At 46.0% G+C, this 61,802-nt stretch overlaps 1 protein-coding gene and 1 pseudogene across 1 annotated transcript; one reads left to right on the top strand and one right to left on the bottom strand.

Annotated features, from left to right (window-relative positions):
- The first annotated feature begins 22,369 nt into the window (after positions 1-22,369).
- Smim43 (small integral membrane protein 43) lies at positions 22,370-23,556 on the top strand. Its single transcript, XM_051156819.1, has 2 exons — positions 22,370-22,793; positions 23,496-23,556. Exon 1 carries the CDS (start codon positions 22,564-22,566, stop codon positions 22,753-22,755), a length of 192 nt encoding a protein of 63 aa, XP_051012776.1. The 5' UTR covers positions 22,370-22,563; the 3' UTR covers positions 22,756-22,793; positions 23,496-23,556.
- Positions 23,557-49,953: 26,397 nt separating this feature from the next.
- Positions 49,954-57,571, bottom strand: LOC127199624 (pyruvate kinase PKM-like; annotated as a pseudogene).
- Positions 57,572-61,802: the final 4,231 nt, after the last annotated feature.

Here is a 61,802-nt window from a genome sequence, read left to right as displayed (position 1 = left end):
GAAGAAAACAACCTCAGAAGGATGAAGACAGTTATCCAAGGACAGATGATAGTAAAGCCCTCAATGCTCAAAGGGAGGTATCTCAGAGACCTTGTAGAGGCCACAAGCCTGCCTCACCAGAAAGCTGCTGGGAACCTGTTTTAGGATACTGCCTGAAAACAGTGACACTCCTTTTCCCTTTCAGTTTACAGTTTTGACACTTCTGGGTATTTGGGGACTTCTGTTTTGCCTCCAGATAAAATAGATGTATATGCATAAATAATGAGGTCATTAGACATTTTCCTCATAACTAAACCTTTTCTAAAAGGAACACAATGGTTGCATTGCCCTAAAGAACATTTAAATATACAACAGTCAACTGATGCCCATTTGAAAGCACAGCTCCGATGAAGCTGTGGGGCTGGTCCAACACAAAATTAGACCACTCATCTGTTAACAGAAAAGTTCCAACAGGAAAATGTAGGTAGGACATGAGTCATATAATGTGACATTCTTCGGCCCTATAAGTAAATCCTATTTAACTAAGCCATATGTTTAGAAGGAGGGTTACACGCCTAACCCATCGGCTTCTAAACCTCTTACACATTTGACCATCTCAGGGTATTGGACTTTGAGAATAAGTCAGCCATCATCCTTGTAGAAGCCTTTGCAACTATATGTGGTTTCTTCACAAGTAATTTGAGATCATTTTAAGCCACATGTGTTTTCCTTTTATTGTGTTGTTGTTATTGTTTATGTTTAATATGGTCCGACGTGAAGGCTAGTATTAAAGGCTACAATATACAAAATATTCAAACGTGAATCCCTCCCTTCTCAACCTAACAACTACCAATATAGTTGTTAGGACGTAAGGATTAAATTCCATAACGCCAGCTGGTCAAGCTAGCAGTTCGCAGAGACATCTTTTTTTTTTTTTTTTTTTTTAAAGAGACAGGGTCTTGCTATGTTGCCCAGGCTGGAGTGCAGTGGCTATTCACAGCGCGATCCCACTACTGATCAGCACGGGAGTTTTAACCTGCTCCGTTTCCGACCTGGGCCGGTTCACCCCTCCTTAGGCAACCTGGTGGTTCCTGGCTCACGGGAGGTCACCATATTGATGCCGAACTTAGTGCGGACACCCGATCGGCATAGCGCACTACAGCCCAGAACTCCGGGACTCAAGCGATCCTCCTGTCTCAGCCTCCCAAGTAGCTGGGACTACAGGCGTGCGCCACTGCGCTCGGCCAGAGACAACATCTTTAAAAATGATTCTGTAGCTTAAAATGCTTCCACTGGGGAGTTCCAGTCACCAGCGGGGAACTGGGAACCACTGGGAGGGGAGCAACTTTGTTTACAGAGCTGTGAGTTGCACCCCACACTCTGTTCTCTTCCCTTTTCTACTTTGAGAGTGTGGAAAGGTCTTAGCTGAGTCACAGAACAGCTACAAATGGTGGAACACCAGAGGAAAAGCAAAGCACAACTCTGGGATCCCGAGGCAATGCTCGCACACCGTGCTGCTGCCCTCCCTGTTTCTAGAGCTTAGACTGACCTTTACCTCTTGGTGTCAAGTTCATGAAAACCCAGTCTCTTAGTTGATTTTTTTTTCTGTACCATTTGCCTTTAAAGATACTTTTTCTCCTTGATTCTGGAGACTTATAATTTCTCTTGCTTTTTTCCTACCTTTTTTTGTTTGTTTGTTTTTTGGTTTTTCAAGACAGGGTTTCTCTGTGTAGCCTTGGCTGTCCTAGACTCACTTTGTAGACCAGGCTGGCCTCGAACTCACAGCAATCTGCCTGCCTCTGCCTCCCACGTGCTGGGATTAAAGGCGTGCCCCACCACCGCCTTTTTTTTTTTTTTTACCATCTCTTTTCTGCTTCCTTTGGGCATTTTCTTCTCCACAAAGTGACCAGCTTGCAATACAGTTGACCTCTTAGCTAAACCCTGGATGTTTCCAGATGTCCTGTGGGTATTTCTAATTCACTCCATCCACATGAACTTTGATATCTTCTCCACAAACATGTCATTCTTTGTGTCCCCTCCTATGACTGGCAACACCCCCAGAAACCAGTTTTTAACAGTTCAACCCTCACCAGCTCCCCTTTTCTCATTAAACCACTGAGAGCCAGACTGGTGATTTTAGACTAGTAAAAAATTGTTCAGAACTGAGAAGGTTCACACAATCCAAATCCTCCTAAGATATCTAACCATCCAAAACGTGTTTCTCAAACTCTTCTCAACAACAAGTTGTCTTGACATAGTAGTCAATATTTTGATAAGCAGGTTTCCCCAAAGCACCTCAAAAACGCTCTCCACAAAGAAGGGGACCAGTGTGTATCGGCTGCGGAAGTGGTTTTAAATGGAAGTGTTTAGGTTTGGTTTTGTTGTTGTTGTTGTTGATTTGTTTTTTGAGACAGGATTTACTCTGTGTAATAGCCTTAGCTGTCCTGGAACTCTTTGTAGGCCAGGCTGGCCTCGAACTCACAGAGATCCGCCTGCCTCTGCCTCTCCAGTGCTGGGATTAAAGGCGTGTGCCACCACCACTGGTTTAACGTTCAGATTTTATCCTGAAAGACATACATGCTGGTGAGTTATCATTGTGTAAACTAGATGCACAGCGATGATTACTGAGAAGACTTCCGCAGAAAATCCAAGCCAGCGAATGCATAAGAGTGGTGACACTTGTTTGCTTTCGACATTGTACCCAATGTAGATAAAAATCAGGAATGCACAGATCTACTTAGTAAGACCTTCCTAAACGGGATTTGGAAAGAACGTTCGGCTCATGTCTAAGTCAACTCAACAGCTCTGGGAATTGTAGATGGGCGGCTTCACTTTGTGGTTGTTCCTTTGGGGCTTACATATTCTTTGTGTGGAGGGAGGGCGCATACGTATGCTTGTGTATATGAGGATGCACGCATGCGCGTGCGTGTGTGAGTGCGTGCATGCGTGCGTGCGTGCGTGCGTGCGTGCGTGCGTGCGTGTGTGTGTGTGTGTGTGGTCCATGTTGAGACTTGGTCTCTTCCTGGCCTGGGACTCCCTGAGTAGGCTAGGGACTAGTGAGCTCCAGGGGTCTTCTGGTCTTCACTGCCCCAGCATTAGAATTACAATCATACCATCACACCTAGTTTTTAAAAGTAAGGGCTGGAGGTTGAGCTCAGTCCTTCTGCTTGTAAGATCAGCATTTCACTGAGATGTCTCTTTTCACTGTAGACTTACAGCATTGGCTCGCGAGACTCGGTTCCATTCCAAGGCACCCAGAAAACTGTAATGGTTGGTTAGCTTACACTGTGAAGCCCTGTGCTTAGCAGTGCAGCCATGTGCTCACACTGGTTACCAAAGAGCCTCAGGGAGCTCAGAAGCACAGAGGGATGCTTCGTGGGGTTGAGCTCATCCCACTCTCTCTGTGGGCATCATACTGCGCAGGAAGAAGCCAGAAACAGCTGGAGGGAGTTAGGGCCATTGGCAACAGACTTAACGTCAGAACCCTTTTGGCGAGGAGTGTCTATTGGTCACCGTGTGAGGAGTGCCAAGATTTTTTTTTTTAAGCTGCCAAGAAAGAACAAGTGTGGGTGGGTAGGAGCACAGAGGCAAAAAGAACACCATTCGCCCATCTTTGAACATGAGTGGGAAATAAACAAAGAGACAATGCCTCTGAAGATGAGACCCAATTATTGATGGCTTTGGGTGGAGGGCGCGATCTGCAGATCTGCAGTGAGTGAAGGCAGAAGACTGGCTTCAGGTCTGAACAGCTGCTCCCCAAGAAGACGAGAGGAGCGTCCAGTGACTCCAAGACAGTTGGGAGAGAGAAGGAGGGAGGGCTGCCAGTGCCTTAGCGACAGAACAGTATTTTCTAGTAAGCAACTGGCCTCTGCAAGAGTGGTAAGTGCTCTTTGTGGCTGAGCTGGAAATCTCACCAGTCCAGAAAATAAAAAAGGTGTAAAGGTTCTTAAGGACAAGTGAGAGCTATATGAAACAGAGGAGACCACCCATTTTCCTGAGGAAATCAGGGAACCAGGCCAGGGGCGGCCCTTCCCACCCTGTACTTCCTCGCACAGCAGGACACCCGCCCCCTCCTCCCCCGCGCCCCCCATCCCCGTCCTGCCCCCGCAACCAAGAGCTCAGTGGAAGAGCTCTGCACGATGGCAGGTAATTCTTCGGAGACAGGAAAAGCGTCTGCTCACTCTGCACTAGGAACAGACCAGCCTGAGAGATCTATCCTGATCCTACCCAGAATTCTGTGTTGGCTGAGACTCTTCTGAATTTGGGAGGAGGGGAGAGTGATATCTGGAGTGGGCTGTGGAGACAGTCTCTCATATAGCCTCAAATGTGCACTCTTCCTGCCTCAGTCTCCCCAGTCCTGATAGTATAGGCGCATAACACTGCAATCAGTTGTATTTTTATTTTATTTACTTATTTTTAAGATTTATTTATTATGTATAGAGTTCTGCCTGCATGTACAACCGCACGCCAGAAGGGGGCACCAGATCTCATTATAGATGGTTGTGAGCCACCATGTGGTTGCTGGGAATTGAACTCAGGACCTTTGGAAGAACAGTCAGTGCTCTTAACCCTCTAAGCCATCTCTCCAGCCCCAGTTGTATTTTTAAAAAGTTATTTATTTTTATTATTTATTTATTTATTTATTTTATTACTTTTTTGAGACAGGGGTTCTCTGTGTAGCCTTGGCTGTCTTTGAGACTTGCTTTGTAGTCTAAGCTAACCTTGAACTCACAGTGATCCACCTGCCTCTGCCTCCTGAGTGCTGGGATTAAAGGTGTGTGCCACCATGCCCACCCTTAAAAAGTAATTTTATGCCTTCTCAGTGAAGACTTAAATACCACACAGTTTAAAGCCCATAATTATTTATTCAAAACTTCAATAAGCTTGTATTTCTTCTTCTGTTTCTATTACTATCTTCCCATTTTCCCTTAGTGTTTTATTCTAATGAAATATACCTATGTTGAAAATATCTTATTAGTTAATTTTATCCTAGTTCATTATGATCATATCCTGCGAATACAGCTGCAAAACAACCTCTATTATACTGACTTTCTGTTACAAGTGCCAGTAACCCACATTTGCTTAACATAGCACAAACTATAATCTCAACAAACAATCATGATGACTTTTTAAATTTAATTGGTTTATTCAGATTGCATCTGAATTGTTATCCCCTCTCTTGTATCCTCCCGTTCCTCCCTCCCTCCCTCTTTCACCCTACTCCCCTCCCCTAGGTCTGTGATAGAAGGGGACAACCTCCCCCACCATATGATCACAGCCTATCAGGTCTCCTCCTGTTTATCCTTTCTCTGAGTTCCACCAGGCCTCCCCACCAAGAGGAGGTAGTCAAATAGAGGGCGCCAGAGTTCATGTCCGAGTCAGTCCCTGCTCTCCACACAACTGTGGAGAATGTCCTGTCCATTGGCTAGAGCTGAATAGGGATTCAATGCTTACTGCATGTATTGTCCTTGGTTGGTGCAGTAGTTTGAGCAGACCCTCCTGGGTCCAGATCTGCCCATCATGTCATGATGACTGTTAAATGGCATGGATAACAAGGGGAAACATTATGCCACACTCCCAGGAAGTCAGATCTAAGAGGTGGCACTGGAGCCCAAGCACCTGGCCTCTCTCAGCTCAGCCCACAGGAGGGATGTTTATCTACTTATGCAAATCTGAGAATGGAAGGAACTCCACTTGCTTGCAGAGGTTGGTAATCCTGTTAGAAAGGGGAGGCGGAGCCAGGCATGGCGCAGCACGCCTTTTAATCCAGGCTCTCAGGAGGCACGTGGATTGCTTTGAGTTCAAGGGCCAGCTTGGTTGGCCAAGGCTAACACAGAGAAACTCTGATTTGAAAAACAAAAAAAAAAAAAAAAAAAAAGAAAGACAAGAAAGGGGAGGCGGTGAGTGCTTACAGCCTTTGGGCCAGGCACACTGTTACGCACCTGATCTTCAGGGGAAAACATTCCTTACGTGGCTCCAGCTTGGCTCTGTTGAGAGGCAGACACCAGAGGAGGTTTAGGCTTTTGAGGACAAACTGTTGAAGGCGGCTGAGGACCCTGGTCCCCTCTGTGTTTACATCCCAGCTGCGATATGAGAGCTTTGTTCCGCTATGGATGCCTCTCTGCAACATACTGCCACACCACGGGCCCCAAAGCAATGAGGCCAAGCAACTGAGCTGTCGACAAAGTCAGAGCCAAAATAAAACTTTCTTTGCAAAAACTGATATTTCAGGGTTTTGTTGTTTTATTTTTGTTTTGTGTGTGTATGTGTGTGTGTGTGTGCGTGTGTGTGTGTGTGTGTGTGTGTGTGTGTGTGTGTCACTGGTAAATACCTGAGACTTAAAAGGAGGAAAGATTGGACTGGAGAGATGGCTCAGAGGTTAAGAGTTCAATTCCCAGCAGCCACATGGAGGCTCACAAACATCTATAATAAGATTTGCTGCCCTCTTCTGGCCTGCAGGCATACATGCAGGCAGAACTCTACTTCATAAATAAATTAATACATCTTTTTTAAAAAGAGGGAAAGATTGACTTGTGGCTTGTCTGTTTTGCAGCCTGGCAACCGAGTGGATAGAGTTGAAGCCTCTGCCCATTAGGAATGAAGCAAAGGCTTCTAGGCTCACCACATCAGGGCCCTAGCAACTGCTTACATCATCACCTGCCGCTGCCACCAGTGTGCTGGGGATAAACAGGACCAGCAGCCACCCAGCTTTAGGCTCTCTGCACTCGCCCCCTCTCTGCCCTCATGGCTCTCTTTTGCTCCCTCTCTGTCTACCTGTCTAAAATGGCCATTTGTCTGTCTCTATAACCCTCTCTTACACCAGATCTTTTGCATGGCATAATTTCTCAGGGGTATACCTTGGCACAAGCCACCAATGATACCGCCTCGCCACATTATATTAAGTTCCAAAAATTGTATCTATAGTGACAAGTTTAAAGAAATTTCATATTTCCATTAGAAAAGCCTCTAGAAGAAAGATGGCCTACATTAATAATATACTAAAAATATAAAATTGTTTGATTTTTATATGCATTTCATAACTGGAGAGTACAATCAACATTAATGCAAAACTTATCTCACAGTTTAATTTTATATAATTAAACAAATCAGTGTGAAGAATAGCTTTAAATGTCATTGAGAGTGAGATAGTTTTTACAAATATTTATCAATAGTATATTTCAGAATGGGAGGCAAGATCATCATTCTTTTGTTAATATTCTGTTTGTATGTAAGCTGCGTGCAGATGTTACTTTTCCATGGTAAAGTGAATTTGTAAAATCCATCAAAAATACAAGTTTATGGATAACCTCTAAAGTATACCAGCTCTCTAATTCTTCTGTAAAATTATTATTGTGACATAAAAGAAGACACAAATCACAGATTGCTTGGTAACTGCTTGGTAACAAATTTTCCTCAAGCATTATTCACTGTTCCTAAAGAAATAATATAAAACGAGATGAATTTATGCTCAAAATTAGCTGAGCTCAAAAATAGCTCAGAATTAGCTCAAAATTTCCTTGGGGTGGTGAAATTGCAGGGTTCTCCTGTCCTACACCCAGACAATACACTTGTATGTGGCCTAAAGCCACAGGCAATGAACTCGCCACAGCCGTGCTTGTCTGTACCAGATCAGGATGAGAACAAACCCATCTATGGTCCATGGTGGATGAGTGAGGTAAGAATTCCTTCCCTGGGGAAACAGAAACTGTCTACTCCTTCTTCTTAAGTTCCCAAGGACAACCCAAAGTACAATTACACCAAAGTTTGCTCCAGGTAACCAACTGTTTTATTGAAGATACTCACTATCTTAGGGGTGAAGAGTTGCCTGCAACAGCAGTGCTCCTTGTCTCCCCCTCAGCCCCCACCCCCGTTTTCCATTCCGTTAACCTCCCTTAGTTTATGTTTTCCAGCACCTACTGAGACCCCTAGGGAAGAATTGCAGACCAATGCCTCAGAGGAGGCTTGGAATCTCAGCTAAGGGGGCCAGTAACTCTCCCAACCCCTCTTTCTATGAGGTCATGTCAAAATGTCAAAGGTGGACAAGCCTGACGATGCTGGACACCTTGCAAGCAGGCACAGCTGACCTGATGAAGATACCAAAGGAATTGCTTGGAGGTGCAAGGTCTACAGCTACAAGGGCGGGCCCGTGAGGCCCCATGCCTCCCACAGAGACTGTAGATCCTGGGAAAGGGGCTGCCGTTCTTCAGTGATGTAAACTACTGATAAGTTGCTCATGCTCCAGGAGATAACCTCAAAATGACACTCTTACAAGCAACTCAGTGGGTCTCACACAGAAAAAAAAAAAAGAGAGAGAGAGAAATCTAGGAGGGGAAAAAAGGGTTTCAATAGGAGAGGGAGGGGGTGAGAAAAGGAATGGGGGTGAAACTGACTGAAATTTGTTATATAAATTATGAAACAAAGAACAGAAAAGGGAGAAAAATCAAAAGTAGAAAGCAAAAGAACATACAACCTCAAACAAACAAATGACACGACACAGGCAGGCAGCACTGCTCGCAGCAGCCAGATGGAGTGTCTTATTAACATGGCTGTCTTTCTCACACCCTTTCCAAGTAGGAAATGCTTGGGGCTTGATGATGGAGGAATTGCAGGAGGTCAATGTCAATAGTCAGGAGGAGGCTTCCTGTGGGCAGATTCCATTTGACTTAAAAGAATTTCCCATACACTCACAGCTAGCAGCTAGGCCAGGCTGGCTGTTTCCTACAAAGCAAAGAAAGCATAGGAGAAAGATTTGGTTGTTTCACCAGGGAAGAATGAGTTAAAAGGCAAGCTTGGCCTGCCCTGTGGTCTTGATGGTTTTCTCTGGGGAACTGCCATGTTGTACTCTGCCTTGAGTCGTGGTTTGTAGTGATGAGGTGCCTGGTTAGAAACAGCCAACCTGCTCGTTACACTGAATAACTACTTAAAAGCAAAAGCAATAATGTCCCGGTTGGGGAGAGCAGTTGAAGTCTCTGTTGTGGGTCAAGGGTCTGTGAAAAGCAGACTGCTCTCAAAAAAAAAAGAAAAGGCACTTGGGCTTCCAAACCTTGTCTGTCATCATAGCAGCTGGGGAGCAATCACCCGGATAATCTCCCTCTTCCACCACCCCTGGTTTTGGCAGAAAGAATGTAAGCCATTTGAGTTTTGGAACTAGAAGGATGCAGAGATAATTGTGTGTATGGCCCTAATTTAGGGGGCAGAGACACAGAGAAGCTACCGCTGTGCCCAGAGTTCAGGATCTGTGCCAGCAAAGCCTGACCAGAACACTGGCCCCATAAGTGTTGTAGTGTTGGGGTCGAGAGAGCCAAGCTCTCACAAGGGACCATAAATGTGCCAGGCTGGGAAATCTTAATTAAAGGCCAGGCCACCTGCACTCCTCGGGATCAGGAGTAAGCAAGTGACCCCCAGCTGCAGCAGGGAGAATCTCTCATGACCTTTGCAAACAAGCAAAGCTTAATAGAAGCGAAACTTTTACGATTAGCATTTAGCATAAACACAGTGTTACAAGTTTTTAATGTCGCTGTGGTCGGCCAGTTTCGGAAAGCCTCGGTTTTCAAGTTTTCATGTCAAGTCCACCTGGTTCTCAGGAAGTCTTTGTGGTCTGTTGGTTTGAAAAACTGTCTACACAATAGGAACGCACAGTTCAGTTTACCCGATAAACACCAAGTCGTTAGAAACGAGTCTGGAAGCTGACCAGTAGAGAGAATGGTGGCCCTGTTGTTGTTTTACCCATATTAAAATCAATAGTGAGGGCAGAAATGAGGAGTCAGCTCCTAACGTTACATTTCCACCCATTTTTTTTTTCTACAATACCTGAAAATCTAAGGGACATCAGCAGAAGGAGAGACACACGGTAAATAACCAAGGCATCAACAACACAACAGAACAGATATCTGCCTGGTTTCCTTCTCCAAACAACCCTTCTGGGCGACAAATACGGGAGAAAAGAGGGAGAACTGTGAGATAGGGAGGTGCCGGGTGCTGAGCTGTGAGGAGTGGCTGGGGTGCAGCTGGGATCCGTGGAGAACCATAATGCTTGATGTATAGTTTAGTTTAGAGCCGGCAGCTCTGTGCTACAACCCTGGGAGACACTGACTAGAAAGAGCACAGATGGTGCCGGTGGAGGAGTGTGCGTTTCCTCCCGGTATCACAGATCCTCACTTTCATTACTGAGTAACGCTGAAATGGTTATGTGAAGTCCAACCAACAGATTTCAGGCAGAGTGAGAGCCACAAGAGAGTGTTGGTAGTCAAGTGCCATCCGGTTTACCAGTGCCCCGAACGCCTTCTTTTTCTGTGCTTTGTGGGTTGAAGGAACCAGCCCCCGTAAGGACCCCCATTAAGGCCAAAGCATGTACATTTTTAGGGGGTCCAGCTTGAACCAAGGACAGACAGATATCAGATCACTGTATGTGTGTGGCAGGGACAGGAAAAACCTTGAAGAGTCCAACTTGACTCAAGGTCTCAGTCTGTGCTCAGAGTCCAGCTGGACTCAAGGACAACCAGCTGTGTTTTAAAATTTCCACTACCCCTCCCCAACTAAAAAAGTTCCTAAACACCCCCTGTGACTGCTTCAACCAATCTTTCCCATAGGTCAGCTTGCCCCTCCACCCACTATCCAACCACCAAACGCCAAGACTTGTAACTCCCTGCTTGCAGCTTTTCTGCCCAAATGCCAACCATTCACATACTGTAAAACTCATTTCTTTGTCTAAAACCTATAAAAGGCCTGTGCCTCTGTTTCTCGGGGTCTGCAGCTTGAAAGAGTGGACAGACCCCATCGCGATGGCTCAATAAATTCCTATTCCTATGCATTTGCATCGACAATGGACTCCGTCTCTTAGTGGGGACTCCGGGGATAGACTAGAGATCTCGCTAGAGGTCTCAGTCTTACAGGTCATAAAGAAACTAATAGGACAGTCTCGTCATTAAACTTATAACTCATGGCTTTTGAACTTCTGAAAATGGAAACAGGTTTAAAGTCCACGACACCTCTGATGCTGGACTTCTTGTTTAGGTGTTGATATTAATTAAGCTAAAGGCAGCACACATGATCGAAGTGTGCATAAATACAGACATTCAAAAATGCACTTGTTGAGAACTCCAGGAGAAAATCAATGGTGTGTGTGTGTGTGTGTCTGTGTGTATGCATGTATGTGTGTGTGTATTTCCTTTGCTTGCTTCACACCTCACTTAGTTACAGTTCAAATACTAGATGTCTTTAAAATATTTTGGCCTCATTTGACAGATAAGAAAAGTTATGGTTGCCAGGCAGTGCCCACGCCTTTAATCCCAGCACTCAGGAGGAAGAGGCAGGCAGATCGCTGTGAGTTCAAGGCCAGCCTGGTTTACAAAGTGAGTCCAGAACAGCCAAGGCTACACAGAGAAACCCTATCTCAAGGAAAAAAAAAAAAAAAAAAAAAAAGTCATGGTTCTGAATAACCAGCAAAGTGCTCTCAGAAATACCAAATTTAAAAATGACAGAAAATAGGACAAACATAGGACAAAAACAAGCCTTCAGTACCGGTTGGATTGCTAGCCCATCAGGGATACAGGCTTTGCTTGCTTTGCCATGGCTTTCTCAAGTGAACTTACCCTGTGGCTGTTTCTGGAGAATGTTGGCTGGCAGCAGAAACTTGGATACCATTCTGATTTGCTTCTATATGAGAGAACAAGAGAGGGAGAAAAAGGACAGGAAGAAAGAGAAGAGAGGGAGAAAGGGGAGGAAGGGGAGGGGTGGGGGAGGGGAGGGGGGAAGGAGAAGAATGGGAGGGGGAGGGGAGAGGAAAGAGGGAGAGGGGAGGGAGGGAGGGAGGGAGGGAGAGAGAGAGAGAGAGAGAGAGAGAGAGAGAGAGAGAGAGAGAGAGAGAGAGAGAGAGAGAGAGAGAGAGATTACAGGATCACATTAACCTGGGCAGACCCTCCCTTGGCCTCTCTATGGCCTTTCTTTCTTCTCTCCCATAGAAAACACCTGGACTGCGTGCTCTGGAGGAAACTTCTCTGCCTCCTGGCTTCTGGTGGTGCCTTAGGAAGTGGTGGTTACCCACCACTGTGTGGCCTTTGGATCTTGCAGAGAGATTCAACTCCTCCAGTGCCTAGCACAGTGAATGCTTTGGCAGCCTTCTCAATGCAGTGACAGCAGCCTCTGTAGAACCGATCTGTCTTTTGCCTGCAGCCCTGGGCTGTGATTTCATGGTATCTAGACTTCACTGTTTTACATTGCTCCCCGCTCGACAGCCTTAGCCAGCTGATGCCACAGACGCGTTGCTCTGCTTTGGGATGCGCTTACTCACATACTTCCATCAGATTAAGCCCATGTAGGCCACAGGCTCTCTTGTGAACCAAAAATAAGAAACTGTTCTATTCTCTGAGTGCAGTTTTAGACCATTCAGGACCCACTTCTCCAAAACATTTTCATCTGTGCCATAAGGGAAGAGGGATATTCCCTGAATAAAATCAGAATTCTGATTAAGAAAGAAATAAAGCTTTGCGTCTTGGTGGATAACCAAAAGTGTTCAGGACATCCATCTGGCAGGAGAGATGCCCAAGTTAACAGCATGTGGGATACCCAGGGCAACTCACAGCACTGCATAGCACAGAGAAGGATGGAGCGCTGGGGCCAGGGCTGGGATCCAAGTCTGGCTGTCTTAGTGCTCGCTGTGGATGTGTGGAGAACAGCTTGGAGCACCAGATGTGAGATCTCAGGCTGTGGCTGGCTCTAAGAGTAGCCAGATCTGACAAGCTGGTGACTCACCAAGGGGGCGGGGCTATAAACAAAGTGCCGTTTCCCTTCCATTCCCTTTCCTTGTGGGCAGCCCACCTGAGCTGTGTTGTTCCTGTGTCTGTGCGTGTGCGCGCAAGTGCGTGCAGGTCCTGACACTATCAGTTCCTCTAACATTTGTAGACCTTGCTAATGTCAGAAGCCTCACCACTGTTATTAAAACTGGCTTGAACAAAGATTTGTTGCTCAATAATGTTAAGATTCTTTCTTTTGCCCCATGACAATATTGATCCAAGTGTCAGGCCAAGCACAGTCATATTGACTCCAACGTTCCTGGTAACTTACCAGAAAGACTCCAATGATTACAACTTGCCCTTTAACTTTTTTTACTTCAGTGATGGATAGATTTGGTATGTCATCTGTTGTGTTTAAGACTGTCTAAGCCAAGAACAAAATCTAAATTTTTTTCCCCAGTGGTAAATTCTGGGATCAGCCTATAGGCCCTGTGATGCCTAGTTTTATGCCAACCTGAGTCATCTGGGAAGAGGGAAACTCAGTTGGGAAAATACCTCCATAAGATAGTGCTAAAGGCAGACAAGCCTGCAGAATATTTTCTTTTCTTTCTTTCTTTCTTTCTTTCATTCATTCATTCTTTCTTTTTTTAAAATATTTATTATGCATACAGTGTTCTGCCTGCATGTGTACCTACACACCAGAAGAGGGCACCAGATCTCAATATAGATGGTTATGAGCCACCATGTGGTTGCTGGGAATTAAACTCAGGACCTTTGGAAGAACAGCCAGTGCTCTTAACCTCTAAGCCTTCTCTCCAGCCTGGGCATTGTCTTAATTAGTCATTGATATGGGAAAGTCCTGTCCGTTGTGAGTGGTGCTATCCCTGGGCTGGTGGTCCTGGGTTCTATAAGAAAGCAGGTTGAATAGGTTATAATGAGCAAGCCAGTAAGCAGCCCCCTTCCATGGCCTCTGCATAAGCTCTTGCCTCCAGGTTTCTACCCCGTGTGAGTTCCTGTCTTGACTTTCTTCAATGATGGATCATGATGTGGAAATGTAAGCTAAATAAACCCCTTCCTCCCTAACTTGATTTTGGTCATGGTTTTTTTTTTTTTTTTTTTTTTTTTTTTTTTTTTTTCATCACAGCAATAGTCACCCTGACTAAAACAGACCCTTCACAGAATCTCTTCCCAGGTGTCCCTGCTTCTTTCCCATTCTCCCTTGTCCCTCCTCATTGGCATCCCTGGCTGGTTACCCGAGACCATCACACATCACAGATATCTTGTTTCCTCAAGAGTATCTCATTGTAAAAAGCATCGCGTAACCACCTCAGCGATTCCCATGAGATAGAGTGGGAGAAGAGAAGGTATGGGGAACGAATGCTGCCAGTGGTGAAACTTCACACATCTTCAGCTAGAAGGTTCTGCCTCTCTCTATCCGACAGGATGTTCTCACAGCTTTCCCAACCCTCACCTGGTGAATGCGCTTATCACAACATTGTGCATAGCATGGCTATAATGCTTCTGAGACATTATTGGTCACCATGATCACTGGGGCTAAGTTAGGCCTTAACTAGCTAGGACAGTGCATCCTGGGCCTGGAGACATCCCCAGAACATAATGAAGTGCTCTGAAAGCTCCCTTATCTAAAAAAGCATATGTCGAACTCAGTTTCATGGTGCACAGCACCTGGGCAAGTATGCGGAAGAATCCAGTCCTGTCAGTCATGGCCGAACCACCTCTCCAGACCAGAGCATGGGCAGAATGTTTCCTTTGTTTCTCCTGGGTTCATCTCAGCCCGAAGTAAGCCAGCCTTATAAAGGTCCTGGAAGTCTCCTGCCCCTCCCTGCCCCCTGCAAAGCTGCCTCCATCCTGTAGGCACCCCAGTGGGTAAGCTTAGGGACTAGAAGAGTCCACCTTCTATTCCAGCCGCCCTTCTAGATCTGACACACACTTATAAGACAGGCTCCTGTGCCTCTGCTCTTAGCTCTGGTTTTTGTAAACGTCCGTGGTGTCCGTTATGACGGAGTATGCCCTCCAAGTCAAAGGGAGGGTAGGGAGGAGCCAGGAAGTCAAATAGCTCTTACCCAAGTGCCACAGATGGCATAGGGCAGGATTGTGGGGTCCCCAGCAGCATTCCTGTGGAGAGGAGACAAAAGGCTGGAAAATGCGCACATTCTGATGCAGAGGGGAACAAGTAGGAGCATTAAGCCACTTTGTGGGTCCCTTTGTGGGTGGTGGCATGGATGCCAGCATTCCTACCTATGCATGACAAGGGCTCTTTGTAGCTGAGGGATGTGCACAACTTTAACCAGTGCTGAGCTTCTCTATTTCCTCCCATGGGTTCCCACTAATATGTATATCTAGGGAGAGAAAAATTTGTTGTTTTGAGGCATCTATATCATGGAACCCAAAAGTCAGATGATCTCATATGGTAGAAAACTCTATCACAGCTAAACCATACTGGGAACATGGGATACATGAAATGCTATTCTGTGACAGCAAAGGTTAAATGCGAATGGAAATAGATATTTATTAATATTTATAAATTCATTTAAACTTCTGGGATAATAGGTAACTTAAGGAGTTATGTTTAGGAAGGTTAAAGTGAACCTGAACACTGCAGAAATAAAATCTCTATCCTTTAGCCTCTTTCCAGAACATTCTTTGCGCTGATACTGGTCTCCTTGATATTTTGACCTTTGAGGTTTGCTTGTTTGGTTTTTTTCCCCCCTGAGGCAGGGTCTCATGCAATCTAGACTGCCTTTGAATTCCTGAGCCTCTGGCTCCATTCTCAAATTCTGGGATCACAAGTGTGCACCACCATATCCAAGTCAACCTTTAAGATTTCCAGGAAAGGGTCCCCCTGCCATTTCATCCTGGTCTTGCCAGACTTCTTATTTGTTCTATTGCAACCTGCCTTTAGGAACCCCTCCTCCTACCCTGCCTCTACTCCCTGGGGACTCCAGCTCTTGGTGCAGACCCAGAGTCCCCTTAGCTCCTTCTTGCCAAGCACTTTCAGCCTTCCCTTCTAGCTCATCTTCACTCCGTTGAGTCAGCTGCTGATCGGCAGAAGCACTTTCTACATGGGACCCCCCAATGGCCACATTGGGCTGGGATGCAGGTAAGCAATTTTCACTATCCTTCCTGCCCTCCATTCTGGTCTCTCCAGAATTCTTCTTAGGCCTCCTTGTAAGCACACCTGCCCTCAGTCTGCCTAGAAACCTATGATGTCATCATCTGCCCACTACTAGGTATGCCAGCTGCTCAGGATATAAAAAGGGCAAATGCACCTTCTCACCTTGTTTCCCCCTTCTCCTCCTCCTCCTCCTTCTCTTCTCTCTCTCTCTCTCTCTCTCTCTCTCTCTCTCTCTCTCTCACTCCCTCTCTCTCCCCCCCACCCTTGGGGCACCCCTCCCCTTTCCTGCTCTCCCACGCTGCTACAATACACTTCCCCACAATCATACCTATTGCCTGGCACCTTAATTTTCATAGACTCTACTCAGTAGCCTCGGGACAGTGGCGCATTAGATCACACTAGCACAGGTCCTGATTTGTAGCACTGGCCTATTTTCTGAGGGCAAGCGCTCTCTCTCTCTCTCTCTCTCTCTCTCTCTCTCTCTCTCTCTCTCTCCAACCCCCCCCCCCCCGTTAATCCTCCTACTCAGATTGTGAGACCCCCCAAAAAAGACCACCAGGACTCAATACCAATGCAATATACACAGGGTCCTGTGTTTACGGGCCCAGAGCTTCGGATCACCATCCTTCCTGATGCAACAGGATAGGAGAATGATACTGGAGCTTCAAGGGTAACGAGTTTATAAGGAAAAACTGTAATTAGGGGTTGGGGTCACAGGGAAGTAAGGAAAAAACCATAAGCGGGGGTCATGAGTCTCAGGGATGCTGACCTTCAGGCAGGTTGGGTCCAGGAGGCTGGATCTCCAGGGAAGCTGTTTTATCTCAGAGCATCATTGGGCGTTAATTGCGTCTAATTGTTCTGGTGGCAGGTCTAGTTTATGGCACTGCGTGGTCTTTCCCGGAACACAGGAAGTAGTGAAACACCTGGAGGACAACTTCTCACAGACCACAGCGTTAATTATAGAATATACATTACATATAGGATACGGCATTAACTTTGCCCCTACACTACTGACCTCCACACACTGAGGACTCAGCCTCTCCATGCGAATGCCAGTCCCCCCAGCTCTTTCCCTCTGTCTTTCTCATCCTTTCCTCCTAGCACAACTCCACCCCTTTGTGCTACTTGCTGAGCGACACAAGCACCATGTGCCAGGGAGCCCGTGGCCACCATAATTCCCTGGGGTTCAGAGTGGGTAACGGCAACCAGGGAATGAGACAACCTCCCCACCTCCCAACAGAGACAGATATTTACACCAAGGACCATTTCAAACGCCGGAACTCCAGATGCTTCGATCCCAGCAGAAAAACACAGACCCAAACAGCCAAGACAATCTGCCTTCTTCTTCTTCTTCTTCTTCCTTTTTTTTTTTTTTTTTTCCAGAGACAGGGTTTCTCTGTGTAGCCTTGGCTGTCGCTGTCCTGGACTCACTCTGTAGACCAGGCTGGCCTCGAACTCACAGTGATCCGCCTGCCTCTGTTTCCAGAGTGCTGGGATTAAAGGCGTGCGCCACCACGCCTGGCTGACAATCTGCCTTCTTAAGAACCTGGTAACCCCATTACAATAGGCCCTGAGAAATGCAAGGTAGCTGCATCATGGAACAAGGATGCCACAAGTAACCATTATGAGTAGGTTCAAGGACCTTAAAGAAGAAATGACAAAATGCTTTAATGAAGACCATGAAAACACAAACAATTGAATTAAATAATGAAAATACTTTAAGATATAAAGATAGAAATAGAGTCTCTAAGGAAATTTCAAACTAAGGTAAACATTAAAATAAAGAACTAAAAGGTCAAACAAAAACCTTAGGTCAGCCTCACCAAGAGTTTAGAAGACATGGAGAGAAAGAATCTCAGATGTTGAAGACACGGTAGAAGAAATAGATAACTCATTTAAACACTGTAAAACCTAAAAAAGTCCAGGCAGAAAATCTGGGACACTATGAAAAGACCAAATCTAAGAATAATAGGAATAGAGGAAGGAGGAAAATGCAGGTCAAAGGCACAAATAGTATTTCGAATAAAATTATAGAGGAAAATTTCCCTAACCTAAAGAAGAAGATGCCAGCTGGGCATGGTGGTGCATGCCTTTACCTAGCGCTCAGGAGGCAGAGGCAGGCAGATCTCTGTGAGTTCGAGGCCAGTGTAGTCTACCAAGTGAGTCCATGGTAGCCAAGGCTACAGAGAAACCCTGTCTAAAAAAAGACCAAAAAAAAAAAAGAAGAAGAAAGAAAAAAAGAAAAAAAAAAAAAGAAAAAAGAAAAGAAAAGAAAAAGAAGATGCTTATAAAGGTTCAAGAAGCACACAGAACACCAAGTAGATTGGATTAAAAAAGTTCCCTTGGCACATAATAATCAAAACACTAAACATACAGAACAAAGAATACATATTAAAAGATGCAAGAGAAAAAGACCAAGTGACATATAAAAGCAGATCTATTAGAATTATACCTGACTTCTCAGTGGAGATGCTAAAAGCCAGAAGTGCCTGGACAGATGTTCTACAAATTCTAAGAGACCACAGATGCCAACTAAGACTACCTATACCCATCAAAACATTTAATCGTAGCAGATAAAGAAAACACGACATTCAATGACAAAATAAAATTTAGGCAATATCTATCTACAATGCAGCTCTATAGAAGGTACAAGAAGGTCAGCTCCAAACTAAACATTAACCACATCCGAGGAAACACGAGGAACAGATAATCAGGCCATGGAATCTCTTTCCATGCTTCAATGTCCAACCTTCAAGCCATTAGCTATCTAGCAGGCATATGATTTTTCTATCACACACTGTATTGATTACGGCGATTATCTTGTTAGTCAGCATGCTGTCTTCAGTCACGTCGCCTAGCTGCAGGAGTGAGATCTCCTGGGGGTACCAGTGGCAGTTTACATAGCGGAAACCAGGCAGAGGTGCCAGTTTGGGAAGGGCCAGGCATTCAGGCTGTTGTGGAGATGGCCAGCAGGGACCCGGTCCTCCTCACCCTGAAACTGTTTTCATTCTCAGAATGCCACAGGGAAGACATATGAACCTCCCCCCTCATCACCCTCAATCTGCCTTTTCCCAAGTCAGTCACGTTTCTGGAATGACTCTTCATGTTCTTCTCTGTGCACCTTCTCAGAGTAGGGTAGAAACTATATCTGATACCCAGGTTTCCATAACAGGATGAAGAGACGGAAGCCTAGCTTAGGGATCTGTTCTCTTGCCAAGATTACATAAAACGGAGAAATCTACCCAGAGGAACATGTGGTGTTTCCAGCAGAGCTCTGGGATTCTGGAAAGTCGGAACTCTTAAATGCAGATAAGAATTTAGACTCTACTCAGTAGCCTCGGGACAGCGGCTCATTAGATCACACTAGCACAGGTCCTGATTTGTAGCACTGGCCTATTTTCTGAGGGCAAACTCTCTCTCTCTTTCCCTCCCTCCCTCCCTCCCTCCCTCTCTCTCTCTCTCTCTCTCTGCCCTGTTTGAGTTCCTGTCCTGACTTCCTCCAGTGACGAACAGTGATATGGAACTGTAAGCCAAATAACCCTTTTCCTCCCCAAGTTGCTGCTTTTGGTCACGGCGTTTCATCGCAGCAATAGAAACCCTGAGTGAGCAAGCGTGGGGAGGAAGAAGGAAGGAAGAGCATGTGGCATACCCACCTGCCAGCACTGACAGACACTTCACAAGTACATTAATAATGGAGATGCATAGAAAAACCAATGGGAGGGTGAACCTTGACTATGTAGTCATTTAGTGTTAACCTTATCAATGTAGATGATGTAATTTCTAATAATAGCTATATTTTTAGCAATTTTCTTGAAACATTTAACAGTAATTTCTAGGAGCTAGCTCCAACGTAGCCTTGCCTATGAAGCAGATCAATATAGATAATGTATGTGTGGAGACTGCTGCTATTATTTTACCAGTATGTCCTAATAATGTTTATTATTAGGCCTGTAATTTTTATTATGGCAGTAATTTCTAACCCATTACCAATCAATCAAGACACAGACACCTGTTATATTTTAAAATAGCCTTAGTTAACCTGGGCAGATATTAATCCCCTAACTACTTCCCATAGTGGGGCAGGTATGGAATCCCTGCCCCAATCCCATGCCATCTGCTTCTAGTAATTTCTATCAAGCTACCTCCCATCCATAATCCCAAATACTTGCTAATTATCATCTGAGCCAAGTGTCCATCCATGCTGGCACATGCTTCTTCTCCGCTTAACTCATGGTGATTCAATCTTCTTCTCTCCTCTCCTTGGGTCTTTCTTCCCATTTACCCTACCCAGGTGTGAGGGCCTTTTATTGGTCAAACAGGTTAGGCTCTCAGGCAAGGTGGATCACAGACAGCAAGCAGTGATTAGCATCAAAATACATGAGCCCAACCTCCAACAAGAGACAGAGAGGCAGACAGAGAAATAGAGATAGAGGTAGAAGCAGAAAGATAATGAGGAGAGAGATAGTTGTAGATTACAATTATCTATCTATCCCCTATCAACTGACTTTGTACCCAGTAAGATGCTTGAAGAAAAGACTTGTAAAATCTTAACATTAACCTGTAATACTGGAAATCTTAAAAACAGACTATTAGTACCTGGCATATATAGAGAAAAACAAATTGTTACCATCCCAATCATTTTGAGCCTCATAGCAAATCCAAAGGAAAGGTAAGCAAAGGGGACAGAGAGACTGGGAAGCAGTAGCCATTGATGCAGAGCTGAGACTAGACGTGAGTTCTGAGACCTTTAGTTTACTCGTACCATCCTGTCTGTATGACTTTTGACATCACTGGATTAGCCGCTTACTATGTGCAGGCTGTTATATAATCTGGGCTATGTCTGTCAGGCCTCATCCCCCAGCTCTCATATCGTCACAGACTTGAGGACTCCAGGAAGCGTTGCTCTGGTGTTCATGTGCGTGGACCCTAGGGATCTGGGCTGGTTAACCATTAGGACTTTGCAGAAGTGATGGCTTGTGACTTGTGCAGCTAGTGGGCAGGCCTCTGCTCAGCTCTGCTGCCTCACCTGTTCTGCAAGATGCTGGTGCCCAGGGAAGCCTATGGAAAAGTCCATTTTGAAGGGACTGAGGCCTCTCAACAACACTCAGCATTGCTCCTCAAAACTGAGTCTTATTTGTCTTCGCAGTTGGGGAACCCAGGCTGCAGGACCTGACAATCTCCAAACTAGAATCACCCAGATTAAGTATCACATACAAACAGAGGGGGTGGGGTGGGGGAAGGGAGGGAGGGAGGGAGGGGAGAAAGAAAGAGAGAGAGAGAGAGAGAGAGAGAGAGAGAGAGAGAGAGAGAGAGAAAGAGAGAGAGAGAGATTTCACTATTGTGTGAAATTGGCCTAAAATTTGCTTTGTAGTCCCAGCTAAACTCAAACTCATGATCCTCCTGCCTCAGCCCGCAATGCTGGGATTACAGGTGTGTGCCACCACAGCTGGCTAAAATTACTCTCAAATTCTTGACTCATAGATATTTGGAGAAGTCAACAACAATGTTGCTGTGTTTAGCCACGGAGTTTGGGATAACTAGTCACACAGTGTTATGATTTGGATACAAAGTGTCCTTCAAAAGTTTCACTGTGCCAAGGGAGTGGTCCCCAGATGGTAGCAGCGATTGAGAGGTGAGTCATGAGAACACAAACTTCATTGATGGGTAAGTGAATCCATTGATAAATCCAGGCCAGAATGGGCTCTCCAGAAGTGGGGCCTGGTTGGAGGCACTACACCACTGGGCAGTGTGTGTGTGTGTGGGGGGGGGCTTTGTAGAGTGCACTTGTCCCTGGACCCTTCCACTTCCGCTGTTTTCTCCTTGGCTGTCTGAACGGAGCAATCTGTCCTGGGGTTCTTGCGTGGTGCTTCCATTTTTCACAAGCCACAAAACAGCGGAGCCAGCTGACTAGGACCCAAACTCCTGAAAAGAGGAACCAAAATAACCCTGTCCTCCTTAAAGCCGATTTCTCTTATGCATCTTGTCACATGTATGAAAAACTGACCGGCACACTCAATAACGAAGAACTTCATTTCTGACAGAGAGCGTCATCGTCTGAGGTATGGGTAATTTCAAACGTGGAGCTTTGTTCCTTATTTCACCGAATAAATAAAGTTGAATTTCAAGCCAACAACAGAAAGGTTTTGTAAAGTATGGCATTTGAAGCGCATTTAACTGTTAGCGCTCCGTAAAGACCTACAGCACAGAGCGGGGAAAACAGTACTCTGTCAATGCATGGCCTCGGCAATTCTAAGGGTCAAGGCAGCTTGAAGTGGTACTAGGCGTCGACGCATCCGTAGTTTAGCTCACATCAAGGAGCATCTCCCAACCCTTCGGGAGGCACATACAGCAACCTTTTATTCTTCTGTGTCTCTTTTTGGAAAGGTGCAAGCAGGGCAAATTACGAACTACATTAATTATGAAGGGAGGGGGCAGAGGTTGCACTGTCTGTCCCCAATGGGAATCTTAAAGACACCTGCAGGAAGCCAGCTGTCGACACCGCGAGACGCTGGGCCGTCGTCTCCACCCGCTCAAGTTAGCGCTGGAGAAGCTAGCTCGAATCTATACAGAAGATTCACAGCGCTCGCAGTTCTGGTCCCGGTTCCAGGCGCTCCTAGGGACCTGCGGAGACTAGGCGGATCGCAGCTGAGCTGGGAAGCCGGGGGCGAGCGTGCGGAGCCTTTCCAGGCGAAACGCACCGCCCGGGCGGCGCCCAGCATGGAGTGGGAGCTGAATCTGTTGCTGTACCTGGCGCTCTTCTTCTTCCTGCTCTTCCTCCTCTTCCTCCTGCTCTTCGTGGTCATCAAGCAGCTGAAGAACTCGGTGGCCAACACAGCCGGGACGCTGCAGCCCGGGCGCCTGTCGCTGCACCGGGAGCCTTGGGGTTTCAACAACGAGCAAGCCGTGTGACCCGGCTGGCGGGGGGTCTCAGTTCCGCGGGGATCCAGGTACACCCCTTGAGAGTGACGGCAGGGCGACACGCTCTCTGTTCCTTTCGGGTCTCTGGATCCGCTCCTGAGCAGGGAATCAAGGGGACAGGAGTCTAGTCCTGGAACCGAGTTCTTCTAGAGCAAGGCTGACTCCGTGAGAGGAGACTCAGCAGGAGAGGGCAGCTTTAGGGGCGAGAACGGTGCGCGCACCTGCGAACTCTTCTTCCCAGACCAACTTCACTTGTATCTAAGGGAGGACAATTCCATTATTCAGTCAACTCCGTTCAGCCAGTTCCAACAAAATGAACTAAATACTAAAGAGTGTGAGCTTTGCTTTGAGGGGAGTTCCGGTGGTGATGCCACTGAAACGATTCAGTGCTCTCCCGCGGGTCACCTGTTTTTGATTGCTACTCCTAGTCTAGAGGGGCGCGGGGTTGTCAAAGATAGGCTTAGACTCTGGAGCAGCAGAGGGCGACTATAAGAAGGATTCGCTGGGGGAAAAATGACCTTTTGAGAACAGCGTGGAGGGCAGGCAGAAAGGGCTACTTTGCATAATGTAGGATGGAGCAGAAAGCTGGTGTGAAGGGAGAGGCCTGTTCGCCGTTAATGTGTCAGACCTCCCGGAAATGGCTGACTGGCAGGCGGAAAGCTCACCTGTGCACCCTGAATAGGGTCAGATGATGTTAGTTTGAGACATCATTTCTCGATCGCTTTTCCTAGATCTACGTCATCTGGACTCAGGCTGAAGTCCTTGACTGGTGGCTCCCAGGACCAAAACTCCTATCACAGCCTGGCAAGCCCAGTGAAACTGGGATGCTGGAAATCCTCTTGCAAAAGGTATGTTGGGGGCCTCTTAATGTCTCAAGATCCAGGGCCTCTTAAAGAGAGGGGTCAGAATGCAAGGAACAGGTGCCAGGAACGTAAGGGCTTCCACTTCCTCTGCACTGGAGAGCTTCCACCGGGACCAAGAAGCCAGGACAATTTCCGAGGCTTTGCAAAAGTCACCGAGAAGACTCGGGTTACTCGGGTTGTGAGAATGAGACAGACCAGCCCGGAGCTTTTGGAAATGTAATAGGCACCTCCCTCTTGTTTGAAAAGAGTCCAGAGGTGAGAATATCGTTTGCCTTTAGTATTCTGTCCCTTCAGGAGGGAGGGGTTGGGGTTAATTTTCTCAGGCTAGGACAGATTTTGCCGCGGAAACACTAATTTCACACACACACACACACACACACACACACACACACACACACACACACGGGGAAGGGGAGACTATAGAGAGTTAAAACCCATAACACTACATTTTGCCTAGGATGGCCATCTAAGCAAGGAGGAAAACAAACGCATCCATTAGACGAGTAACTGTTCGGAATAATCTGGGCCTGAGACAGTAAGTTGATTTCCTACGTGTTCTATTCCATTCTGGCACAATAAAGCTGGTTTTACATGAAGACAATGGTTTAGCCTAGCTATTATGTCTTTGAGTAAACTCTCTTATCACGTCTTTATCAGAGCTACAGTAAGGCTTGATTTTGATTGCAGTCTGAATTCCAAACTTAGCAGGCACGAGTCTGCATTGTGATTTGAACAACGGTCCTCTAATTAGCTGATAGCTCTGCAGGGATGTTTCTGTACAGGCCTGCGAGGTTTGTATGAACACAGATGATACACGTGGGGGTGATTAATAAGCAGCCGTGGCTGTTTATAAGGACAGAAAATAATCATTTCACACTTTGTAAATAATCAGGATATAAGTTATCTTAACTACCAGGTTGGCTTCTTGACCTTGTAATCTTTGCATCTTCCTGGCAGTCCCGGGGTCCCAGAGTCCTGGGGTTCTGGGGTCCAGGAGTCCAGTCTGCCCCAACTCTTCACTGACTGGAGAGATCAGGAAAAAGTGGGCATCTCAGTACTAAGCGCATCATCTCTCTGCAGTTTTATAGAAAAGTTACTAAGAAAGAGGCAGCTGCCATTCCATTTTGGGTTCAGGGCCATTCTATTACCACCACACTAACTAATTTGTTAATTACTAAGTTTTCATCTATGTAGCTTTGCCCAAGGATATTTATTCTTCTCATATGACTTCTACCTAGAACATTTCTAAAACACAGGAACTAGAATTCTTCACAGCTGCCCACATGATGCATTGCCGGCATCTCCAACTCTGCCATTTAGTTAGTAATTCTGCCTTTGAAATTCTGACATCTGTAGAAGAAATGTCTTTTCTGATTATTTTACACAGTCACCATTTCCCAAGACCCAGCACAAGGCTGACCCTCTAAAGTAGAGCCGCTCTTGGTTCGTTTGTTTTCTTGAGACAGAGTCCTGTTATGTTGCCTCAGCTAGTCTGGAACTTTTTTTAGAGGCCAGATTGACCTTGGACTTGAGGTGATCAATCTGTGTTCCGGTATTACAGGAGTGTGCTATTATGCTTGACTCAAAAAACTAATGTTTGAGCCACTTGTGGTGGTGGACGCATTTAATCCCAGCACTTGGGAGGCAGAGACAGGTGCATCTCTGTGAGTTCGAGGCTAGCCTGGTCTATAAAGTGAGTCTAGGACAGAGAAACCCTATCTTGAAAAACCAAAAGCAAACCAAACAACAACAACAAAACTTACATTTAAATTCAATCTAAAGAGCCGGCATCCACCATACCACTTCCATGTATTGACCACACCCATGTATTGACCACACCCTGGTCTTGATAGCCCTGTCAATTCTCATACATGTATAAATAAAACAGGGGCTCACTAGGGAGTCCAGGCTGCCCTAGAACTCACCATCTGCCTGGTTCATCCTCCTGATGAGGAGGACCACCATGCCTGCCCATATTTTGAAAGATGAGATAAGTATGAATTTTTAGGCATTAAAGCATTTGGTAAGTCAGTAACACTTAAAAGAACTGCTCATTTTGTAAGTGTAATTTATTATAAAATATTATTGTTTCATCTTTCAAAAAGACTTCAGAAACATTAGAAGACAAACGCCCTACATTATAAGGAAATGGACCATAGTGATAAAATGCATCATCAGTATTTTATTTCAAATGTTGCTACTTAATAATTAGGTATATATTTTAGGCTTCACATCTTATTAGGACAACCTTGATTGTTCAAGATTGTTTCCAAACTTGTAGTCACAATGAATCCATAGTTCTGACTAGAGAAGATCATATTCTAAGTTGAATTTACAAATTTGCAAAATCTAAAACGTTTGATAAAGTAGGTTCCTATGCCTGCGTTTCCCTTACAGAGACAGGTGTAGCTGAGGGCCTGATGCCATCTGGTGCAGCTGGGGTGGGGGTGGGGGGAGGGCAAGGATTTACCCAGATCATGCCCAGAATGGGCTTCTGGGGAGGGAAGGATTTGTTTTTGGTTCATTGCAGAGGTGGAAACTTGGAACAAGGTATGCAAAAAAACACGCAACACCCTATTTTTAATGTGACATTCTATGTTCCCAATTTTCCCTAGTTTCAGACTAAGCACACTAGAATTCAATTATAAGCAATGAGCATTTTGAACATTGTGAATGGTTCAGCCATTTAAGGAGAGTGGGAAATGGTTCCCCCCCCCAAATCATATGATCTGGAGACTTTTAGAATTCTAGTTATACTAATGAGGAATGAAGATAGTGTCTGAAAAGTTTAAAATAGCTCCTGCAGCTAGTCTGTGCTACTTCTGCTTGTTTAAGCTGAATCTGCAAATAAAGTCCACGACCACTTAAAGTAGTCAGGTACCTGAATTATATATCAGGGTAGGTTAAGCACTGAGTTGTTGGGCCAGGCGTGGTGGCTCTCGGCAGAGGCAGGCAGATTGCTGTGAGTTTGAGGCCAGACTGGTCTATAAGGCAAGTCCAGGACATCCTCAGCTACACAGAGGAACCCTGTCTCAAAAAACCAAAAAACCCCAACAAAACAAAACAAACAAACAAACAAACCCAAATCAACCAACCAACCAACCAACCAAAAAAAAAACAAAACTGGGTTGTTGATGTAATGGGTTGTGTTTGCTTGAATCAGTTACACAAATTCTTCAAACATCGATTTGTTATTTTGTTTTCACAAACAAATGCTAACCTAGTTGTCTGAATAATAAGCATTTTACCAAATAGGAAGCTGAGGAATGAGAAAGGCAGCCTATCTCTGGTTTTTTGTTTTGTTTTGTTTTTTGTTTTTTTTGTTTTTTTTTTGTTTTTTTTAGTTTTTTTGAGACAGGGTTTCTCTGCGTAGCCTTGCCTGTCCTGGACTCACTTTGTAGACCAGGCTGGCCTTGAACTCACACGGTCCACCTGCCTCTGCCTCCCAAGTGCTGGGATTAAAGGCGTGCGCCACCACCCACGCCTCAGCCTATGTCTGGAAATTAATGATAATGAACAAACTCTAAGGGGGAAAAAACCCAAAACCCTCCTCCTGGATCAAGCTGCCTCGTTCCCCCCCCTTTAATTATTTATTTATTTGCAATAGCCGATTCTTTTTTTTTTTAATGACCCCGCCCATCTCTGGCGTTCTTGTCCTTTTATACAGATCTAGAAGTAGATGGGTCCAACTTAAAAATCTCTACAGCCAGCCTTTGTTCTGCTGGCGTTAGCTCTATGAAGCTGCTTGAATTTGTTGCACAGTCCAGGCTGCTTAGGCAAGATTGCTGTACTGTAGGAAGAAATTTTACTCTCCGGTTGAGAATCAAGAGGGATCGTTATCTCAATGGAGTTATTAAACAGGCGCCTGAACACATTAGGGCTCTTGTTATCTCTCAAGTAATGTCGCGCTTCATATGAGGTGGTATTTGTTTTTCAGATGGTCGTATGGTCTCCATGGCTCCCCGCAAGAAGAAGGAAGCCAGGAGGAAAAACAGAGCCTGCTGATCTGAGTCCACTCCTTCTGAAGAGCTTCTCGGTGGCCAGATTCGTATCTCAAGGGCAAGAATTATGTCAACTGGTCACTGTCCTTTAATAATATGGATGCTGTTGCCTTCAACCAAAACTTGAGCTCTCTAGATACGGACAATGGTGGTGGTTCTTGGGTGTACAGCCGGAAGTCTATGCCCTGGTGACAAAGCACCGTTGTGCAGAAAGCATAGTGTTCAAGAAAGAAGAACCTTGTGGTTCCCTCACACCTTCTGGTCCCCTCACAGTCCCAAGGGATGTGGCTGAGCCGAGTGAAAACGTCCCTAGTTCTCAGGAAATGTTTGTCAGGACTGACTTTCTTCAGGATTTTCTAAGCGAGTACCCTGGAAGCCTGCACATTTGTGTGGCGGTTGTGTGGAGGGCGGGGGTGGGGGGGTGATAGGATGGTGGCGGCGGGGGGGCGGGGGGACGTGGAGGCATGGGGGGCGTGGGGTTGGGTGGGCAGGGTCTGAGGCGGTCTTCATAACCTCTTCCTGGAGCTTTGGTGTAGTTTGTTTGTTTGTTTGTTTGTTTTGGTTTTTCGAGACAGGGTTTCTCTGTGTAGCCTTGACTATCCTGGACTCACTCTGTAGATAGTCCAGGCTGGCCTCGAACTCACAGTGATCCTCCTGCCTCTACCTCCCAAGTACTGGGATTAAAGGCGTGCGCCACCACCGTCCGGCTAGAGCTGTAGTGTAGGATCAGTGTAGGTGGTTTTCCTTTTTCGTCCCCTCCATCATCATTTTCCTGTTGGTTAAATTTTGGTGGTGTATTTGATCCCCATAAAGGCCACCCCTTCCACAGGCAGTGGAAGGCACTCTGTGCTCAGAAAGGCTACCTCTCTTCCTTCTGCGACTCCACCCTCAATCCAGGAATATCCTGGGAGATCGCCTCGCGAGCTGCTTCTACTCACAGCCTACGTACTGGCCAAGCAGAGGGAGAAGAAACACTTCCCACACCCAGAGCTGTGCAAAAGAACTTTCTGTGATATGAAACTGTTCTATATCTATCTGTGGTGCCCAAGACGGCAACTACCAGCCACATGTGTCTAGTAAACACTGAAATATGGCTAGCGGGGCTTACAATTTATTTCATTTCACCTGAGACAGTCACATGGGGCTGGTGGCTTTTGTATGTACAGTTCATACCCTTCTCTTGTGTGTGTCTGTGTGTGTGTGTGTGTACGCGCGCGCACACACACGTGTGTTAGAGTAAAGCACGGAGGTGGCAGCTAGCCATGTGCTCCACATCCCCTGGCCTTCACTGCTCTTCTTGTGCTGAGATTTTCTCCTTGAAGAAAGAGAAAGTTAGTATGTTAGAACTAACTTGAAAATGTTAGCATCTACATATTGCACTCTTCTTGTACCATGTGGGGTAGGTTTTAGTACTGAGTGATCATGGACAAAAAATGGCAGTGTTGATTCACCACATCTCCCCCCCACCCCCATCCCAGTCTGTCCTTGACATAGGTCGTTTTGTCTTATGCACTTTATTTCACTTTTTAGCATTGTAAGTGCCAAAGTATCATTCTGTGCATGTTTTACAAACTACCTAATGCTTTATATTTTTTAATGTTGTAATATATAAAATAACAATTACATGTAGCTCAGGGTTTTTTTTTGTGTGTGTGTGTGTGTGATTTTCAGTAACTTGTTATTACCCAAACTTTGTTGTATCGATTGGAATATGATTAATAAATAGAAAGAAATGTTGATTTTCTTATCAGATTTTCTTTTTAATAGACACGTTTATATGCCAATGAATATTATCTTTCAGAAACATTGTTCAAAGTTATGAGTAAAGTGTGGTGTCTCCAAGTTCCCTGTGTGGCTTGTTGTACTGAGTTGTAGGGATGAGGAGAATGTTCCAGACCGATTCCTTTCTCATACAGTCTTTCTCTCACCTGTGGTTAATCTACAGATTTAGTTGGAAGTGTTTTTAAAGGTATTTTTTACTTTTGAAGTTTTAAACTTATCCACTTTTTGTTCAGTGCTTTCCATGTCCTCTTTAGGAGACATTTGCCTACCCTGCCCTCACCCTGGTTACCAAAAGTAGTCGGCTCTGCTTTCTTCTACACTTTTACCAGTCCATTACTCATCTTGAATTGAGCTTCGTATATGGTATGTGCTAAAGAATGTTTTTCCCTTTCCATACAAATAAACCAGATTTCCTCAAAATTTCTCCTCTTCTCATTCCTCCCCTCCTCTATTCTCTCTTCTCTCCCACTCCTTCTTTATTTACTGAACACACTTTACTTTTCCCACTGGGTCACCATCATCAACATCTTTTCTGTCCCACAGGGACCTCCAAAGGCCAATGTTTCAGTCAGTCTTACCATTCAGTATAAATATTAGGAATGGAATTATTAGTCTGAGCTCCTGGTTCAAGGCTGGCAGTGCACATTGGTAAGCTTGAATACTTTGAAATATACAAAACCATAAGAGAACTCCAGTGGAGGCTAGGGCTTCCTTTGTTTAAATCTGAGTCCTGATCTGGGCCATCTCTTGGTCAAGAAGGGTGCCTGACTGTCTGTCAGTCATGGCAAAGCAGACATACCCCCTTTACTGCTGGTTGCGGGGTGAGCGGCTTCTAAGTCCTGAAGTGGGAGCTCAGTGATGAAAGCGTCTGCACTGTGTTTCACTGGGTCTACATGGTAAACTTCGTTTATCCAGTCTGTTTATGGGTAGGGGTCCCCAGGTCCGCATCAGCTACACGGCTTCGAGTCTGTATGGTCTCACTTTCATTGGATGAAGTGGGCAGGTGGAGGTAAAGATCCATGCAGAAGCTTAACTGACTGTCTATAAAAGTGACTGAGGATTGAATGGTATCCAGGAAGGGTATACATTTTTATGTTTCCATGAACAGAGCAAGTGTGTCCATCTCTCTACCTATGCCAACTTTGCACTTTGGGGATCTTTTCACCTACAAGCATCATCTATTGAGGGATGTTTTTGCTGTTACTGGCATTGAACACATTTCAGTTTGAGCATTGGCAATTTCTCTGTGTTCTTTCATCAGCTGCCCACTTTTCCATCGCAGCATCCTTTAGTTCTTCATTGGTCCTCTAGTGATACTTTCTCCCTGTCTGTCACAGAGTTGTCTTTATAAACAGGAGCACAATAAGATTAAAATTTTCTCCCATCCCTAAGTCCCATTAAATTTCTTCATCACAGAGATCAGATTCTGTTGTTGCTGTTGGTGGTGGCGTTTTGTTTATTGTTTGTTTGTTTGTTTGTTTTAAGAAATGGTCTCGGGGAGCTGGAGAGATGGCTCAAAGGTTAAAAGCACTGTCTGCTCTTCCAGAGGTCCTGAGTTCAATTCCCAGGAGCCACATAGCAGCTTGCACCATCTATAATGAGATCTAGTGACCTCTTCTGGCAGGCAGGCACACATGCAGGCAGAACATTGTCTACATAATAAATAAATAACTCTTTCTTCTTTTTTTTATTAATTTATTCAGATTACAACTCAGTTGTTATCCCATCACTTGTATCCTCCCGTTCCTCCCTCCCTCCTGCTTTCACCCTATTCCCCTCCCCTACGTCTATGACCAAGAGGGACCTCCTCCCCCACTATATGGTCATAGGCTATCAAGTCTCATCTTGGTAGCCTGCTTATTCTTTCTTTGAGTGCCCTCAGGCCTCCCCACCCAGAGGAGGTGGTCAAATATGAGGCACCAGAGTTCATGTCAGAGTCAGTCTCTGCTCTCCACATAACTATGGAGAATGTCCTGTCCATTGGCTAGATCAGAGTAGGGGCTCAATGTTTACTACTTGTATTGTCCTTGGTTAGTGCAATAGTTTAAGCAGAACCCCCTGGGCCCAGATCCACCCATCATGATGTTCTTCTTGTAGGTTTCTAGAATCCTCTGGGTCCTTCTATTTCTCCATCTCCTATATTTGTCTTACCTAGAGTCCCAGTGGAATGTCCTCACATCTGTCCCAATCTCCTGGTAAGTGAGGACTTTCATGAGGCATGCTTTTTGGGCTAGTGCCTACTTATAAGTGAGTACATACCATGTGAGTCTTTCTGCTTCTGGGTTAACTCACTCAGGATGATCATTTCTAGTTCCATCCATTTGTCCACAAATTTTGGGATTTCCTTGTTTTTAATAGTTGGGTAGTATAACATAGCGTAAATCTACCACAGTTTCTTTATCTATTCTTCAACCAAGGGACATTTAGGCTGTTTCCAGGTTCTGGCTATTATGAATAAGGCTGCTATGAACATAGTCGAACATATGTCCTTGTTGTGTGGTGGAGCATTTTCTGGGTATATTCCAAGGAGTGGAATAGCTGGGTCTTGAGGAAGCCCTTTTCCCAGTTTTCTGAGAAAGCGCCAGATAGATTTCCAAAGTGGTTGGACAAGTTTGCATTCCCATCAGCAATGAAGGAGTGTTCCTCTTTCTCCACATTCTCACCAGCATGTGGTGTCACTTGAATTTTTTATCTTAGCCATTCTGATGGGTGTAAGATGGAATCTCAGCAGCTGGGCGTGGTGGTGTGTACTTGTAATCCCAGCACTCAGGAAGGCAGAAGCAAGCCAACCTCTGTGAGTTCAAGGCCAGCCTGGTTTACAAAGTGGGCCGAGGACAGCTAAGGCTACACAGAGATACTCTGTCCCTCCTCAAAAAAAAAAAAAAAAAAAAAATCCAAAACCAAAATCCAACCAACAAACAAAAATATGGCCTCAGTCTGTAGCCTAGGCTGGCCTTAGACTCATAGCAATCCTCCTGCTTCACTCTCCTGCCTTAGCTTCCTGAGTGCTGGGGTTATAGGGATGAACCACCATGTCCTGCAGGACTGCCAAATTGTTATCTACCCCCTTCGATGTGAAATATGTATCTATATATTCATGTATATATTTACATTTTAAGATCCAAATGGCAAAAATAAATAAATAAATAAAAAATAAAAAAAATCTAAATGGCAAACTATATACATATTTTGCACTTTACTTTTTAAAAAATGCACCAAATATTTCATATTTATTTATTTAATCAATATTTACTGAAGACCTAGACATAACTGTAGACTTGATTCATAAACAAAAAAAAGACAACAGTTCTTTTCTCATGAGGGTCTGTTTATATTGTACACATGTGGCTCTGCCTCTTTGTAATGGTTTTATAGTAATCCGTGTAAGAGAGCCATTTGCTCAACCAACACTTTCTTTTAAAAAATTACTTATTTATTTTAATTTTATGTGCATTGGTGTTTTGCCTGCATGTACGCACTTCTTGACCTTGGAGTTACAGACAGTTGTGAGCTGCCATGTGGTTGCTGGGAATTGAACCCGGGCCCTCTGGAAAAGCAGTCAGTGCTCTTAACCACTGAGCCATCTCTCCAGCCCCCCCCCCCAACGCTTTTATAATGTACATGCAGTTTGCTTTTGCCATTACTAGTAATACCACATAACTCTTTGAGATAAATCTAAGATTGAAGGACATATGGCTACAGAATACAACACTAGATGGTGGCATTTCTGGGTACATGCATTCTGTGAAACTTTGCAATAGAAAAAAGTTGAATTTGTAAAAGTAAAGGGAGCAAAATTTTCTCTCATTTTAAAATTATTTTTATTTTAATTTATTCTTTCTTTTAAAAAATATTTATTTTATGCATGTACTGCTCTATCTGCATGTACACCTGCATGCCAGAAGAGGGCATCAGTTTCCAGTATAGATGGTCGTGAGTCATGTGGTTGCTGGGAACTGAACTCAGGACTTCTGGGAGAGCAGACTGTGCTTTTAACCATTAAGCTATCTCTTCTGCCTTTCCTTTCCTTTCTTGATCTCTTTATCTCTCTTTCTTTCTGTTTTTTTGTTGTTGTTGTTGTTGTTGTTGTTGTTTTGTTTGTTTGTTTTTGAGACAGGGTTTCTCTGTGTAGCTTTGGCAGTCCTGTAATTCACTCTGTAGACCAGGCTGGCCTGGAACCCACAGAGATCCACCTGCCTCTGCCACCAGAGTGCTGGGACTAAAGGTGTGCGCCACCAACAACTGGCTTTATTTATTCTTTAAACATGTCCCCTTCCCCGAGGAACACAGTCTCCCCTATTATTTTTAAGGTCCTGTATTAGGGTGTCATATTCTGTGTGGAGGTAAGCTTTACATTTCTGTGGGTTAAACACCTGGAGCTCATTGCTGGATGACAACTGCTTTGCCGGCGTTGTTACGCAGATGTTAACTGGTGTCCACACGGCTTACATCGAGACCGACTCTGCCTTGTGGTTGCGTCTGTTTTGATAAGTTGATGTGACATGTATTGCCATTACTACATCCTAAAGACATTTCCCTGCCCACAAAATCAGTGCTCCATCTCTTTCCATCTTCCTCCCTCCTGAAGCCCCAGGCACCCGCTAATCAGTTTACTGTCTCTGGTTTTCTCCTTTCAGAGAGTCTCGAAGTCGTAATCAGGTATGCTGCAGCGTTTTTCAGACAGCTGTTTTCAATCAGCAACATGCATTCAAGCTTCTTATCTTTGACTTGTATTTCAATGTATGACTCTACTAAACTTTGTTCATTCACCCACTGCAGGACACCTTGCTTTCTTCCAAGTTTTGCAGTTATGAATAAATCCCCTGGAAACTTTTCCGTATAAGTTACTGAGTGACAAAACTTTTAGGCAAATGAAGCAAGACCGTGGGTGTGTGTGGTAAGACTATCTTTAGTTTTCTAAAATGGCTGCCTAGCCTTTCCAACACGAGTTCCAAGTCCTCTGCTGTGGGAACATCTTCACCAGTATCCACTGTCACTGGAACTTTCTGTATATGTTTACATAGTTACTGGTCTCTTTTGTGGGCAAGGTGGCGGCGTGCACGGCACAGTGCACGCGGGGAAGTCACAGGATAACTTGTAGGAGCCAGTCTTCTCCTTCCACCTTGTGGGTCTTAGGGATTAAACTCGGGTCATCAGATTGGTCGTGCCTTTAACCAGTGAGCCATCTCACCAGCCTCCAGTGCTTTCTATTTCTGATAGTTAAACAGGTGTGCAGAAGTGTGCCATTGCTCTAATCTGCAGCTGCCTGGCAGCATATGACGCTGAGCATCACCCCACGTGCTTATGTGACATCTGCTTATCTTCCTTGCTTGGGTTTATCTTTAGACCTTTTGCCCATTTTATTTGTTTTTAGTTTTGCTTTTTGTTTTTTTGAGACAAGATTTGTCTGTGTAACCTTGCCTGTCCTGGACTCGCTGTGTAGACCAAGCTGTCCTTGAACTCACAGTGATCAGCTTGCCTCTGCCTTTTTGCCCATTTTAAATTTGACTGTTTTCTTAATGTAAAATTTGAGTTCTTTATATATTATAGCCTTTATCAAACTGGTGATTTGTGAGTATTCCTGCTTCACCACCCACATTTGTCTTTTCATTTTCTTTACAGTGTCTTTTGGTAAAGTTTGCCACTTTGATGGACCCCAATTGTCACATTTTTCCTCTTGTAGATCATGATTTTGATATTGCACCCAGGAATCATTGTCAAATTCAAGATTATCTATATTATCTCCTAAGTTATCTTGGAGGATTTTATCTGTACTTTTTGTTTAGGTCTGTAATCTATTTTGAGTTAAGTTTTATGAAAAGTATGAAGCAGGAAGCCAGATTTTTTTTCTAGTTTTGAATGTGGATGTTCATTTATTCCAGTGCCATTTATTGAAAAGACTCATTGAATTTCCAAAACAAAATATGCCATCAAAAAGTAAATCTGGAGCCAGGCGGTAGTGGCGTATGCCTTTAATCCCAGCACTCAGGAGGCAGAGGCAGATGCAGGCAGATTGCTATGAGTTCGAGGCCAGCCTGGTCTACAAAGTGACTCCAGGACAGCCAAGGCTACACAGAGAAACCCTGTCTCGAAAAAACAAAACAAGACAAAACAAAAAGTAAATCTGGGGCTGGAGAGGGGCTTAGTGGTTAAGAGCACTGGATGTTCTTTCAGAGGACCCGGATTCAATCACAGCACCCACATGGCGGCTCACAACTGTCTGTAACTCCAGTTCCAGGGGATCCGACACCATCACAAGAGACACGAATGCAGACAAAACACCAACGCACATAAAAATTAAATGCATTTTAAAAAGCAAGTCTATATCTCTTCATCCTTTAAATTGCTATTAACTTGTTCTGTCCCTCTGTCTCTGTCTTTCTCGTCTGACGTAGGCCAGGCTTGCCTCAAACTTAACCACCCAGTCAAGAATCACCCTGGAATTCTGATTTGCCTCTACACATCCCTCTCCCCACGCCCTCCAGGGCTAGAACTTCAGGCATGCGCCTCCATGCTCAGCTTTGTTTACAGTTCTCTTGCTTAACAGAAACGATGGTCATGTTTTGAAGCTGTTAACTATCTAAGCCCTTTCTGGCTTCAATTCTCCATCCCGCTGTCCACTCCAGGCTGAGACCTGCTTCCTAGTTACTACTGGGTTGCCGATGAAAAGTTCAGACTCAAACTGGTACGACAACTAAAGGGAAATGTATTGACCTGCTCAAGGAAAGACCCAGAGGCAGATTCAGTTAAGGCACGGAGGCCTAAATAAAATTATGAGCCGGACAGAGTGGCGCTTGCCTCTGACCCCAGCTTAGACACACTTGGTAAAGCTCACACCCATCCGTGTCACCACTGCTACTGCTGTTTTGCTGATGAAGAAACTCACTCAAGGCAGAGAGACTACAAACCTTATCCAAGGTCAAAGTCTAGAAGCAGAGTTAGCAAACAGGCGATTCCACTGGCCTGCCTTAAGGGACCTAGCAGCTGTTTACGTCATCATCTGCTGCGTTAGGTCATCATCTGCAGAAGTGTGCTGCCGATAAAAGGGCCCCTAGCCACCCCTTCCCTGGCTCCCTGGCTCCCATCTCTCTGTGCCGTCTTGTCTGCCTGTCTGAGTGTCTGCCTTTATCTCTCCTTCATGCCCCCATTCCAAGACATCTTTCGCTTGTCTCTCCCGCAATAAACCTCTTACACCACCATGCTGAAACGAGCCACGCATTTGATTTGGCAAGACAGCAGCCATGTCTCTCCAGAAGGCCGATTCAAATCAGAACAGTAAAGATGTTCTCTCTGTGTGTCTTGATCCATGCAGAAAAGAAACAACACAAAATCTCCGATGTTAGCTAATCAGTTATTTTTCTGTGTTCCCATCTCTCATCTCATCGTCTCTGCATGACAAGCAGGGTAATTTTGAAACGGCCAATGTCCCTTTTGTTTTTGTTTAGTTTGTTTGTTTCTGTTCCCTTTGAGTTCTCTTCTGTTCAAAGAACCAGCCAGTCTATTCAGCACACTGGAGCATTATTGTGTTTTACAGAATGAAGTATTATCTGAATCTAAACCTCAAAGGAATGCATAGATAGACTCAAATGTCTTCAAAATCCAGTTTTCCTCTCAGGTCATATCCCAGCTTTGCTTTAGGTGTTTGACCCTCCCTTAGTCACATTTACTGAACACCTGCTTTGTTCCAGGCACTGCCTAGAATACAGTGTAAACAGGCACGTGAAGCCTCTCTTCTCCTCTCTCTCTCTCTCTCTCTCTCTCTCTCTCTCTCTCTCTCTCTCCCCTCTCTCTCTCTGTCTCTCTCTCTGTCTCCTCTCTCTCTCATTCTGTCTCCTCTCTCTCTCTGTCTCCTCTCTCTCTCTTTCTCTCTTTCTCTCTCTCTCTCTCTCTCTCTCTCTCTCTCTCTCTCTCTCTCCCCCCCCCTCTTTCTCTCTCTCTGTTCATGCGAGTGTACACATACTCGAATACCTACGTATTTGTGAGAAAACATGTGCGTGCATGTGGAGGTCGAAAATCAACCTGGGATACTGTTCTTCAGTCGTGTCTCTCACTGATGTGAACTTATTGAGTAGACTAGACTGGCTCTCCAGTGAGTCCAGGATTCACCTGCCTCTACCTTCCTAGCACTGAGATGATGACAACACCGAGACCAGCTGTAAAAGTAGCTTTTAATTGCCTGAGGTAATTGCTGTCTTGGCAGTTTACTGCATCCAGCTGCTACCCCAGGGCCTAGTCCTGGAAGCTTCCAGCCCCCATACAATCTAATCTAGAATGCCTTCAGCCTCTAAGACTTACTGCTAAATAAGCTCAACCTTTCTAGTTCTTTCTGAACTCTGGCAAGCTGCTTCAACTCAGCTGTTCTGGCTCAGACTCCTCCCTGAGCTGACTGATTCAGTCTGGCTTCTCTCAATTTCTCACTGAATTACTCTGCTTGGCCTCAGATTAACTCTATTGATCTGTTCTAATCTTCTGGCTCCTTCTCATTCTCTGGCTCATTCTGTCTTTTCCTGTGTCTGGCTTGTTCTCTCTTCAACCTCTCTCTGTAAAACTCTCCTGGTGAAACTGCCTCTGAATTCTACAAACTGAACTGCCACTAACTCAACTCCAGTGCACCGCCTCTCAACTCACTGACTCAACTGAACTGTCTGAACAGAACTGGCTAGAACTCAAGTGATCTGCATGCGTCTGTCTCCTAGGTGCTGGGATTAAAGATGTGTACCACCATGCCTGAACCTAAGCTTTTCTTTATCTGAAACTTGCTCTATATGTGGCTGGCCTTGAACTCAGGAAGCTGCTTGCCTTTGTCTCCTGGAACTAAAGTCTTGTCGTCTATATTACAGTAGGATTACACAGACATAGAAGGTCTTGCCAGAGCAGCTATGTTCTGAATTGAAATTCCTCTACACCCAGCCTTTTAATGTGAGCTCTTGAGGAAGAACTGAGGTCCTCAAGCATACATGGCAAAGACTTTACTGAGTTATCTCCCTAGCTCCAAGTACTTTTGATAATTATACAGACTGGTTAAAAAAAAAAAATATTCTGACCCAATCACCTGGTCTGTGAGATACAAAGTGCTGATGTGGGTGGTCTGGGTACCTTTCTGTGCTCTAACTCTGTAGCCTTGAGGACTGGTCTGTGTTCGATCTTAGCCAAAAGGCTGGGAAGGGATAGAGATGGGTTTGCAACTAGACCGCTTGGACTGAGAGTGTGCTGGGCTTGAAGCCCAGCGAACATCCGAGGTATTGTTGAGAAACAGCATACCGAATATTGGGAGACAGCTGACCACTTTCATTAATATAAATGTTGGGAGACAATCAACCCCCTTCATTAATATATTTGGGATTACTCAGAAGGCTGAGGCATGAGGGTCACTGTAAGGTTTGATAGCAGCCTGGGCTACATAGTGAGTCCCTGTACCAAAAGAAAATGAAACAAAACAACCAAGAAGTTATCTCTTTACCAATGTGTCTAAGGGATAGGGTGTATTCTGACTGCCCAGGGTGCTCGTACACTGTGCAAAACCCCTGGGCCTTGGTGGAAGAAACCATATTTTGGTCAGAATACTCTCTAGACACACAGCTTTTCCTAGATTCTCTTCTGAAGAACCGAAGGCAACTGATTGCCAACCAGCATCTTTGGGAAGTCTCCTCCCTTACAGGGAAACAAGTTAGACATGCCTGGCCTTGTCCATTCTGTCTTCTTCCTCCCCACTGACTGAATGACATGGCTCTGTGGCCTCTGGTCTGCTTTGGGACATTTGTCTATCATTAAGATGGGGCTTGGGCTGGGCAAGCCAAGCAAGTGTTCCAACCACTTAGCTCCCTCCTGCCACATCTCTGCAAGCATAGAGTTCAGGCCTGGAAGATGGCTCAGCAGGTAAGAGCAGTGGCTGCTTTCCCAGAGGTCCTAGGTTTAATTTCTAGCACTCATATAGTGGCTCACAACCATCTGTATCTCCTGTTCCAGGGGAACTGACACCCTTGACCTCTGTGGGTACTAGGCACACGCACAGTGCATATACACACATGCAGGCAGACAGCTACACAAATAAAAACATTTTTAAAAGGAAAATAAAGTAATGTGCACAAAACCCATTCACTTCTTGTTGAATTATTCATGTATTCATTTTTCCTAAAATTATTATGTATTGAAGTTTCTGAATGATTACTAATTTAATATTTTAAAAAGATGAACTTATGATCAGCATAGATGTTAGATATGAACTTATATAAATATTGGATTATCACAATGCTAATTTTTATATGGTGAATGTAAGGGGTTTTTAGTTTTTGGTTTTTTTCTTGAGATAGCCTCGGCTGTCCTAGACTGTCTTTGTAGAGCCCCCTGCCTCTGCCTCCCAAGCGCTGGCATTACAGGCGTGCGCCACCATGCCCAGCTAAACGTAAGTAGTTTTTTAACCAACACTTCAAAATTATCTATAGATCCACAATGAGCTTTGGCTAGAGTTTTCTGGCTAACCTTGTAAAGTTCTAAAACTGTTTCAAAGCTCTACTGTTTCCCAAGTTCCAGAGGCTACAGGCAGCATAATGAACTGCAGTGGCTTGGTGGCTGCTCTGAGTGCTACATCTCTGAAAGACACACTAACTCAAGGGTTACGACTCCTTTGTCACCAAGAAACAAAGGTGGAATTCTACAGGTTAGACAGTGCCAGGAAGGGGCTTCTGGGAACTCAAGCTGAGCAGTAACGATAAGATTCTCTTTAAGAATGTTTCTTTCTTTGATGCTTCATTATTAACTTTTGAATATATCATCTCAGCTTTGATTGTCTTTGTACATTATTTGAGTTGTTCTTAGTTTCACCCTAGAGCCACATACCACAAACGTGAAATACTTAAAAAGCTGAAGCTGTCCTCCTAAGTCTAACATAATAATTCTGCCAGATTCTTTTTCTCCCCCTAGTCTTAGAACATCTCAAAAGACGTAATTTTTGGAACGGAAAAAATAAAATATGATTTTTACACATTCAAAATATGCACATTTCTGAGTCTATATGATAATTTTTACAGTGAACTGTTTGCTGCTATGGATAGCGTTAGCTTCTAAATTTACTCATTTTGTGTATGTACCACAGAGGCACTGCAGTGGTTCTCCATTTCTTTACACTTGATTGATTAACAGAGGCAACACAAACTCAGACACCTTTGCAGGTCAAGTAGATTATAGAAAGGCATAAGGTTTTGTGTGTGCACAAAACACACACACACACACTCACACACACGTGTGTGTGTGCTCTGACTAGCTTGATGACATCTTCTCTAACTTCAGATGTCATTCCTCAAAAGTCACAAATACCTTGCAGGCCAAACAGACACAGCAGGATCATGCTCTATGGTCAGGTGCCCGAGGGCTGTTCAGCTCAGCCTTTATTTCTAATAATAGGAAACTTAAAAGAACGCTTTAGGAAGTTTATTTATTTATTTATTTGGTTTTCTGAGACAGGGTTTTTCTGTGTAGGCTTGGTTGTCCTAGACTTGCTTTGTAGTCCAGGTTGGCCTCAAACTCACAGTGATCCACCTGCCTCAGCCTCTCGAGTGCTGAGATTAAAGGCACGCGCCACCATCTGGTTTAGGAAATTTATTTGCTTTAGGATTTTGATGTCAAATTTGCACAGAGATTTTGCAACTTCTGTGTTACATTTGCATCCTTCATTCGTCTGCTTTAAAAAACAAAAATAAAAGGACCAAAGAACCATGAGAATATTAGCCGGGCCGGGAGTTTTAGAATGTGTGAAAATATTTAGTCCAGTGCTAAAAATTGTTTTCAACACATGTGTTACTGTAAAAAAAAAAAAAAAAGTCACTATAGAAATTTTCAGTAAATATTTGACAACAAACTCAATCTGGTGGCTGAAGGATGATTAAATACAAGATATTTACTTGATGTGATATCATGTAGTTATTTAAGAATGGAACATAGTGGGCTGATGAGATAGCTCCGCAGTCAAGAGCCCTGGCTGCTCTTCCAGAGGACCCAAGTTCAAGTCACAGGAGCCATATGGTAGTTTACAACTATCTGTAACTCCAGTCTCAGGGAATTTGATGCCTTCTTCGGGCCTCTTAGGACACCAGACACACACATACATGCAGGCAAAAACACCCATACACACAAATTTAAAAATTTTTTTTAAAAAAGAGAAAACCTACAAACTTGTGGATTTAAAAAAAAATAAGAAAATAAAAATAAAAACAGACCACACGAAAGTCTATGTAGTAACAAAACAATATTGTAATATATATTAAGCTAAAAGTCCTTCCATAAAAGTTTGGGTTTACACTGGCTATAACTATATAAAACACACATACCAATGGCCATGAACAAATAAGAATAACTTTGGGCTATAGGGTTCTCGGATTTTTTTTTAAAGCATTAGATAAGTTTTACTGATCTTATAATTAAAAGCTGAACTCATTACAATCTAGGGATCCTATATTGTGTGTGCACTTCTGAAGCCCTGCCATGCTTTCCTGGGGCGAGGCCTGGCCAGCCTCAGCTGGCTGGAGTGCCCAGAGCCGAACTTATCTGACCACTTTACACTGAAAACCTGGGTCCCCGGGACTCATGGGGCACAGAACCTTCTGTATGACATCTTACTCCTTTTGTTGAAAAGTGTTGAGATACATATTTATGTTCTTTTTCTGAATCTAAAGTTCTACAAAACACTCACTGGTTTTCCAGCCTTTGCAGGTTGCTATATTTGTCCCACACTGATAAACACAAGAAGCAGGGATCTGGGGAGATGGTTCAGGAGAAAGTGCGTGCTGTGCAAGCCTAGGGACCTACGTTTGGATCCAAAGCACCCATGCAAAAAGCTGGATGTGTGTTATTAATAGTAAGATATAAAAACCAGGCCATCTATCTAGCCAATTAGTGGCTGGCTAATTGCTAATTAGTTAATGAACAATTTTCTTAATTTTTTCAGTAAGTGTTTTGAGTGTCCATGTGGCTCTGGCTTGTGGAGTGCATGCATCGAGAAAATAGGGAGCACCTACACCTTTGTGGGAGTTAGTTTGGGACAGGGAGACAGAAAATAAGCACTAGGCATAATCAGCAGGTTATTTCATGTGTTTAAAGGAAGTCATGCTGCTGAGAGGTAAAGAAGAGCAGAGTGAGAGCTTTTGGGTGCTGAAAAGTAGAGGGACGCATGGTGTCAAACAGCCAGGCAGAGGAGGCCCTGATGAGGCACCTAAGGAAGGGCAACTGGGGGGTTGGGGAGGGTGCTACAGGCTGAAGGGACAGACTTGCAAGCTCACTGCTGTGGTTGGTGCCAAGACTCATTGTAGATTCCCACTGCCAATACCTCTGGCTTACTGGGTTGTCAGGGTAACCCACCATCCCACGGGCACAGGAGAGTCCAGCTAGGAAAGGCTGCAGTTGATGCAGGGGACCCACAGAGTACCTGGAATATCAGCCTCTTGTACCCCAACAAAACATATCTGACTTCGTGGTTTTCATCTGGCTTGTGTCTATCTGCTGACGGCTATCATAATGGATTTTGATGTGGGTTGAGACTCAACTCGCCTCACCCGTTCCTAATACCCAGACTCCCTTGCCTCTGGTCACTCTGTCCGATCTTTGAAAGCAAGACCCTTTGCCTGCCCTGAGCGCATGGTTTCCATGCTCTTCTGTTGGGTTCCTCTGCATCCTTGAGCTATGAGGAGAAGGCAGAAGCTCCCTCTCCCAAGCTCTGTTTCCTCAACACAGGCAGGACATTGGATAACAGATTTCCTGACAGCTGTGCCGGCTAGGGCTGACATCATCCATCTCTGCATCAGCTGGTCTTCTGAATTAGACTGCATCATTGTCTGAAGTCTGGCCAGGATACTCATTTCACAGGAATTTCCATTTGATCTCACCGTGAGTTAGCTCTAGTTTGTGAATTCCCCTTACCTACGACTGACACCAAAGCACTGAGGTCCTGACTCATTCTCTCCTCTCCCATATGAAGGTTGGAAATGGTATGTTTCATGGCATTGAACCTCGGTGAGGCACACATGCTGGCCGCTGAATCCCTGAGCTATATTGCAAGCAGGTTTTGAGACAAGATTTCGTGTGACTCAGCCTAGCCTTGAATTTTCCATGTAGCTAAGGATGAGCTCGAACCCTTGGTCCTCCCCATCCCAAATGCTGAGTTTGCAAGTGTGCACTGTCATACCCATGTGTGCTAGGGATTAAAAGCAGGGTGCCAGGCATTCTGGGTAAGCACCCTACCAGAGAAGCTACATTCCCAACTCCTGCCATACTTTTTCTAGCTTGTTCTTTGAGACAGGGCTACATATTGTATTCCAGACAGACCTTGCATTTAAAAAAACAACATTATTTAAGTATGCAGGTGTGCACATGGATTTGTGCATGCGTGTGTGAGTTCATTCATGCATGTGTGTGTGTGTGTGCGCGCGCGCGCGTGCGCGCGCACATGTGCACGTGCACACGCAGGTACCTGAGGAGGTAAGAAGAGGGTGCTGGATTCCCTGGAGCTGGAGTTTCAGGCAACTGTGAGCTGCCCAGCATGAGTGCTAGGAACCAAACTTCAGTCCTCAAGAAGAGCAACAAATACTCTAAACCACTGAGCCATCTTTCCAGCCTCCGTAACCTTGAAGTTTTGACTCTTCATCTCAGTCTCCCAAGCCATTTGAATTACAGGCCTGGCCAGCCACAATCCTTTTGAGATATATTGAACCCATGTGCCCATATGTCACATATACAGACGGTTCAACATCTGTCAGCTAGCGGTCCCTCTGGCTTGGTCAACTTCCATTCCTGACTGTTCAGACCAGGGGAATGGTGCCACTCATAATGGGCTAGGTCTTCCTATATCAATTAACAGTCAAAAGCACCCTCCTCCCCAAAACATGTGCACAGGGCAGCCTGGTCCAGACAAGCTCTCACTGAGGGTCTCTTGCCAATTGATTGTAAGTTGTGTCAAGCCAATTGTTAAAGCTAAGAAACATATTGCTGCTTCTTGCACATGAAGTTGTAATTGGGCATTCTTCCATTCCATCAAATTCCAAGCCAAACATATTCTTTCTAGTGCATGCAGAATAAGCTCCGCTCCTACAGTTCGTCCCTCTCTGTAAAGAAGGCCCACTGGCCACAGCCTACATTCTCCTCAATCTTGCATTGCCTTCTGGAAGAAAAAAAAAAAAAGATGCAAACACGTTCTGTGCCGTGTCTTTCAGCTTCTCGTGCAGAACTGCAAAAGGAGCGCAGAGTTCTAGAGAGTTCTTTGTTCTATGTTTAGATGAACGGCTAGAAATGGGGAGTCAGGACAGGATTTAAATTTATTTAGCTAGCTGGGCGGTGGTGGTGCACGCCTTTAAACCCAGCACTTGGGAGGCAAAGGCAGGGGGATCGCTGTGAGTTCGAGGCCAGCCTGGTCTACTAAGCGAGTCCAGGATAGCTAAGGCGACACAGAGAAACCCTATCTCGAAACAAAACAAAACAAAACAAAAAATTTATTTAGCTACAAGAGAGTAAACAAATGTGGATACATTTAGTGAGTATCTCAGTGGCTGGGGAGAAGCTTGCTAGACTGTGCTCCTAGTATTTCCAGCCTGGGTCCTCTGTGGAATGAAGGGTGTCCTGTTGTTTCATTTGTGGGCTGTCTGCCCAGCAAATGGTTGGCATGAGGCATAGCAGTACATATTGAGGGTGCACTTTGGATTGCTACATACCTGTTCTCTTTTGTTTCCTGTGATGAAGACGGAAGAACCAGGAACTTAAAGGGGCTTATGTTCAGACTTCCTGCCATGTAGCGAGTCTCTGAATTTCAGTGGGGACCTTGCTGTGTGTCTTATCCTGTCAGGATCCTCTCTTCTGTGGGAATTGCATCTTTCTCTGCACATTTGTCAATCATTTTTAAAGCCCATATCTCCTAGTTTCTCACAAGGAGCATCTTTCCTGGGAAAGGGATCCAACACTCAGGACTTTGTCTCACCTCAGATTTGTCCATGGTGTGCACCCATTCCCAGTGGGCGTAGCTAGGCCCTGGGTAGCTTCTCCTTGGAGTCTTGAGAACAGGTCCATGTGAAGTGTTCACCCTGGCATGCTCAGGTTGTGTTGCTGGCTTATCCTATCCTCAACAACCCCCCACAGCCCCCAATGGGACGCAGTCCTGATGTCTTAACCACTACCTCCACGCCTGCCTGGCTTCATACCCACAGCACACCCGTGGGGATCTTGGCTTCACTTATGACCGAGGATTCTGCAGACTGCACTTGGGGAACTGCTATGTTCCTGATCCAAACTCTACATGGCATGTGAGCATGTGCATCTTTGGAGGTAAATGGGGTTTCAGAGAGCCTGGAGAAGAAATGCCTGTGATTCTGAGTAGAGTACAAGGGCATTTATCCTGCACTGGGCACTTGTGATTGATTCTGTTTGCTTTTGATTTGCTTTGCCTTGCACATGCTAGACAAACATTGTACCATTGTGTACAAGCCATGGCCCTAAAATGCTTATAGTTACTTTATTTTGTACATTTTTTTGTGTGTTGTATGTGTGTATTTGAGCGTGTGTGGTACATGTGTGTGTGTGTGTGTGTGTGTGTGTGTGTGTGTGTGTGTGTGTGTGTGCAAACCACAGCATATACTTACGTGAAGGTCAGAGCACTCAGCTCTCTCTTGCACATTTTGGGTTCTTGAGGTCCCACTCAGGCTGTTAGGCCTGACAGTAAATACCCTTACCCACCAAGCCATCTTCCTGTCTCCCATTATAATTTTAATGGCTCAAAAGTGCTTATTAAAGTAAAGACAAAACTTCTTGTGTAAACATTCATCTTTGCTATACTGTGGCACCAGAGAGCAGAGTGTACCCAGAAGATCTCCAAGTCCACTAGCAGTGGGACAATAATGGGGCTGACTGCACCCACCCACCCCTTGAATTTTGGACCCGCCTCTTCCACTCTTTGGGCCCACAACATCACATAAAGCTGTGGGGTCGAGAGACACAGTTTTGAGGGTGATGTCCATTCTCACAGCCTCTTGTTGTGATGTGTGTCAGGAAAAGAATGTGAAACAGAGACAGTCACAGGGAAGAGGAGACAGGCTGGAGAAGCCTATACCTGCGGCAATATCATTTCAGTCTGGGGAAGCAAAGAGGGCACAGGTTCCATAGAGAATTGTGAAGAAGGATGTGTTCAGCTTAGGGTGAGGGCAGAGACCACGACACATGAAGTTTTGAGCTCACAGTGAACTATTTCCTTCTATTTGAATGGATTGAGGAAGTTTTGAAGTGGAAAGCTATAGGATGAGGCATTTGGCAACACGTAGAAAACAAACAGGAGCAGGCCACATGGGGGCAGAGGCACCAGCTGTGAGTACATCTTACAACATGGCTCAAGATGATGATACTAAAAGCCAGATGTGATGGTCCATACCTGTAATGCCAGCAGTTAGGAAGGAGAGGCAGGGGGACCAGTAGTTTAAGATCTTTCTTGGCTTCCTAAGAATGTGAAGCCAGCCTGGGACATATAAGACACCATCTCTGAAAACAGAAACAAACACAGTTGGGAAGATGAGGGTGCTAAGTTAAGACCAGCAACATTGATTCACAGACCTGGAGCTTTCAGAGGTACCATCCCAACATGTCCCGGGTCAAAGCAGTCTCTTAGAATTGTTTAATAGGGCAGATTCAGCAGCAGTCTAATTCTAGAGTGTACATTTGGATCTGCTGATGCGGGATGGGAGAGAGAGAGTTGTCAAGGCTCAATGTCTAGGCTCGGGAAGTTGGGGAGCTTCAGTTGCCATTATCTAAGATGGAGACTCCCAAGGCTTGTGGGTAACAACAAGAGGGCAGCTGTCAACACAATGGGCTTAGGACTCTATATGCAGCAGCAGTTACAAACCAGGAGATAGCACTCACAGCCGTGGGGTGAATGGGGTGCATCACAAGTGAGTGTGGGAGAGTGGAGACTGCCAGTGCAGAATAAGAGAATCAGGCAACCAGTGCAAAGCCTAACACACATGATGCTCAGAATTCAGGCACAGGGAAGAGATCCACCCTGAGAAGGAATGGCAACCACCTAAGCATGGGAGAAACCCCGTCACAGAGCTACCCAGAGCTTAACAAAGATGGCGTTGGAGGAGACAGGCAGGCCTGGTAGACCCTTGCATTAGACCCTGGCCTTGACCTTCAGCACCATAAGAAAAACAGGCATTTGCAGAAGACATGAAGTGGTGAGTATGAGGTCCTTGAAGCTGTCAGCAGAGGCAGTTCTCTGGGCTGCTTGGGCCCATAAGCAGACGCCAGCGGGGTATTTGGCAGCACTGTTCCCCATACCTCTCCAGACAATCCCTTCCACGCTGTGTCTGCTGTTCCAGAGGGCCCTGACAGAGAAAGCATGGCAATCCATCTTATTGGGACTATAATTCTTTCCTTTTTTTTTTTCCTTTGGTTTTCGAGACAAGGTTTCTCTGTGTAGCCTTGGCTATCCTGAACTCACTTTGTAGACCAGGCTGGCCTCGAACTCACAGCGATCCACCTGCCTCTGCCTCCCAAGTGCTGGGATTAAAGGTGTGGGCCACCATGCCAGGCAAAGATCCACTTGTCTCTGCCTCCCAAGTGCTGGGATGTGTGCCACCACCACTCGGCTCCTCTCTCTCTTCCTTCCTTCCTTCCTTCCTTCATTTCTTTCTTTCTTTCTTCCTATCTTTCTTAAATGCCTACTTTACAAGCTTTTTTAGACTCTCACTTGGAAAGTTTAAAAAGAAAGAAAGAAAGAAAGAAAAATGAGGAGAATGAGAAGGAGGAAGAGGAGGAGGAACAGGAGGAAGATGAGGAAGAGGATGAAGGGGAGGAGGAGGAAGAGGAGGAGAAGGAGGAGGAGAAAGAGGAGGAAGATGAGGAAGAGGATGAAGAGGAAGAGGAGGAGGAGGAGAAGGAGGAGGAAGATGAGGAAGAGGATGAAGAGGAGGAGGAGGAAGAGGATAAAGAGGAGGAGGAGGAGGAGGAGAAGCTGCCGGAGTCCACAGGCTGGTGCAGCACCAGGGGAGTGAATGCCTGAGCACACACTACTGACTGGAAAAGTTTGGGCCTCACATGCATAGCTGGTGAAAAATAACCAGTTTGGAAAAGTAACCCAGGTGAATTCTTTGCTTGTTTGTCCTTTCTAGGCAGGGCCTAATGTAGCCCAGGCTGCTTTTAGTCCCTATGTCGTCAAAGAGACCCTGAACTTCTGATCTTCCTGCCTCCACCACCCCAGCGCTGGGATTACAGCTACATGCTGCCAGGCCCCAAGAATATACTGCCTTCTGTGCCTAAAATAAGACTTGAAAAGAGGGAAGTGGCATAAGGATTTTAAAAATGTAAATATTTTCAGAAGACAAAAAGGTTAAAATATTTTTGCTATTAGTCATTTCAAGCCCAAGTGTAAAAACGACTTTTAAAAAATGCAACAGAAACGGGAGGCAGATATATATGGGCCAGGCTTCTCTCAAAATGTGTTGGAGCATCTGTAACCAAGTATATGTGATTTTATTCATTTCAAATAAAGTCTAAGGCAGAGCAACATAAAGTGATTTTTCCCCTTCAGCTGCTGTTTCCTGACATTCAGGTGGGCACTATGGCAACAGGCTGGGAGCTGTGGCAGAATAGGAGGTAGAGACTGGAGTGTCTGCAGCTGACCCGGCCTGCCGGGGTTTGACTAACGCTCCGGAGGAGAATTCTCCTGTATAGGGACAGTACACAAGACACGAAGAAGGAGAGCAAGTCTTTGATCAAGCTCTCAAATTTTATTTTTCAGGTAGAAGGTTTTATAAGACAGTGGGCAGGGAAGCCCATTGCTATGGCAACCCAGCTGCAGGCTACCTCAAGATGGGAGGATTTCCAAGCAGGTCACAACGTTCTGCCACACCGAATATTTTGCTATCTTTATCTAATCTAATTGCTAAACTACAACAGGGTGGCTCCGTCTAAATCTTATCTTTAGTCTAACTGCCGGACCACGACAGGGTCAGCTGGTTTCTGGTAAATGACAGACTGCTGGAGAGATAGAAACCCAGGCTCTAACAAGATGGCTGAACATTGGTCATATGGCCTACCGTCCCCAACATGCAGTGACAGCGGAGTGCAGTGCACAAGGAGGAGGTGGGGGGTGGGGGGTGGGTGGAGCTGTTGGGGAAGCAAGTCAGGGCCAGGGCCAGGGCCAAAGACTATCCGCACTGGAATTCTGGGCCCCATGCCCTCCAGCCCCTATTGTTGCTGTCTCCTGACTCCAGGCCAGGGCTGGGAGTTCTCTGGGCAACTTTCTGCAGGAGCAAAGTACACAAAGATGTTGCTGCCCTTTCGTGATAAAGTAAGAGGGTCGCCAATCGCGCATTCCTCCCTCACCCCCGGCTTAGGTAGGACCATATGATAGACAGCTGGGCTCTATCTATTCCGTGTTTCAGAGGCATTAGTTTTCCCTGATGTTCCAGCCTACCAGCGCCACACTATGGCCCAGAGTGAGCACTACAAGCGGTGCTGGCCTAATGGATGGGATGGGGGAGGGGATGGGACAGGGGTAGAAGAGGGGCTCCAGAGGGCCATCAAGGCACGGGCACTACGTGCATGGTGTTGGTGAAGCCAGAGCCAGGGAGCCAGCCGGTCAGCACAATGACCACATCTCCCTTCTTAAAGAAGCTTCGGGCCTTGCCAACAGTCATCGCCAAGTTTACACGGAGGTCAACATTCTCAGCCCAGGCATCCTCCAAGGCATCCTTACACAGCACAGGGAAGATGCCGTGGTACAGATGGGCTTGGCGGGCTGTCTGGGGATTGTCTGTCACAGCGAATATGAGGGCTGTACCTGGCCACTTGGTGAGCACTCCTGCCAGACTTGGTGAGCATGCACACAGCACCCATAGCGGCAGCTTCTGTGGGGTCGCTGGTAATGGGCGCCAGACTGCAAGTGGTAGATGGCAGCCTCTGCCTCGCGGGCAATCAGGTGCTGCATGCGCACAGCCTCCAGAGGGTAGTCCCTTTTGGCTGTTTCTCTGACAGCATGATACAGCCTGCTCCATCCAGGACCGCGTTGGCCACATCACTGGCCTCAGCACGGGTGGAATGTGGTTTCTTGATCATACTTTTCAGCAACTGTGTGGCGCAGAAGACAGGCTTCCCAGCTCGGTTGCATTGCCCAGTCATCATCTTCTGAGCCAGGAAGACCTTCCCTGCAGGAATCTCAATGCCTAGGTCACCACTAGCCACCATGATCCCATGACTGGCTCCATAATCTCATGAAACCTGCGGTCGCCTTCATGGTTCTCGATTTTGCTGGGGATCTTGACATTCTTGCCTTTCTCTCCCAGGACCTTCCTAACCTCACGTACATCGGCTGCCTTGCGGCTGAAAGACGCAAACACCAGATCCCGGGTGTCCTTTGCTGACACAGCAGGGAAGCCCACAGCAGCGCCGGAAGGGTCACCTCCTTCCTGCTGCACAAGGAGCCAGCATTCTCCACCTCTTGTCACCAGGAAGTCAGCACCTCTCTTCTTCACCTGCAGAGAAAGGAGCCATCATCCGTGTAGATCCTGCAGATGTTCTTAGAGCCCAGCCACTGGACCCTCTCGTCACACGTTTCCATATACGCCTTGTCAAGGGTGCCCTTCAGACTGGCTCCCTTATTCAGCTACACTTCTGCAGTGCCGCTGCCCTTGAGTCCGGTCCGGATCTCAGGTCACTTTGTGTCCAGAGCCATCGCAAACAGGCCGGTAGAGGATCGGGTCAGATGCGAAGCTCTCCGCGGCTGCCCGTGCGCTCGTGACGGTCTATGCATGGAACTCACGAGATCCACGAGAGAAATCCAGACGAGCCACATTCGTTCCTGACGTAATCACCTACTTCAGCATCTCCACAGATCAGGAAGCAGGGCCAAATGGTACAAACAATGTCAGTGTTGCCGGCCGCGGTGGGTGTGGAATCAATGTCCAGGCGCGACATGTGTTCCAGAAAAAATGTCGCCGTGGCTGCATGGAGCTGCTGGGTCTGGATGGAAGCAGCCCCCTGCTTCGCTGTGTGGGTTAGGCAAGGTTTCTGAGCGCCTCAGGAGTGCTCCTGTTCCTGCTGCGAGGCCTAGACTGGATGTCCACCGAGTCAGGACAAGTCACTGCAGTGCCCGTAAAGTAAAATTTAAGTAAAGGAATAACTACAGAAAGCTAAACTAATGAACAATTTCTTTTCTCTAGGAAGGACGTTTATTTCAAATCCAAACATTTCTCACAGGAAGGCTGCTGAGAATTTTGTACTCCTGACACATGTATTTTGTCTTCTTTGTGTGTGTGTATGGTGTGCACACAGGTGTATATATGCACTAGCATGTGTGTGGGTGCTGATACCTGTGTCTATGCCCACTGTGTAAGTGTCCCAGTGCACGCGGAGGCCAGAGTTTGAAGTCAGGTGTCTGCCTTCCCCCTTTCCATCTTATATATTGAGGTGAGGTCCCTTTCTTGGACACAGAGGCCCCTGACTCAGCCAGTGCTGCTAGCTGGGGAACTCCTTTCTCTGTCTTCTAAGCACTGGGATTACAGATAGGCCGTCACGCCCATCTGACATTTATGTAGGTTTTGGGAGTCTGGGCTCCAGTCCTCGTGTTAGCATGGCAAGGGTCTTGCCCACTCGCCTCCCAGCCCTCTCCTCCCCTTCACTTTTGAGACAGTTTCATCTGTATTCCTAACTGGCCTGGAGCTTGCTATGGAGATCAAGCTGGTTTTGAATTCAGAAATTCTCCTGCCTTTGCCTCCCATGTGCTGAGATTAAAGGCATGGGCCACCAGGCCCCACTTTCTTTATATTTTTAAAGCTAAAAGAAACATGCTTTTTCTTATGAACAATCAGCTTTTTTTTTTTTTTTTTAAATCTCTACAATAGCTTGGTTAGACAGACATTATAAAAATTAGTTCTTCTAAAGGTCCTGAATTCAACTCCCAGCAACCACTATAATGAGATCTGGTGCCCTTTTCTGGCCTGTAGGCACACATCCTGGAAGAATACAGTATCCATAATAAATACATAAATTTAAAAAATAATTAGTATTACTTTCTTCACCCTAGGCTTAAAAAAGATCACAAGCTTCTTCGTGTTGCTAGATTCCTGCTGCAACCCACATACTACAGCCTTAGGAAGCGCCACTGGTCTCCACGAACAGTTAGTGAGCCTTCTGTCTGGGATGCCGTAGGTTAGAAAAGGAGCCCGAGTCATGACTCTACGAAACCGCTTGGGGGCGACATCTCACCACCGACTCTTGCGACCTGGGCGAAGTTCTGCGCCCCAAAGCTGCAAAACCACTTCAAAAAGTTTGAGAAACTGGTTCACCTCAGGCCCCACTCTTGCTCAGCCCGGTCCTCTTCCCTCCTGGTGAAAGCTGTCGGTCCTAAACCCTGGGTCTGAAATGGCTTTCTCCACAGCAGGACGTCTCCAAACCTGTGCCGAGGGCTATGCTATCAATTCCGTGTACAAGGGAAGCCATCAAAGCTCACCTGGGACACAGGGATTCAGAAAGGACGTGGCTAAGCATTGAGTCAAGCAGAAAGTCCCAGTATGGAAAGTGTCTTGGGACATGTTTATGGCAGCAAATAATGCCTTTCCTACTGGGATTCAGGACCCAGCTGAAAATGTGCCTCTCTGCAGGGCCAAAACCCATCTGAGAGGCTAGGCCTGAGAAAGTCACTAAAGTCTGTTTTGGTGGCTCTTCTTGGCTCTGGCCTCCTTCGCTGGCAACCGAAGTTGTCAAGCAAGGCAGGGTTCCCAACACTGGGCCCCTGGACTAAATGTCTTTTCTTAAAGAGCACTCCCCACCGCCACCACAACTTGGTCTTGATTCACTGAGAAAAATGGGGCATCTAATTCTACCCGAGGCGAAGGGGAATCTCTAAATGTGAGCATTCGTGAAGTAGAAGAATATTATTTATTTTTCTTTGCAAATTCCTTGAGGGCAGTGAGTGAAAATGGAAACACGGCCGCTCCTAGGGATGGTCGAGGAGAAGGTTTTTTTTATTGTAGATATGAGGGAGGGAGAGAGTGTCCGTAGGCATCTGGAAGAGTCCAGACTGAACATGGCCCGAAGAATAGACCGGGCCACGAAGGGAGAGAGAGGCGGAAGAGGGAGAGAAGAGGAGAAGAGAGAGGGACAAGAGAGGGGACCAGGAAAGGGAAAAAATGAAGAACCAAGAAAGCACATGGCCAAAACAGGTGGGTTGTACAGGAACCAGCAGCTGGGGTGAGGGGCTGGGGGAGGAAGCCATGCTCAGGGGCTGGAGAGGTTTAGGATAAGGTACTGAGAGACGCTGAGAGACCCTGGGGGCCACATTCACTTTTATTTGTTAAATAGGTGCCACAATTAACCATTTGTCCTGAATTCCTTTGGGACCTTTGGGTACGAGAGCCACCGGAGAAGTGCACATGCTTGATAGGCTGCAGTTCCTTGTATGTGTGCATGCGGGCGCGTACGTAACACACACACACACACACACACACACACACACACACACTGTTCTCTGAGCCGACTCTACCACACACTTCTGACAGAATCCACCAGGTGGCGCTGCTTCCTATCAATAGGGACTGGTCTACAGCAAGTGAGGACAAAAGCTCTGGGGTTAATTGCACAATCCCGAGTTGATTCGTATCATGCATCTAGCAAATGCACAGCCGTGACTGATGTTGCTTTACTAAGTGCCACCTCCAGGAATGGGGTATGGATCTTACAAAGAGTTCTGTTGCTCTGGTCATTAAATTAACCATTAGCGCCGGTGGATTTTAAAAGTGATACCATTACTCCTCCGCACCCGTGACCTGCCTACTTTTCGCCAGCATCTCTTTGCCAGCATATTATGAAGCAAGATGGAGGTCACCACCTCAGGGCTAGGGCCTCTGACACGGAAATGTCTGTCACTCTGGTTTGGATCCAGGATGAGCAGAGAGAACATCTTTGGACTGCTTGTTGTCTAGTGGAAAATGCAGCTCCCCAGACACTCAGCTTTGGCATGAGTGGCACTGGGGCTGGATAGTTCCGTGTTGTCTGGGGTTATCCTGAGCACTGTAGGGATGCTGGCAGCTTCCTCTGCCTCTGCTTACAAGAAGCCATAAGTAACTTTCCCTCACCCAACTCTGATGGAATTTTAAAACATGTGTTTGTTTTCATGTCTATTTGATAAGTGATCTGTGACCTAATGATGGGTTATATATGTTAAGACCCTTCACTTATGTTTCATAGCACAGTTTTGACAGAGACCACCAGGGGAAATTTTGTGTATTACTATTTTGACCTTGTATCTAATAATGGCTTGGCTTACAATCCTTTTAAAATAAATTGTATTTTGTTTTTGTTTTTTGTGTTGGTTTTTGGTTTTTTTGAGACAGGGTTTCTCTGTGTAGCCTTGGTTGTCCTAGACTCACTTTGTAGACCAGGCTGGCCTCAAACTCACGGCAATCCTCCTGCCTCTGCTTCCTGAGTGCTGGGATTACAGGCGTGCGTCACCACGCCCGGCAAGAAATTGTATCTTGTACCTCACGGAAGTGATTCCCAGAGACCTGATGATGCATGGAGGGAACCGTGTGGGGATGGTTTGGGGATCACTGCTCTGGGCACCTCAGTAGTAACACAGGCTGAGGAGCGCTGGGGCTACGGTAGCTTAGAAGGCTGAATTGGGCTCCAGTCCAGGAAACATTTTTAAAATTAATTTACTTTCTCACATATTACATCCCGGCCACAGTTTCCCTCCCTCGTCGCCTCTAGGTACCCCCTCCCCACCTCATCCGCTCCTCCTGCCACTTCCGTTCAGAAAAGGGCAGGCCTCCCAGGGGTATCAACCAACATGGCAGATCAGGATGCTGTACGTTAGGCCCCTCCTCTCATATCAAGGCTGGATGAGGCAACCCAGTAGGAGGACAAGGGTCCCCAGACAGGCAAAACACCAGAAACAGCCCTGCTCCCTCTGTTAGCAGTCCCCCCAAGCCACCAAGCTATACAACCATATCATATGCAGAAAAGCTAAGTGGCAAGGAAAGCTCAAGGGAGGGACACATGGATGTCCCTGGGGAGGGGAAATAGAATAGATAGTGTGGGTGGGCCATGGGTGGGTGGGCTAGGGGTGGGTGGGCCGTGGGTGGGTCGGCCAGGGGTGGGTGGGCTGTGGGTGGGTGGGCCGTGGGTGGGTGGGCCATGGGTGGGTGGGCTAGGGGTGGGTGGGCCGTGGGTGGGTGGGCCAGGGGTGGGTGGGGCCGTGGGTGGGTGGGCTAGGGGTGGGGGGCTAGGGGATGGGTGGGCCGTGGGTGGGTTGTCCGGCCAGGGGTGGTGGGCTGTGGGTGGGTGGGCCGTGGTGGGTGGCCATGGTGGGTGGGCTAGGGGTGGGTGGGCCTGTGGTGGGTCGGACAGGGGTGGGGTGGGCTGTGGGTGGGTGTGGCCGTGGTTGGGTGGGCCATGGGTGGTGGGCTAGGGGTGGGTGGGCCGTGGGTGGGTCGGCCAGGGGTGGGTGGGCTGTGGGTGGGTGGGCCGTGGGTGGGTGGGCTAGGGGTGGGTGGGCTAGGGGTGGGTGGGCCGTGGGTGGGAATGGGAACAGGAGGAAGCTTGACAAGGTTTAACCTGGGCCCTCTAGGAAACATTTGATGACAGTCCTGTGGGTTTTTGTTTTCTTTTTCTTTTTCTTTTCTTTTTTTCTCTGTTACAACTTGGAACAAAATCATGGCATCTGTGGCTAGTGACTCGCCTATGAGGCCATAATGCTTAGCAACGTAACCTCCATCCCATTTTCCCCATCTTCGAGACTTAGAATAAGAACAATGTATTCTCTGTCCCACATATGAAGGTGAAATAAAGTCAAACTTTTAAAATACGAAACCATACACAGTGTAAGCTTCCTTCCCGGGCAACAGAGCATCTGAAGTATCCTTGGCGTGGCTCTGGCTTACGGCTCTCCTCTCAGAGGCTCTGTTTATAAAGGCCCATGAGCTCGGCCAGCAGTTCTTCCAGCATTGTCAGCGGTGGTTCAGAGCAGCCTGGAAATGACGGCCTTAGTGACAGAGCCGCCACAGGGAACGCACCAAACATCAACAACACACTCTACAGCCCTGGGAAGGAGGCTCTGTCGTTAACTTCTTGGACCGAATGGAAACATGAATTATTTATAAAGGGCCATAGTTAGAACAAGGGACATCTTAACCAATAAAGCCCTACTCTCAACAAACACACACTGGGCTGATAGTATCTTCCCACGAGCTTGAGACTCTGAGAATTATGAATAAGACACACTTCAAATCCTCAAATGGCTTGTGAGCCAGCAGGTGACACAGATATGCATGAAAGAATGTTCATGGAATGTGTGTGTGTGTGTGTGTGTGTGTGTGTGTGTGTTTTGAGACTGGGTTTCTCTGTGTAGCCTTGGCTGTCCTGGACTTGCTTTGTAGACCAGGCTGGCCTCGAACTCACAGCGATCCGCCTGCCTCTGCCTCCTGAGTGCTGGGATTAAAGGAGTGTGCCACCATGCCCGGCTATGTTCATGGACTATTATAAGAACAAAAGGCCAGTGTTTGCTACAGTGCAAACACTACCACGGCAATGATGGATTTCTGGGTACTTTTCTTAGGGAGATAAAGGGGCTCTTGAATGAATTAAAAAGTCCCAAGCTGCTCCACAATGGGCATGACTGAATGAGGTCTCCATTGCCCAGGTGATTGGGAGACCTGCCGAGATACGGGTTAACTTGTCACTAATCACTCAGCCCATTATTTTGTTACCAGGATTATCTTTGGGGAAAGAAAGACAATAAAATACTATTAGACTTGAGGCAAAGCAGTTGCTTGTATTTGGTCTTATCAGGAAAGCCAGCAGAAGTAATAAGCTGTTGGCAGATGCTGCCTTCTTCTGCAAAGACAATGTGCTGGTTTGATGTTTCTGCTCTACGGGGAGAAGCTACTTTTCAGCATCGAGCTTTAAGATGGTGGTCTCGAGTTTCCTTCAGAGCTGGAAGTAATTAGAGATACTGTCTGGTGCTGTGCCCTTCCTCTGTGGATGCAGTTTCTGTGTGGAATACTTGTTTTCTGTGTCGTTAGGGAAAATGTGAGGTGGTGGGGCTGCTCCAGGGGCAGGTTGCCCATCAAGCATGTGTTTGCGTTTCTTCTCGTTTCCACAGCTGGGGTTTCGGAGGAATGCCTTGGGTCTGGACACACCCATCGGCAATGCTCCCTGGCTTTCAATCGGGATTATCTAAGGGATGGGAAATCAGAGTTTCCATTCAGTGCCTTGGATGGTCCAGCAGAGTGCAGTTCCTAGAAGCTAACATTTCACTGTTGTATCATGTGCTCCCCAACTCCAAGGTACAATTCTTTTTGTTTTGATTTTTCAAGACAGGGTTTCTCTGTGTAGCCTTGGCTGACCTAGACTCACTTTGTAGACCAGGCTGGCCTTGAACTCACAGTGATTCCCCTGCCTCAGCCTCCCAAGTGCTGGGATTGAAGGCGTGGGCTACCATGCCCAGCTTCCAAGGTACAAATTTAATGGAGGCTTCCTGCACATATCTCCTTGGGACCAGTGTTAGGATGTACAGGCTGAGCTGTAAGCATGTAAAAATGCTGTTGCAGAGCCCAGTTCTAGCTAATTCCAAGCCCACTGGAACCAGCTTCTTCATGAATTCGAATTTTTTTGTCCTGAGAGGACATAGTGTGTAGAGCTGTGATAATGTATTGGAGAAAGATGAGGGGATGAGTCCGGGACCTTGAGGACCATAAGGGGGAGGGAAAAAAACACAGAAGTGACACTTCCCAGAGGTCTGCTGTGCATCACACCAGCTGTTCATCCCTCGGATCAGCACCACGCCAGACTGACACACATTGTATTTGTGCTGAAAGCAATTGCAGGCTGAGGATCTGAAACTTGCAGTGGGAGAAGGAAGAGATGGGGAAGGGAGGAGGAGGAGGATGAAGATGAGGATTTCATGGAAAGTAGGTGAAAGGGAGGGGGAAGCTACCTCTCCTATGTGAAGAGCCACTGCCTATGGAGGTCTGAAGGAGAATGACCCACATAGGCTCAGATGTTTGGATGTTTGGAGCCGGTTGGGATTGGGGGGTGTGGCCTTGCTGAAGGAGGTGTGTCACTGGGAGTGGGCTTTGAGGCTTCAGGCTTTGAGGCTTCAAAAGTCTACACCAGGTTAGTCTCTCTCTCTGTCTCTCTCTGTCTCTGTCTCTCTGTCTCCCTCTGACTCTGTCTTTCTCTGTCTCTCTCTATCTCTGTCTCTCTGTCTGTCTGTCTCAGTCTCTCTGTCTGTCTGTCTCTGTCTCTCTGTCTGTCTGTCTGTCTGTCTCTCTCTCTGTCTGTCTGTCTTTCTCTCTCTGTTTGCGGCCTGCAGATCAGGGCACAGAGCTCTCAGCTGCTGCTCTAGCACCATACTTGTCTGCTTCCCACCATAATGGACATGGACTAACCTTCTAAAATTGTAAGCAAGCCCCCAATTAAATTTCTTTTATAAGAGTTTCCTTGCTGGGTGGTGGTGGCTCATGCCTTTAATCCCAGTACTTGGGAGGCAGAGGCAGGTGGATCTCTGAGTTGGAGGCCAGCCTGGTGTGCAGAGCTAGTCCCAGGAAGCCAGGGCTACACTGAGAAACCCTGTCTCCAAAAGAAAAAAAAAAAAAAAGGTTGCCTTAATCAGAGTGTCTTTTCACAGCAACAGAACAGCAACCCAGGCACAACCTAATAGTCTTTGATGCTATTGCTCCTCAGAGGTGGGGGAGTGCCTCTTATCTATTGGCTGATTTCTCTCGCCCAGCCCCCCACTCCACTGGGATGTCCCAGAACATTTTTGTTATCTCTTTCATTCAAGTATCAGGAGTCTAAGACTCCTTCCTCTTTGAACTTCCGCTGTTCTCCTCCTCTTCCACACCTCCCTGCACAGCACCAGGGGAGGCCAGGCAGGCTGGGAAGTGCACCTCCATACAGGATCAGCCAGTGGTGATGTCGCTCTCCACAATCGCAAGAGGGTAAGATGTCAGGGTCAGCTCCGCTCAACTCAGGACTGACCCATGAGGAACACAGTGGCTCTTACAGGTATCTAAATCTTTTAAAGTCTAAGTTACCGTATGCAACTTGTTTGCAAAATTGAAGGATCCTTAGAGAAGCAAATAAGTCACAAGGTATCACACAACCGTTATATCAGTTAAAATGGAAGACCAGAGGACATTCAAAACAAAGGCATTCCTGTGAGCATTCTTCCTGGATGAGCAAAGAACTCCTTTAATTGCCTAAGTCATTACAATTCATTATAAGCATCTGCTTAGCACCTGATTCGCTCCTAATTGTCTTTATGCTTTTTAGTCTCAGGAAAGCATCAACACAGCCTGTGAGGTGGGTGATGTTATCTTAACTTTGTAATAATTAAAGAGCCAAGCCCATAGCAACCCAGCAGTCTGTGTCTGATTATCATCCCCTGTCACATGGTTACTGCAATCCCAGCAAAAAAACGTTACCTTTCCTCATGCCATCACAGGAGATACATGGGACTTTCACCAGTTAGTCTAAGGTAAGAAGGAGGGCAGTTGTTTAGAAGATTCTAGAAGAAATTAAATCTAAAGGCAGGTTTTCTGAGAAAGAAGAAAGTGTTGAGAAAAGTAGCATCGGTGGGGGGAGGGGGAGGGGATCCTGCCTTGAGCCCACTGTCCTGTCACATTAAATGTTACTGGTAAGATGGCAGAGAAGGAATGAGCATCTGTCCACAAGAACTGTGTGTGTCAGGAGACTACGTGTGGGCTGAAATTCTACCCAAAGTGAGAGAAGATGAGCAGGATGTGTCATTTTACAGCTAAGGACATGCAGAGAGCTATGGCAGGAAGCGGAATGTGCTTAGCTTTACATCACTTAACGGGTGGATGATATTGCTTGTTTGTTTGTTTTCGAGACAAGGTTTCCTCTGTGTAGCCTCGGCTGTCCTGGACTTACTTTGTAGGCAAGGCTGGGCTCGAACTCACAGAAATCCACCTGCCTCTGCCTCCCCTAGGGCTGGGATTAAAGGAGTGCACCACTGGCTTTTGTTTGTTTGTTTTGAGAGGTTAATGATATTGATCGTGTTTTCATTTGTATACTTCTTTTTAATTTTTTTCTATTTTAATCTACTTAACACTAAATATATCTTTCTCAGTCTTTCACAGTCTCAGGCAATTCTAACCAAATAAGGACTGGTCAGCACCATTTTAAAAATTGCACAGCTCTATGCAATTTAGGCTAAGTAACCTTTTGTATTCTCTTGGGGTGCATCAAGTGACAGAAAATAGTGACCAAAATAACACTGTCAGGTGTCCTATGTATCCATCTGTGACTGTTGTAGGTAAGTAGGACCTGTGATGAAAACAAAGGCTCTTGAGTTATACACCCTGAAATCAAATCCCAGCTCTTCCATTAACTAGTCTTTGACCACAACATTTATTTAACCATCTTGTACTTTAGTTTATTCATTCACAAGGAACAGACAATATAGTATTTATTTCATGGGAGTGTTGTAGGAAGTTAGATTACAAAAGTGTCTGGCATACAATAAGCACTCAATAAATGTGACGGGCTGTTACATCTTTTTGGCATACATTGTGCTCTAAATGTATATCTATCTTTAAGTAATGGCATGATTTCCTTGCACGTCCTGGAAGCAGCTCTGTAGACCGGACAGAGATTTGCCCGCCTCTGACTCCAGGCTTCTGGCTGGCTGCTGTTTTTTCCTACATATAACTAGTCATATTTACTGTTTGTACTAGTCAGGATTCTGCAGAGGAACAGAACCAACAGGATGAGTATATATTAAAAGGGATTTGTAGATTGGTTGGTTTACATGACATAGCCTGGGTAGCCCAATAATGTCTCTGTCAGCCCTACAAGTCTGGACGACTGCACAGTCCCATTCTGGTGCTAAAGGCCCAGAGGGTTTCTGGGGGACAACTGGTCTTCACCTCATGTTGAAAGGCAGAGGAAACTGGGCAGTGATGGCGCACGCCTTTCACGCCTTTAATCCCAGCACCCGGGAGGCAGAGGCAGGTGGATCTCTGTGAGTTCGAGGCCAGCCTGGTCTACAAAGTGAGTTTAAGACAGCCAGGACTACACAGAGAACCCTATCTTGGAGAGAGACAGACAGAGAGAGACAGAGAGAGAGAGAGAGAGAGAGAGAGAGAGAGAGAGAGAGAAGCGAGAGAGCGAGAAGAGAGACAGACAGAGAGAGACAGAGAGAGAGAGAGAGAGAGAGAGAGAGAGAGAGAGAGAAAGACAGAGAGAGAGAGAGAGAGAGAGAGAGAGAGAGAGAGAGAGAGAGAGAGACAGAGAGAGAGAGAGAGAGAGAGAGAGAGAGAGAGAGACAGAGAGAGAGAGAGAGAGAGAGACAGAGAGAGAGACAGAGAGAGAGAGAGAGAGAGAGAGACAGACAGACAGACAGACA

Source organism: Acomys russatus, chromosome 15, assembly GCF_903995435.1.
Source record: "Acomys russatus chromosome 15, mAcoRus1.1, whole genome shotgun sequence".
Lineage (NCBI taxonomy): Eukaryota > Metazoa > Chordata > Mammalia > Rodentia > Muridae > Acomys > Acomys russatus.
The sequence above is the reverse complement of the archived record's forward strand: the minus strand, read 5'-3'. Positions and strand labels throughout refer to the sequence as shown.

Bases quoted from the DNA above. Each gene is read 5' to 3' on its own strand.
- Smim43 (XM_051156819.1), top strand. From the start codon at position 22,564: ATGGAGTGGGAGCTGAATCTGTTGCTGTACCTGGCGCTCTTCTTCTTC.